This window comes from Schistocerca americana, chromosome 2 (assembly GCF_021461395.2).
Source record: "Schistocerca americana isolate TAMUIC-IGC-003095 chromosome 2, iqSchAmer2.1, whole genome shotgun sequence".
Classification (NCBI taxonomy): domain Eukaryota; kingdom Metazoa; phylum Arthropoda; class Insecta; order Orthoptera; family Acrididae; genus Schistocerca; species Schistocerca americana.
In genome coordinates, this window is record NC_060120.1 from 627,014,556 (window position 1) to 627,086,644 (window position 72,089).

The window sequence follows — 72,089 nt, forward strand, 5'->3', positions numbered from 1 at the left end:
AGTAATCCGTCTCAGTGACAAGCAGTTTATGCTTATTTTTTGCTGACGTCCCAAGATTATACTCCATACAAAATTACTCTCTGGACTATTTTTTAAAGGACATTATATCTGCCGTTGACTGCAAAATTATTTATTTCACAATTGCAATTTCGGCCTATGGGCTATTATCAAAAGATTTTGCTTCAGCGTAAGTTATACTTTAAAATCCTCCTACATGCGGTGGCGGGGTATTTCTTGCTGTAGGAATTCTATAAAATTTAGTGGCGTTTTACAGATTTCGAAAGTTAAATAATTTGGCTAAAGTCAAGTATCAAAATCTTTTGTAGTACCACTTAATAATGGCTCGAAGGCCAAAATTGCAATTTTGAAATAAATAATTTATACAGTCAACAGTGAATATGATGTCCAATAAAAAATTCGACATGACCGTGAACCTCGACCTTGAGAAGTTACTCTGGACTATAGTCTTTTACATTCTCTTCCTCGTTGTTCTTCTTTTCCTTTTGTTCCAAAGAACAGAATTCATTGATCGTGTTACAACTCCACCTATTTTAATCCTACTAGTGATTTCATAATTAGTTACACCCTGTTTATTAAATAACACCCCAAGATATTTTGCCTTTTCCACACCTAGATTTACTTATCCATCTACTTCCAAATTATCTACTTTTCCCGTTCCAGCGGGTAAGTACTCACACTTCTTTATATTTATCTTCAGGTTTGAATTATTATATTCCTCCTTAAACTTTCTGATCATATAGCTGAAATCCTCATCTTGTGCTAGTACAATATGGTCATTTGCAAAACACAGGCTAAATATCCTGCTGTCCTTTGTTGTCACTTCCATAACTTGGCAATTACTATGCCAACTCTGCAGGATTGTTCGCAGGTATAGCTCATACAGGGTCGGTGACAGCCCACATGTCTTCCGCAGACCCTTATTCACCTAGAATTCTTCTGTCGAACTATCCTCAATCTTTACTCTCTCGGTATTATTTTCATATAATTTCATAACAGCCTTTAACTGTCTCTGATCCAACTCTACCTCTTTCAACTTTTCCTACAATCTGTTGCTGGATACACTGTTATACGCTTTTTCTAGACCGGTCAGTGCAAAATGTGTATCCAAATTTGGTTGTTTTCCACGTATAAGTTCATTATGAAGATGTTGATTATCAAAAATCATTCGCGGAATCCTGCTTGCTCTTCTTGCTGCTTGTGACTTGTTTCTTTCTTTACCAGATATTTATGTACGTTCGAGTACAGTCTTCTAGCCAATGGGATCGCTGCCAACCCCCATAACACTTTCTTATGCACCTTTGTTATGTATAATGTTTTCCTTTCTGATGGAACATCTACATTTAATACTCTTTAAAACAGCCTCCTTAGCATCTCTAACAATTTCTGTTATCCACACTTCACCAGCTCTGGGTGTATTTATTCGTAGCGTGGTGCCTTATCTTACAGCTCCTCACAGCCTGAACTTTCATATGTAAGCGCCATGACTCCTCCTGTTGCGCCCTCACCTCACGGCTAGGTGAAAATTCAGGCCAATTTTGCTGGAACTTGTCACTAGCTGGCCTGATGGTTCTCCATGCCTGATCACTATGAGCCACACGAATCATCCTCTCTTAATATTCACGTCTTTCTTCCGACACTTTGTTTTTCCTTTTGAACACTTCTCTTTTCACTTCTCCTTTTAGTGTCCCATATCTGTCTCTACTTTGACTCGCCTTCATATTCAGGAACGTCAATTAGGCTTTTTTCATTTCGATCATCTCTGTCATATTTATATCCCACGAAACTGGTTTCATCTTTTCTTCGTATTCACTAAGGGCTTCTTTTGTTGCTTCATCTATAGCCATCTTCATATGGTCATATTCCTCTTTTACTGTTCTCTCTGCACTCTCCAACTGTTTTGCCAATCGCTGTTGGTATAAGTACATAGTACTGTCTTACCTTAAACTGTCAAAGTTTTACCTTATGATCTCAGGCTGGTCAGCATGTTGCGAATTCTTTTGTTCATCAATAAACCTGAAAGTATAAGGAGTATAAATTTAACATTCCATGAAATGGTCACTTCCACAATCTGCTCTTCTTGTAACTCAGACATCCTGACTTTTTAAATTGACCTTCGTTCGCAACTTAAGATGATTTCAGCCTTCTTTTACGTTTGTAACATGTACATTTATGTGTATTCGTACGAGCAAAGATGTATTTTTCACTCGTAATTCATACTGGTCCAATAAATCCATTAAACGTTTCCCATTCTCATTCTTAATATTCTCTCCATACATCCCAGTAGCCTTACTAATCCTTTTTTTCCATACTCCCCCCAGTACAGTTTATAATTTGGAACAACTTCTCTAGTCTCTATCAGCATCTGTCCAAAATCTTATTTTGCCTTCAACGGTGAGTCTTCTGTAGGAACACACACTCCCACTATTATCATACTCAAGAAGATGAGCTGTATCAACCTTCCATTAACAGCCTCCCCCAGGGTTACAAATTTTGACCACCGTTTGCTTAGAATGTTGGATACTCCTGCTTTCGCCTTACTGCTTTTGTTCACTTGACTAAAATAACTCCAGAAGATATACCCCAGCAGATACTCATAATCAGTGCCTTTCGTTCTTCTTTTGGAAAGCACAGGTACATCAGTGTTGTGCTATCCATGAAAACTTCTTGTTATTTGGTCGGGAAGTCATGTACATTCCAGATACCAAAATTCAACGTCCATTTTTATTCTAGTTGTCGAATTCCATTAAAGCCATCCGAAAATCTAGGCATATTACTGGGTATTTTAGCTGGCTGTCTCTTTGTATGGACGAGGAGGTGGCCCATCGCACAACCCCTAACCTGCAGGACCAGGACTTGTCATCAGTATTTAATTCCCCTTGGAAGATAGGCTTCACCACGCCTTAGAGTACTTCCGACTCTTCGATGAAGAAGATGGGAAGGAATAACTAAGGATAGCCATAGACTCTGCGCTACTTAGTTCACCTATAGGGTCTTACGGGTAAGGAAAGGAAAGGGAATGACAGGTCGTTGCAGGACATACTTCTCCTAGCTCCTCATCCAGGACCTGTTTGACAAGCATGATCCTACCAGCAGCTAAGCTACGATCGACGTTGCTTCCAGCTCCATCGGAATAGACAGACCTCCCAGACCATAACCCACTGCTTCATTAAGTTGGTCCATAGGGAAGGTTTATACTTGTAGTGTCATAAATAAAACTAATTGTCTCAAATTAATGACAGCCGACAGTGAGGATTAACGCTCTCGAAGAATACACCCTTTCTATCGCGTTTCGTCTCCTACCTTCAAGGGCTACAAAGTTCTAAGCAGTTTCATGGTGCTATTCCTTTTATTGAACCAGGGGGTACAGACTCTACATCTCTATGGAAGTGTAACAATATCTCTTACAAACGTTTGTCAGTAAGTCAATTTTAGTTACTTAGTGATTAGAAGTTTTCATAGTCTCACGTTGAATGAAACAGTTCAAGTCATTGTTCTTCGGCGTTGGCTAGCTCCCTCAAAAAACCCTTTAGATGTTGTACTGTGCAGCTGTTTCGCTGTTTACTTCTCTGAAGGAATCTGATAACGATAATTTAGCGTATGATAGTGGAACACTCCAGCATTAGCTCCTTAAAATCCACTCATACGGTTGCTACATATTTTCAGTCACCACCACCTGACACAAAGCTCGCTGTTCTAAGGATCTTAGTTCCTCTAGCAGAAGACGCTTTGATTCCGAAAATTTGCCGCAGTATAAAATCAACAACGAAAATTGTTGTGTCGACGATCTAGACACCGCAAGGGCAAAAGCACCACAGGGGCAAAGTTGCGAGCTGGTGGCAGTGCCATAGAGACTCGCCACTCGCGCAAGTACCACCAGCGCCACAGGCGGCGCTGAGGATGAAGATGTCGACTTTGCCTCGGCCAATTGCCGGCCGAGTACAATCCGCCAATGACTGGACGACAACGGACAGAAGCCTACTGAAGACAGAAGAACAGCTCTCGCCCACTTGGTTACAGATCATCGTCCAGGGCTGACCTAGAAAGGGAACGTCGTTTAGTGAACCCTTAGAAATGGACAGACAGTTGATGTACTCGTAAATTGCATTTGCTATGTACTGTGAAATTTACTTACGATTATTTGCACTTAGCCGTTGAGGGGCTTTTTTACGTTATATTACAAGCACTGTTGCAGACGCTACTATTCAACTAGTCGCCAAGATAAGTAAACATTTTAACTCATTGTTATTAATTTCTTGGAGAACCTTCGTTCTTCTGCCCTGTTATCTGACGCTGGGGCATAGCTATGCAGTAGTCGCAGGGAGAAATTCTTACCGGTGTACTTCATCAGAAGCCGTTTCATGAGTTCACAAACTCTGCCTTCCTTAACAATAGTCGCAACTTGGCCTTCACAGTAGTAGCGGCAGGGCCTTTACAAAACTGGCGAAAAGGATTCCTAAAAAAAAAAAGTCTTCAGTGTGAATGGTTACAACAACAAACAGGTATCACAAGCAATTTCAGGATGTACGCGCAATTGACGATGCGCTAGATGACGATCAGTCTGGCTTTAGAGAAGGTAAAGTCACCAGAGAGGATGATAATGGAAGCAAGACTAAAACAAAATCAAGACACGTTCATAGGATTTGTCAACTTGGGAAAAGCATTCGACGATGTGAAATGGTGCAAAAAGTTCGAAATTCAGAAAAAATAGGGGTAAGCTATAGGGAGAGGCGGGTAACATATAATATGTGCAAGAGCCAAGAGGAAATAATAAGAGTGGACGACCAAGAACGAAGTGCTCGGATTAAGAGGGTGTAAGACAGGGATGTAATCTTTCGCACTCACTGTATATCGAAGAAGCAATGATGGAAAAAAATAAAGGTTCAGGAGTGGAATTAAAATTCAAGGTGAAAGAATAACAATGACGCGATTCGCTGATGACATTACTATCCTGAGTCAAAGTGAAGAGCCGGCCGCAGTGGCCGAGCCGTTCTACGCGCTGCAGTCTGGAACCGCGCAACCGCTGTGGTCGGAGGTTCGAATCCTGCCTCGGGCATGGATGTGTGTGATGTCCTTAGGTTAGTTAGGTTTAAGTAGTTCTAAGTTCTAGGGGACTTATGACCTCAGATGTAAAGCCCCATTGTGCTCAGAGCCATTTGAACCATTTTTTTTTTAACACGAGAGGTGTCTCTGACTATGTTGTCTGGAGAAATCGAAGGTAGCTCAAAAATGGCTCTGAGCACTATGGGACTTAACATCTCAGGTCATCAGTCCCCTAGAACTTAGAACTACTTAAACCTAACTAACCTAAGGACATCACACACATCCATGCCCGAGGCAGGATTCGAACTTGCGACCGTAGCGTCGCGCGGTTCTAGACTGAAGTGCCTAGAACCGCTCGGCCACCAGCTTTCGGCGAAGGTGGTTCAATATGCTTCGGGAACTGAACATTAAATTGGATTTTGTATGTTAAGTTAAATCGGTTATGTTAAGTTAAATCAATGAAAGAAGAGATGTACTACATCGCTGTTGTTTCGGTTTTGTTGATAACTGGACTTGATCTGCATCCAAGAGCGAATAGGCGCCAATCACGAGTAAGTCTTTCATAATATTATTACTGCGTAGTGACATACGTTAGTTTCCAGATTATTTATGAGATAGACCTCATTAATGTGGTTAAAGCCATAAACTTGAAAGCAAAACGTGTAGTTGATTAAATCGATATGTACGGAGCCAAAGGATGCACCGAAATGAATAACTGTTGAAACGTAAGTTGCTAGTTGTTCTGCGAATGTCCACCACTGTGCAGCTAGCTATCCACAATGCTTAACGAAGCGGCGGATATTGATCTGCCGGCCAATTTATTATGGATCGCTGAATGCATGTATGCAATAAATATTCTGTCATGTAAATGTAGCTTTGACGTATTGGGATGAAGCTTTCCGCGTATGTAGTTTGTTATTCTGTTGGCGTAAATTTTGTATTGCTCTAACAAATAAACTGACTGCATTTGATATCTCTTTTGGAGCATTGGTTTATTAATGAATTTCTTTCGCTCTTAGGACTTTATATTCATGCTTTCTTCCTCTTCCTCCCTGTCTCCAACGCTCTCTCTCACTGTTTGTTTGTGTCTGTGTGTTTGTGTGTGTGTGTGTGTGTGTGTGTGTGTCTGTATGTGTGTGTGTGTGTGTGAGAGAGAGAGAGAGCTAGAGTAGCATTCTGATAACGCCACACTAAAGTTGCTTGTCTGTCAACTTTCCGCCACAAAAGTGACTGGCATGAACTTTTCAGCTTTGTACGCGTTTTGCAGTATAATTCGACACCTGCATAAATTTTATTTCATCCGTCAATGTATTTTCTTCCTTTGTTTCGATTGCACATACGTAGGAAAAATACCTTATAAACTGTCACAAACCACGATACTAGATACTTATAGTATCAAATATACTACAGTATCTGTCATGTTTACTGTTTAAGATCCTCTGTAAGACCTCTTTTTTAAGGAGTAGTTTGTAACTTAGTTCATATAGTTAATGCCATATTTAATTAAGGAGCAGTTCTGCCTTTCAATACTGCTGCACCGACAGCAAATACTAATAATTACTAGTAAATCTATCTTCTTTACACTCAAGTATTAACGAAAATAACAGGTTTTTGATGCGGTGGTTTTCCACCACGGCATTGAAAAGATAAAGAAAAAGACACACTTTAGGTGTGGATACTTTAACCGTTCGAATTTCAAATGTGTCTGGCACCCTGCTTCAGGGGCACCTTTGTAGACTCGGATATTGCCGTGATAGCTATATGTCCTCTTTTAGAGCTCAGGTCTCCCGTCGTGTACCTTTTTCATCCTACTGGTCCTGAAAACGTGGAAAGTATTCGTTATTATTTAACCCTTAAAAAAACACTCAAGACACATTTTGCATCCCCATAAACTTCTGACAGTAATTTGTCCAGCAGATAAAATGACTTGCCTTTTTGCACTCCATGATGAACGTCATTCAGCTATAGCTTTGGTTGGTACCTCGTTTCTAACGCGAGCATATGGACACATGTCTCATCCACAGTGAAAATCCTACACACTACACCGTTTGAGTTGGTTCAAACCGCTCGATGCTGAAAAATTTGTTTTTGCGTTTACTATTGGTAAACACCAAACAATCCGACACCCATCTTGCGTAATGCATTCTTATAAATAACTCCTCATTTGGAATGCAGCATTTACACTTTCTTCTTATACAGTTATGGCTTTAACAGCTTTATAAAGTTTTAATCGTCACCTGTTCTGTATTACTTTGAACCTTTTCTCGCTGTTTTTGTGTATGGTTGCAGTTTTGCGTGTTTCTTAATTGTTGATATTTACTTACCTTGGATGAGTTTTCTCTTTCCGTTAACCTTTACAGAATGAAGAATTCTGTGAAGACATGGTATACTAATTAAACCGTATAAAAGACTAAGTAATCCGTAAAGACTAATTATACCGTTTAAAGATACACACACGCACACGCACGCACACGCGGGCACGCGCGCGCGCTCGCACACACACACACACACACACACACACACACACACACACACACACACAATTTTTTGGTACTGAAACATTACTTCATTTTTTGTGCCATACTCAGTAAGCATTTCGAGCTACCATTGAAAAATTTCCATCTTTATTTATTTATTCGACCATTTAGTACAATAGTATCGGATGTGTCAGACACTTTACAGAAATTAATAGGTACAAATATAAAACATTAACAAAGTAAGGTAGGATTAGGTGAGGACAGTGCCTAATCAAAGGAAACATCTGAGCATTCACCCTAGTAACTTTGGGAAAGAATGGAAAACACAAGTCAGGGTGGTTGGACAAGGAATAAACACCGGTGCTCCCGAATGCAAGACCAGTACATTACGACTGGAGCAGCCACCTGGTCCTGCACATGATTTGGAAGGGAATAATAAATTGACTAGCGTGATTTAATGTGAACTCCATAGCTTGTGATTTATTTTGCCAATATGATTGAAACCACTCGTTTTCTATTCTTTTTCTTTCCATTGCTTTCAACGTATCTAAGAGAGTTTCGTCGCTAACCGTATCGAGAGCTTTAGAAAGCACAGTTAGTATTGTCCAAATGTATATTTCATCGGTGTAATCATTTATCGCTGTTCCTGCACTTCTACCTGTTCAAAAGCCATGTTGATTTTCAATAGGCTGTGGTCGTCTAAGCACTTGGCCATTCGTTTTCCATTAATATCTTAATTACTTTAGTGAATGCCAAAAGGAGTGAAATGGGTCGGTAATTTTCTACTTTATGCCTACTCCCACATTTGAGTACGTAAAGGTATAACTGTCAATATTTTTAATCTTTCGGGGAGCACTCCCTCAAAGAATGATTAAATAACAATGTGAGCCAAGGGCTTTGTGGTTTTTGCAGTAGTGCGGATTATAAGTGACAGTGGGACATGATCTGTACCAACTGACATTTTCCATGTGAGTCTTTTAATCACCTTCACTACTGCGTGCTCTCTACTTGGAACTGACCTCATACTGTATGCTGGTGTACAAAACCTTGGTTTGTCCTGATTTGTGAAATTTAAGCTAAGTGTTTGGGAAGCATTTGGAAAGAAATTATTTACGTATTTCGGCAGGCCTTTTTTGCCATTAGCATTTGTAAGGGCAATTTCCTGCACTTCATATGCCTTTCTTGTTTCGCTATTTGTAATATCCCCTTCAGATTCTGATTTCATACCTGACTTTTCTACTGTGTTATCATTTCTAAGAAGCTCTGCCTTTGGAATTTTTCTGTCGGTATATCTTCTTATAAGTCTTTCATATTCTAGAAACTGGATATCTGTGAATGTTTTCATTTGATAATTGAAAATTGTTAACGATCTACTGAAAATCTTAATGCTTGACGGAATCCAGGAACCATATGAATGGGCTCTAGTCCATGTTTTGGGAAAATATGTTTGAAAACTAGCCTTGAATATTGAAGAGAATATCATGAGCATTGTTAATACTTAACTGTGAAAGCACTTCTAAGAAGGATTCATTATCTAGACTACAATAAAATCTAGCACAGTTTTCTACAAAAAAGGTTCTTCAATAAGAGAGAGGTACTTTTCTATCTTTCATAAGTGTAGCTGGAACTGTAAAGATGAGGGTTGTTATCAATTAGCACTAAGTCAGTATTAATAAATTCTACCTCTGAGGTGTCCACATTTGAAACTATGTTCTCTATAAGACTTTCCGTTCTATTTGTTATTCTTGTGGGGTGCCTGTTTACAAGAGGAAACATATTGAAGTTGTGCAGTACATTGCGAAACAGTTTACTAGGTGTAGAATCTTTCACAAAGTCTATGTGGAAGTCTGCCCACACAGTTACACTGGCACAGTTATGTTTTATATAACTGCGTTCTTTTTTATAAATTAGAGGCCATCTATTGTTCACTTGGACAGTTAAAGGTTGCTCACATAATTTCAAGGTGCTAAAATTAGAGTCCACTCTCTGCTTTCTTCGACAGTAAACAAAATTTTCAACTTTTTAAAGTCCAAAATGGTTATTGTCAATCCTTTTAAATTCTGAGTGTGAAATAAAAGTGCTGTTTCTTTTAATGGGAAACGATGTCTTAAATTATCCGAGGAGGTCAAGTCCTTCCACTCAAAAGCATTTGCTGGCACCGACTTCGGCGCAGTTACCAGGTTCACTGTGTAAACAGCGATTAATAATAAAATCAACATTATGCCTTTCTCGCTAATTTGATCTTTTCTGCCCACATTCCGTTCCTAATCAGTTACATATGGAAACATTTCTGTACATCTTTCTTCATTCACAGCATCAGATTTTCACATTGCGGCCAAAATTGGAACTAACTTTTTTCCAGCGTTAATTGTTTCCGCATTAACGCATTAGAATGTCTACCAAGTTTCGATGCCATACGATAATTACAGCCCACACCAGACCCCAGTGTAGCTTGAGTAGCTACACTTTAATTATAACCACCTGATATGACAGCCCCATCTGGGCTGCTGGCCCACCTCAGGCCGCGGAATCCAGCACAAATAAGGAGGGTACTCAAACCCTAGCCCACTCATGATTGATGGCGAAGGTGTGTGTGGCCATGGACAATGGTCAGCGTCGATGGAAGACTTCAAGAAACTGTGCACAACGGTAGAGTACTGAGCCAGCCTGTGATCGAACAGGTGTCTGGTTAGAGAGGTAGCCGCCAGCAAGAGTTGTCATCCAGAGTGAGACCCACCGATGTGAAGGGGCTGGTCGTCTGCATAACGTCCCCAATTGAGGCAGTTGCGTGCTGCTACTGGAGATGATGTCCTTCGTAGATGACTGGATATTTCATCTAGCTCTGCAGTAGTCTCTGCCCCAAAGTCATCAGCTAATGGAGGCGGCATTGTTGGCATCATACTGCTTTCACCACAAAGTACCAAACTGTGTTTAATGAACTAATTTGTAATGTCTGTTCCAAAAGATGGATACCATTTGAAACAGCTTTCTACGGAAGCATCGTCCATCAGTCAAGAAAAATGAGAGTTAGAATTGACAAACTGATGAAGAATCATTAATTTGATGATACAATGAATTATAGAGAAAAAGTTGCAAGCACTGCCTAAGATCTGTTTTTGAAAACTTTAATGAAAAACATCCAAATTAGAAAAAAAATCATTGCCAAAACTATGTCCGAAAATTCCTTGTTGTAACGTGGGTGCAAAATTTCACTTCCTGAAATTACGTATAGATTACTTCCCTGAAAATCTGGGGCATTATACTGAAGAGCAACGAGAAGGTATCAACAAGGACATTATGAAGAGGTTGCAGAGCTGAGTGAAACAAACTTTGATAGCCCGTAATTGATGTTGAAAAGGGACAATAAGAATTCAGGTTCCGTGAGTAAAACAACAAAGTGAAAGTTTGCAAATACAATTGGCATATAATAATGATACTAAGATAGTTGTTTGTGATAATTTTAGTATATGCAAAAAAGTAAATTTGTGATTATAAAAACATACACATAGATCGACATTTTGTTTCATATTTCTGCTTCAGTTACTTAAATCATTGAAATATGAGACCTCAGTTCGTGAAAAGTCGTTAAAACATATTTTTATATAAAGCTAACAAGAGAAAAACTATGAACATTTTGGGAGAGACAGAGATATATGAGCATCTGAGAAAACAGCTTTTGGCAATATTAAATGAGCGGAAAGATTTGGGAAGTAGGGGTTTTTGGTGAACATTACTCATATTTTGAATACCATATGAACTCATGAATACAAGGGGCTAGTTGTATCATCATGACATCTGACAACGTTACAAAACCACGTTGAACATGAGAGACCATTTTTATTAATGATGCAGAAGAATTCCAATAAAACAATGGTATACTGCTGCTACAATAAAGAATATAATGGACTATATTAATTTTTCAAGGACACAATAAATTTTGTATAACTTGTTACTCTGTTGTGATTATTATTATTATTGCTGTTATTATTTACTTATTTTAACTATAGCCCTATTTCAGTATACAGTTAGCATCCAGTTATCTGTAATAAAACATAAATTTTGATGTATTTGTTGTATTGCATGTCAGTTACTTCTGGATAAATGATTTTACATATGTTTCCAATTTCTGACTTCCAAGCAATATGGTTGTTTCTGTGGTTGTCTGTTTGTTTTCTGATTATATTCTTTCGTTGTTATTGTAGTATTGTGTGTCATGGTATGTTCTGACACTTTATTAATAACGGTCAGAAATAAACTTAACTTTGAGCTGAAATTTTGTGACAGCAATTATGTCAGATGACCAGTGAAATTGTATGGTTACAACTGCTTGTTGACAGTTCTATCACTGATGTTACTGTGTGATATTGAGTAGAGATCTGTGATGTTGTGTTACTTAAATGTTTTCTTTGTTTGTATTGTGGTTATCTTGGGTCTTGGTGGATAATGTCAATAAAGTTTTCGATGAAGTGATTATATTTGAGGTCAATTTATTCATTGAGAATTAAATGTGGGTAAGTCCTTGTGTGTAAATATATTTCAAGTTCCTCCAATATATTCAGTACTGGTTCTTTTGGTATTATGTGCAAAATATCAACAACATTTTCCAATCAGTCTGTTGTGTGTTTTTTTATCTACACTCCTGGAAATGGAAAAAAGAACACATTGACACCGGTGTGTCAGACCCACCATACTTGCTCCGGACACTGCAAGAGGGCTGTACAAGCAATGATCACACGCACGGCACAGCGGGCACACCAGGAACCGCGTTGTTGGCCGTCGAATGGCGCTAGCTGCGCAGCATTTGTGCACCGCCGCCGTCAGTGTCAGCCAGTTTGCCGTGGCATACGGAGCTCCATCGCAGTCTTGAACACTGATAGCATGCTGCGACAGCGTGGACGTGAACCGTATGTGCAGTTGACAGACTTTGAGCGAGGGCGTATAGTGGGCATGCGGGAGGCCGGGTGGACGTACCGCCGAATTGCTCAACACGTGGGGCGTGAGGTCTCCACAGTACATCGATGTTGTCGCCAGTGGTCGGCGGAAGGTGCACGTGCCCGTCGACCAGGGACCGGACCGCAGTGACGCACGGATGCACGCCAAGACCGTAGGATCCTACGCAGTGCCGTAGGGGACCGCACCGCCACTTCCCAGCAAATTAGGGACACTGTTGCTCCTGGGGTATCGGCGAGGACCATTCGCAACCGTCTCCATGAAGCTGGGCTACGGTCCCGCACACCGTTAGGCCGTCTTCCCCTCACGCCCCAACATCGTGCAGCCCGCCTCCAGTGGTGTCGCGACTGGCGTGAATGGAGGGACGAATGGAGACGTGTCGTCTACAGCGATGAGAGTCGCTTCTGCCTTGGTGCCAATGATGGTCGTATGCGTGTTTGGCGCCGTGCAGGTGAGCGCCACAATCAGGACTGCATACGACCGAGGCACACAGGGCCAACACCCGGCATCATGGTGTGGGGAGCGATCTCCTACACTGGCCGTACACCACTGGTGATCGTCGAGGGGACAGTGAATAGTGCACGGTACATCCTAACTGTCATCGAACCCATTGTTCTACCATTCCTAGACCGGCAAGGCAACTTGCTGTTCCAACAGGACAATGCACGTCCGCATGTATCCCGTGCCACCCAACGTGCTCTAGAAGGTGTAAGTCAACTATCCTGGCCAGCAAGATCTCCGGATCTGTCCCCCATTGAGCATGTTTGGGACTGGATGAAGCGTCGTCTCACGCGGTCTGCACGTCCAGCACGAACGCTGGTCCAACTGAGGCGCCAGGTGGAAATGGCATGGCAAGCCATTCCACAGGACTACATCCAGCATCTCTACGATCGTCTCCATGGGAGAATAGCAGCCTGCATTGCTGCGAAAGGTGGATATACACTGTACTAGAGCTGACATTGTGCATGCTCTGTTGCCTGTGTCTATGTGCCTGTGGTTCTGTCAGTGTGATCATGTGATGTATCTGACCCCAGGAATGTGTCAATAAAGTTTCCTCTTCCTGGGACAATGAATTCACGGTGTTCTTATTTCAATTTCCAGGAGTGTATAATGTGGTGTAAAGAGGAGGCTGGATTGTTGTCAACCAGTCTAACATCTGTCGATATCTAGTGGCAATGTTTCTACCTCTCTGTCCTATTTAGAATGTTTCACAGTCTTTGCAGCGAATTTTATATATACCTGGGTTTGAGTATATTAGTGGTTTCCAGTTGCATGACTCTATTTTTGTTTTTATGTTATTTTGTGGTGGTAAGAGATATATTTGTTGGTGTTTTTCAGTAGTGTATTAATTTTGTTTGATTTACTTCAGGTATGTGGTGGAAATACTTGTAATTTTCTGTTTTATACGTATATCTCTGACGAGTGTTATTTATTTGTGTATATCATGATGGAAGGGTTCAGTATATTTGTTATATAACTCTGTGATTACTTGTGGATTGTGTTCATTCTGTTGTGCACCATGTTCGAGGGTTCTATTTTCTCTTTGTTTAGTGTCTTGTTCTAGAGGCATGTTAATCATTTTGTGATGATAGTGTGAAAGTATGCGTATTTGTCTGATTCCAGGTGGCAGGAATTTCCATTGGTAATGTTATCAGTTCGTTTTCAGTATATTTCGAATTCATGAGTGCTGTTACTATTGCTTATGGTCAAGTTGAGGAAGTTTATTCATTTTGTTTTGGTTCTCGTTCTATAATAATTTTAATATTGGGATGTAGAATGTTGAGTGTTATATGTATGCGTTATATGTCCTCATTATTTCCATCTACAAGCATTATTGTGTCGTCAGCTTATCTGTAGTAATGTATTATTTTATTAGTGAAAGTACTTGTCGCTCTGAAGAACTTTTCTTCTGATGTAATTTAGAAAAATCCACTATTCTGCCGGCGATGATACATAACATTGTTACTCCATCATTTTCATGTAAATTCTGTCATTGTATGTGAAGCAATTTTGGTTTAGAACTCAATGCAACAATTGTATTGTTTTATTGGTTTTTGTTACAGACTTTTTCCTGTAATTTAGTAGATTTTTTAGGTTGTTCTATAATAGGAACTAGGATTTGTATTGCGATGTTTGTATAGTCGTTTGTGGTGTCAAAATAGATAAATTTGCGATTTGGAGATATTTGTAGGTCCTTGACTTTTTGTGCTAATGATTTTTACATTTTTATGTTATAGGTTAGTTATATGCATAACGTTTCTTAAGAATTCTATTGGAAATGAAAGCTTATGTGTTGTTTGGGTATCTACATAATCTGGGTTTCTTTGGGTTCATTACTATACATCCTCTTTTGTCCTATTCCGTCATAAGTGTACTGCATTCCCTTCTTACTTTCTTAGATTGGGCTACATATTTGTTTGTTTGGCTCCTAGATATTTATGCTATGTCGTTTATCATGAAGAAGTATTTCACTTTTTGTACATAGTCATTTTTTGTAGTATAAATAGACTGTTTCCTTATCTGCCTTTATAACTACTGCATTATTGGACGTTTGCTTGTGGTAAGGTTGTCGTAATATTTTGTGATTTTGTAGTGTATGGAATTTTGTTATTCCTCTTTCCTGTATATTTGCTGTTTTAACTGTTATTTAATTTTGTTGTTTGACTGGTAGTTTAGCTCTACCTATAGCTGTTTTACTTCTTGCTGGAAGTTGTTTTTTATTTGTATTTGTAAATTTAGGTTCTCGATTGTGTTTTAAACCAATGTCTTCCTGTATCTAGGAGATCACGTTTCTAACACTATTCCCAAGGTCACAGAGATACCCAGAGTTACCCAGAGACACTGTGTGCATTCCAGAGTGACCCTGAGAGCTACAACACCAAGAAGAATCGCTTCTCAGCTTTTGGCAAGATAAATGTGTAGTATTTTTTGGGTTCAAGGTCATATAAATGAAAAAAGATAAGAATGTAAACATTTATTGTCTACAATACAATACACAGTCACCTACAATCATAATCTTACGATTGTGATTGCCTACTTTGACCCAAATAAACAAATACTCTTCAGAATTAAGCAGCTTCTTTATTCTAGTTACGATGTTAATCAGTTTGTCTGGAACCAAGGTACCATCGGAATCTTCCCTAGTAGTCCTGTACTCTCCTCTATACTCCAAGTCCTCCAGGCCAAAATGTTTGCTTAGCAAAAATGATGTTAGCTAAATTTTGTGTTCTTTGAAAAAAAATTGAATGGAGATTTAGTTTTTGGTTTTTGTACCTACAGGGCATTGTATTAGCAGAAGGTTATAGATTTTCCTTTTGTGTTTAATTTCTATATGATATGTAATATGTTTTACATATTCTTCTGTAAAGATGGATATATCGTCAAATATTAGTGCAGTTGTACTGTTACTAAGTTTTAGATAAATTAGATACATATCTTGGTTGAGGTCTGTTCTGTGATGCAATTTTTTCTTGATTTATTGTTGTATCCACAATCTGCATCCATATTTATTGATTTGTTGCATAACTGTAGGCATTGTGACGATCTTGATGTTTGCATATGATGGAAATAAGTTAACAACTTCTGCTAGCAAGCCTTGTTGAATTTCATACTTCATAATAATCTTGACATTTTAATTTTTTAGTATATAAGGGGCAAAATGTACCCCATTATATTGTATGACATAAGTGTCGACAACTTTTAATTTTCGGGACCTGCGGCTAAATGACATGAGATAAAAGCAAAAATAGAGTCATGCAGTTGGAAACCACAAATATGTACAAACCGAGGTATGGATAAAATTCGCTTCCAAGGCTGTGAAAGATTCTCTGTTGGACTTACAGGTAGAATCTTCGCAATTAGATATCATGTTCGACTGAGTAAGAGCAATCCACACACATTTTTCCACTACATTAAAAATGTACAGCAGGGAACAGATCGACTGGAAAATGCTGTCGGTGTAACACCAAAAGGACTGACAGTGAATATATAGGAGGAAATCGAGATGCATTTACACAGAAGAAATCATCCATATTTAATCCTCACTGAACAAATTGACTTAAAATATAATCACTTCATCGGATCATGATGTATTTACATGCAATAAATTACCCAAATTTAATCTTCAACAAACAAACTGATCTAAAATATAATCACCTTCAAGATCCAGGATAAACCATAATACAACCAGAGACAAAATTTAAGTAACACACACACCACAGATATCCCTTCAATATAATTCAATAACATCGGTGATAGAATTGTCAACAAACAGATGTAACCACACAATATCGCTGATCATCTGACATAATTGCTGTTACGAAACTGCAACTCGAAATTAAGTTCATTTCTGGCCATTATTAATAAAGTGTCAGAACATACTGTAACGCACAACAGCTAGAATAACAAAGGAACAAACAAATAGACAGCAACAGAAACAACAATATTGTTTGAGTAATTCAGATGTAATACAATAAATGTACCAAAATTTATTAGATGTTCTATTACAGATTACCTGTATAGTTGAAACAGGCCTATAGTTAAAATAAGAAAATAGTACTCATAGCTGGTAACTGGTCACATAAAACTAACTGTGCATTTGAAAGACATTTATTATGCAACAGGCCCAGAGGACTACAGACTGTATCAGTGATATTATTGTAGGCAGTGTTTAACAATTTTAAACATTTTCGAACGTAATTTTGTCGCCAACTGCAGTAATTTTTTAAGTATCGTATGAAGTAACGAATGTGAAGGAATACTTTTTACCATCACGATAGTGTTACTGAATTTCATTATGTTTTATGTAGGAATGACTATAGTAGTTTTTATTACTCCTGACATTATTGTGATCTTTTTATGTGCGACAACAACTAATGAACACGAGAGACCAATTTTACCCCTGCCACAGTTAACAAAACCTCGTCCCGTTTTAAGGAGCAATAATGAGTGTACTTGACTGTACTAGTAACATTATTGTAAGCAAATTTAACTTACATTACGTAATGTATTTGCATTATGAATAATGACAATACATATAATGCAGGCAGTACTGTCGCCAAGTGATTGTTGCTCTCTCTAGCGGCATGCACTGGCTCGTTGTAAAATGTCCTTATTCAAACATATTCTTTGAGCATTGCCTGTTGCCACATTTTTATAACGACTGGGATTACGGACTTGGAAGAGAAAGGACGTGTTGTGCTGTTGAATACTTACGACTTAGAATCTGATTGTCAACAGCATCTTGAAAATTTCTCGGCTATTCAGCCGGGTTGCGTTGTCCAAAAGGCGTGATATTTCGGCAAGCCAACTTGTTGCCATCTTCAGGCTTTCTTGGTGTCTGATTGATCTCTGATGGATGCCGACTTTATCTAATCTCCACCCCTCTCCCGCAACCTCCGTCTATGCGCTTCCGGTGGTGGGGGAAGGACGGCACTGGGTGGTGGGGGAAGCGCAGCGTCCCGCGACACATCATGGGCCGCAGTCCTTCCGCGGCTACGGCCGCTTGCGGAACTCTGCCGTCGTGGTGACAATGCTTCTACTTCTTCTTCTTCTTCAGGCGTCCTGACAGGAGCGGATTTCCGTGTAGACAGTCGTTGTGTTTCAGTCATACAAAAAGCTGGATCCCAGGCTTTGCTTAACTGGAAACCGCTGTCTTTATTTATTAGTTCGTCATACAGCCGGATCACCACTGCCTATTTGAGGAGACAATCCCAGAAGGTGTTCGATTGCTGTAACACTTTTGTGCCATCGTAGTTCATGTCATGTCCACGTGAGATGCAGTACTCTGCCACGGAGGACTTGGTCGACTGTGCGTTGTCTGTGTGGCGTTTATGTTCAATACATCTCTCCTGTACCGTCCTGATGGTCTGGCCTATATACATCTTCCCGTACTGGCAAGGGATGCTGTAAACTCCCGGTTTCCGGAGTCCTAAGTCGTCCTTGACTGATCCTAACAATGTTTTCGTTTTGGATGGGGGGCGAAACACGCACTTGACATTATATTTTCTGAGTATTCTGCCGATGTTTGCCGATGTGTTCCCGACATATGGTATGATCGCTATCGCAACAGGATTGTCTTCGTCCTCGGAATGTTGCAGTCCCGGCTTCTTCGGTCTTAAGGCGCGTTTTATCTGCCGGTTGTTGTAACCGTTCGTGCGGAACACGGCCTGCAAGTGCTGCAATTCAGCTGCTAGGTCCGAGATTTCGCGTGCTCTGTGCACTAGTGTGCTTAGAACACTCGCTCGCTGTGAAGGAGCATGACAGCTGGAGGCATGCAGGTACAGATCTGTATGTGTCGACTTACGCTAGACGCTGTGTCCTAGTGTGCCATCTGGTCTTCGCTTGACGAGCACATCCAGAAATGGAAGCTGGTTGTTTTCTTCTACTTACATCGTGAACTTGATATTCTGGTACAGCGAGTTCAGATGCTGCAAGAAGACCTCATGGTGAGGTTTGACGTGGTATCCCTCTTTACTAGGGTACCTCTAAGAGACTCCATAAGTCTCATAGGAGAAAAATTCGGACCAACAGTAACGAAAGTTTTCGAATTCGTACTTACGCCAACATACTTTCTGTTCGATGGGAACTCAAATGGTTCAAATGGTTCTGAGCACTATGGGACTCAACTGCTGAGGTCATTAGTCCCCTAGAACTTAGAACTAGTTAAACCTAACTAACCTAAGGACATCACAAACATTCATGCCCGAGGCAGGATTCGAACCTGCGACCGTAGCGGTCTTGCGGTTCCAGACTGCAGCGCCTTTAACCACACGGCCACTTCGGCCGGCCTCGATGGGAACTGCTACGAACAAACAGATGGAGTCTATCACCAGTAGTGGCCACTATATTTATGGAGGCTTTTGAAGAAGAAGCTCTCGAGTCGGCAGCCTACAAGCCCTCTTGCTGTTTTAGATATGTAGACGATACATTCGTAATCTGGCCGCACGGACGACAACGCCTCCAAGACTTTCTGCAGCATCAGAAGTCGCTGCACCAGAATATTTAGTTCACTATGGAGGTAGAAGAAAACAACCAGCTTATATAAGGTAACGCATATAAGGTAAAGCATGATGCAATAAAGGTTGTCTTATATAGTGTTTGACAGCCTAAATGGACATTGAAATGGTTTTAACATTTGGAAATTACGTCTAGGTTGTGGAGCAACACACGAGGAAATTAATGCAATAATCAACTAAGGCATAATTCATGTGAGTATTTTGTCTGATATTAGCTGAGTGCCAGGCATTGTCCAATTATCTATTTATTCCAGTCTTCTATTAGTCCATCGCCTCATACCCCCTCTGTGTGTCCACCTCTACCTGCTTCCCTCTCCGTCCTATCCCTCCTCCCCCTCTCTCTGTCTGCTCATCACCCTCTGTTTGTCTGCTCCTACTCCTCTTTCAATCTCCACCTCCCGCTCTCTCTTTCTCCATTTTCTCCTCTCTCTCTCTCTGTTCGTTTCATCCCCCTCTTCAAGTCCTCCTCCCTCTGTCTCTGTCCCCTCCTCCTCCCCACTCTTGCTGTCTATCTCTTCCTCCTCCTCTCTCTGTCAATCACCTCCTCTTTTCTTTCGCTGTCCATCTCCTTCTCCCCCCTCTCTCTGCCCATCTCCTTCTTTTCATCTCTCTCTCCATCTGCTCCTCCCATGAATCAGGTGCTCCTTTCCCCCTATCCATCTCTCTCCCCTTCATCTTTTCCTATAAGTCCATCTGTCCCTTCCTCCTTTCTCTATCCTATGTTCTTCTCACCCTTACCTTTGACTGTTCATCTTCTCCTTCTCTCACCATGTTATCATGCCTACGACGATAGGAGGTTGCTGATTCTTATCCCCATAGTGTTTCTCTTCAGATAGTAAGCAGTATTTGGTTGAAAACGATCCAGGAATTTAGGAGGAGCTTTTTATCCACGTCTTTGCACGTGTAGGCACATGTCACTGACGTTTAACATATTTCACACATATCTGTAAATATAGTTCACCTGTATCTCTAGAGATACAGTACCGTAGTGTCATTTGGGGTTGTCCTGTAGTATCGTTTTGAAGCAACTCAATGTTTATGATGTTAATGACGTCATATCTCTTAAACTATGTGTCTTACAATGATGTAATTTTGCAGGTATATTCCGTGGTGTATACGAATACCGTCTGCAAAATGTGCAGCTAATGCAGTTAGTAGTAAATAAGCAATAAATTAAAACGTCGTGCCTGATGTGGCAGTTTTGCTGCATGATCAGCGAAAATCTAGTAAGCGATAAACCTATTTTATTTCATCATTTTGTGGGGGTTGTCAGCGAGAAAAAGTTTCGTAAAGATTTGAAATGAAGTATTAAATTTGTTACAAGTCATTGAGTGCTCTCATTCTCAATTAATGGATGAATAATGTCTCAGTATTCGCTTGGTCTGGGCTACTCTTTTTCACCCCGTCCCCATTTTGATAGCTAGTTGGTTCTTACTCCCATAGAAGCTATTTCCAGACAGAGATATGTATACCAAATTTGGTTGAAATTTGTCCAGTGGTTTAGGAGGAGATCTGGAACATACATACATACATAAGTATATCTATTTTTGTAATATGGATGAGTGTGTATTACATAACGTATGGGTACGTGCATTACATTATGCAACTTAGAACTAGGGAGGCATAGCTAGAATTCTGATACTTCTACAGACGATTTGGACTCTCTTTGAATTGTTGGACTGTATATGTATATAAGCTAGATGAGAGTGCTAATGATGCTCAGATTATTTCCGTGAGTGCAGTCACTCACATTAAGTTAAATAAGAGACAATACCCGCACTGCGGACAGCTGTTTTTAGTTCTGTTCGTTGCTTCTGCAGGTCTGGGAAGCAACCATTCTCTGTTTCTTGACCAGCAATTTTGTTCTTTATTCTTCGTAGTTCTGAAACAATATTCTCTTTCATATTACGGGAAAGGTGAATCCACAGAGCTCGTCTAACTGCGTGACACCCGTCTGCTGTGAGAGATACCGCAATCCGCTCAGGTCGTTTCCCCGGTCCAGGTGAACCCAGCAGGCGCACTCTCTCTCCCCGGCTACGGCCTGGGCCTCTTTGTCTCACTCAGCAAGTTAGCCTCTCGGCGGGGAGAGAAAGAAAAAGCGACCGGCTCCCCGTCTGATTGCGACAACAGGAGCGTTGTTTCGCTAGGCGGGCCCCGGCAGCTGCTGGCAAGTGTAATTGCTGCGCTAGATTAAAGGAGCCCAGTCGCTTCAATAATGCACGGCGGTCGGCAGCCGGAGGCCTAAACGGTTTACGCCCTCGCGTGCATTATTTAGGCGCCACATAAGGTCGCACGCCGGGTCCCCGAGCTGGTCTCAGCTGCGAAGCGATGGGGGCCCAGTGAGGTCGGGGTGGCCCCATGCATACCCGCAGTTCCTCATCTAACATTAAACGTTGTTGATTAAGGTGCTGCTTAGGCCTGCGACGGGCACGTTACTCTAATGCTGTACTCTAATTTCTTGGATCAAAACGAGAATACCGCCTCAGCTTAAATCACGAGCGACAGTGGGGAGTTACAGTAATCTGATCTGCAAAACTTAAGTAAGCGGTCGATAAAGTAACAACTCGTTAGCTACTCGGTGGAACTAAATGAAAGTGCTCCAGAAAGTTTCCAGTGGCCTCCCAGTGGTGCAAAGAAAGCTCGACGTCACAGGGCGTGAGGTCAACGTGACTGAAGCGCCAGATGGCGCTGGCCCCGCAATACGAGGCAGCTGAGGGGATGGTAAAAGACAGTCTGTGCAGATCAGCGAGCAGTTAGGGTACAGGGCGGCAGTGTATATTACAACATTGCCCTGAGACAACATACTGATGATTTCATATGGGGAAGGTTCACCGGAAAACCGGTAGACGAGTGTACCTCAGGAGTTTGGTACTGCTCACAGCATTGTTTCAAGTGCATGGAGAAGGTCCCGAACCGCAGGCACAGCTGCTCGAAGGAGAGGAGGCACATGACCACGCTCGGCTCAACAGCAAATGAGCGCTACACTGCGCAGCAGACAAGATGATACACTGCGAACCGTGGATGAAGGTCAACAGGCAGTGACCATATTTATAGATTTCTGGAAAGCGTTTGACAGGTGCTCTATCGCAGGCTGTTAAAGAAGGTACGAGCATATGGAATAGGTTCTCAGATATGTGAGTGGCTCGAAGACTTCATAAGTTATAGTACCCAGTATGTTGTCCTCGAAGGTAAGTGTTTATCACAGACAAGAGTATCGTCAGATCTGCCTCAAAGAAGCATAACAGGACCGCTATTATTCTCTATATGCGTAAGTGATTTGGCAGACAGTGTGGGTTGCAATCTGCGGTTGTTTGCTGATGACGCTGTGATGTACGGTAAAGCGCTGAAGTTGAGAGACTGTAGGAGGGTACAAGATGACTTAGACAAAATTTGTAGTTTGGGTAGTGAATGCCAGCTAGCCTCAAATGTAGAAAAATGTAAATTAATACGGGTGAGTAGGAGAAACAAACCCGTAATTTTGGGATACAGCATTAGTAGTGTTCTGCTTGACTCTGATCGTTTAAATATCTGGGAGTAACACTGAAAAGCGATACGAAATGGAACTAGCATGTGAGGATCGTGGTCTCGAACGCGAATTGGGAGAATTCTACAGTGAATAGCCAAAGAAACTCGTACACCTGCCTAATATCGTGTAGGGCCCCCGTGATCACGCAGAAGTGCCGCAACACGACGTGGCATGGACTCGACTAAAGTCAGAAATACTGCTGGAAGGAACTGACGCCTTGAATCCTGCAGGACTGTCCATAAATCCGCAAGAGTACGAGGGGTTGGAGATCTCCTCGGAACAGCATGTTACGAGGCATCCCAGACACGCTCAATAATGTTCATGTCTGCGGAGTTTGGTGGCCAGCGGAAGTGTTTCTGGATCCAGTCTGTAACAATTCTGGACATGTGGGGTGTCGCATTGTACTGCTGGAATTGCCCATGTCTGTCGGAATACACAATGTACACGAATGGATACAGGTGATCAGACAAGATGCTTACGTACGTGTCACGTCAGAGTTATATCTAGACGTATCAGGAGTCCCATATAACTCCAACTGCACACATCACACACCATTACAGAGCCTCCACGAGCCTGAACAGTCCACTGCTGACATGCAGGGTCCATGGACACGTGAGGTTGTCTCCATACCCGTACACGTTCACCCGCTCGATTCAATTTGAAACGAGACTCGTCCGACAAGGCGACTTGTTTCCAGCAATCAACAGTCGAATGTCGGTCTTGACGGGCCCAGGCGAGACGTAATGTTTTTTGTCGTGTAGTCATCAACGGTACACGAGTGGGCCTTCGGCTCCGAATGCCCACGTCGATGAAGTTTCGTTGAATGGTTCACATGGTGACACTTGCTGATGGCCCAGCATTGACATTTGCAGCACTTTGCGGAATGGTTGCACTTGTGTCACATTGAACGAATCTCTTCAGTCGCCGTTGGTCCTGCTTTCGCTGGATCTTTTTCCGGCCGCAGCGATGTCGGAGATCTGACGTTTTACCGGATTCCTGATATTCACGGTACACTCGTCAAATGGCCGTACAAGAAAATCGTCACTTCATCGCTACCTCGGAGGTGCTGTGTCCCATCTCTTGTGCGTCGGCTATAACACCACGTTCAAACTCACTTAAATCTTGATAACCTACAATTGAAGCAACATTAACCGATCCAACAACTGCGCCAGACACTTGTTGTCTTATATAGGCGTTGCTGACAGCAGCGCAGTATTCTGCCTGTTTACATATTTGAATAGGCATGCATATACCAGTTTCTTTGGCGCTTCAGTGTAGGAAAGTGTGATTCATTGGTAACGCAGACTGCGTGTTACCTATTCTTGACTTCTGCTCTAGTGTTTGGGATCCGTAGTAGGTCTGATTAAAGGAAGATATCGAAGCAGTACAGAGGCGGGCTGGTAGATTTCTTAGTGTTAGGTTCGAACAACACGCAAGTGTTACGGAAATGCTTTGGGAACTCAAAGGATAATCCCTGGAGAGAAGGCGACATTCTTTTCGACGAATACTATTGAGACAATTTAGAGAACCGGCATTTGAAGCTGACTGCAGGACACTTCTACTGCTTCCAACATAAACTGCGCGCAAGGACTATGAAGATGAGATATGAGTAATTAGGGCTCATACGGAGTCATATAGACAGTCGCTTTCCCTCGCTCCATTTGCGACTGGGACAGAAAAGGAATTACTAGTCGTGGTACGGGCTACCCTCCGCCACGCTCTGTAGGGTGGTTTCCGCAGTATCTGCGTAAATGTATGAGGGCTGTAGATGTAGAAGGGACCATCAGACAACGGGTGCAATTACAAAGGATCGAAAGACACGGAATCTCGCGCTCCTCTGTGGCACCGGGACTGCATGGAGTTTGTTTCTTCGCCCGAGGGCCAGGACGTTGTCATCCGTTGACACACGTTGGTAGCACCGTTTGCGATGGTGCTAAGAGCACGGGAACTGGACCAAACATGAGTGGGGCCGCATGGTCTTCTCGGATGAGTGCAGATTCAGTCATTGTAGTGGTTCTGGGCCGATCCTCATACAGCGAGAAGGGGGAACATATAATGTATCCAGTAACATTATCGAACATGATCGTTTTGGTGGTCCACCAATAGTCAACGTTACTGTGACAAAATACTCCTACCTCAAGCGCGTCGCTTCATGGGCGCATTCGGCCCTGACTTCATTATTATGAATGGCGACCGCATCGAACGAGAGGATATTCAATAATGATGTCCACTGGACGTTAAACCCAATCTTCCTTCCCTCGTTATTCAAGAATAGGCTGGCCGCCGACTTAAATACTATAGAGCATGCGTGGGATGCGGTTTCGAGAGGTATTATAGCACGTCTACATGCACCAGAAGTTGTCCACGGCGCTGGTGGAAGTATGGACGGTCTTGCACAAGGACTTCAGTGAACCTTGTAACCAGCAATGGTGCGCGTTGTGAAACGTGCTGTTCGTTTGATGCTGATCACACGTCCTATTAAGATACGTGTCCGTCCTTTTGTGTGTCCAGTGGAGACCATATATCACGGTGACTTCAGTGCAGTTATCGTCTTTGTATAAAATTGTCATTTATATTCGTCTCATTGAGTATTTCTTTCAGTTACCTTCTGTACTATATTGTAGCAGTTATTTCTATGTTACTTGGCACGTACATGTTATACGAAAGTTACTTTCTTCTTTAAGTTTTTACAGTAATATACATATAAGGTAATCGAAAAAAATGTTAGTCGCTCCATTAAAAGAGCATGTAGGTCGCTTTGGAGTGCTGTATACATCGCAGAAATGGTAACAAGCAATCGTCTGACCGTCTTTTTCTGAGATAAGTCGCGGCAGTGAAGTGGTGTGTATGTGACAGTCATCTGTATGGAATGCAGGTCGACGTAGAAGAGGGGCAGAAACCAGCTATTGCTTATTATCGTGCCCATTATCAAACAACGGATGGAGCTACCCAACCGACGTGTTGGGGTATCAGTGTGACCTGTCCATCATGCCTACAAGGAATGGTGTACCACTCGCCGTTATGTGTAACGGCAGAAGAACACTGGTTGTAAAAACAGCCTAACCGACAGGAACCGAAGACGAGATACAAGCCTTCGCAATGATAATGTTTCAAACATTACACGAGCTGCTGCAGATAGTGAATGAGTTTCTGTTTTAACTAGTTTCGGAGCGAATTGTTGCAAAAGGAAGAATACAAAGTGGACGTTTGGAGTCATATACGAGGTGAAAGTCAATTTCTCAAGGTGAAAATGAAACTACAAGTCTTCAGCGGGCCAAAAAACACAGGAACTGGACAGAAGATACTTAAAGACGTGTAGTGGGATCCGAGAAACGGTAATTTTGCGTCTTGTGAAACGATGCAAGACATCGAGTGCATCGGTGGCGAGTGAGTGGACGCTGCAGTGCTGGGTGACGGTGTTTCTGTGATGTTTCGGGGATATTTATCGTACCATGATTTGGGCCCTCTAATCCAGGTTACCACGCACATGAACCAGAATGTTTATTTCAACATTCTCGGTGACCAGCAGCTGCCCTTTCTTTTACCTCTTCATGATGAGTATGCTGTGAACAGTCTCACTTCCAAAATTACAGCAGACGTATTCGCAGGGCTTCAAGCGTACGTTCCAGCTTTGACAGACCCTGAGTCACACTATCGTGTCTCGACTGAACTGCTGAATAGCCCGACATAAACGTCATAGAAAATTTCTGGCATAATTTGGGAAATCAGATGTAATGTGGCAGCCTACATCCCCACAATTAGGTAGCGCTGCGAGATCTCACCAGTGAGCGGCTTCAGCTGGATATGGCATACCAGAAGAAACTTTCAACCATCTTCCTCGCGGAATCAAAACTAGAGACACTACTACACGGTTTTAGCGCTATGTCTCCTAGGGGTTGATAAGCCTCAGATCATTGCCGAATTGCCATACCCTATGCGTTATACATGACTGATTTAAAATAATTACTAACTTAAGTAATAGTTCCTCTCGTTACTAATAACGACAGTGATTGCCCTGAGTGAGTTGTCTACTTCTGTATTAATACCTTCTCTTCCCTGTTTTGCAAGTAATTTTCTCTGTGTTGTAGTTGGGTAGGTAATGAACAATGCTGGGCATAGTGGTCCAGTCAGTGACTTGACGTTTGGACCAACCATCCTGTAAGTTGCGGGTCACCTTTCACAGGAAAAAAAATGCCTCTGAGCACTATGGGACTTAACATCTATGATCATCAGTCCCCTAGAACTTAGAGCTACTTAAACCTAACTAACCTAAGGACATCAGACAACACCCAGTCATCACGAGGCAGTGAAAATTTCAAAGGAATGCGCAAGGGCATGAGATGAGCTGAGAGATCAGGCAGGTAGCAGCCAGCGACCTAGCGATTGCCAGTGCTGGCGTCTGTGAGGCGTGTTCCTGCAAATTCTTGCATAATGCACCCAACGCCACATAGGGTCCAGGTCTACATTCAGAGAAATCATATCGTAAAACGATAAGCCATCTTTTCGACGCTACTCTTTGTGGGCAGAATAACCTCTGGTCTAAAAAGTTGTTAGAGAGATGCTCATTAGCTAATCTTAAAGAGAAAAAATAGAAGAATAGGAGAACTCAGAGTGCCATTTTCCAAAAAATACGAATGTGGAGATGGGCGTATTGACTGAGAAGAGGAGAAAGAACTTTGTGTCGCAGGAGAGAGCAATTTGGTATGGGACATAGTGGAGAAGACTTTGTCTGGGGACCATGTGGAATACACTTGGTCTGCAGATCCAGCAGAGAGCTGATGTGCCGCAGTCTGCGGCAGATCATGGGACTCGCTGCGCTCCACACAAATGAGTGCTGAATACTGTGAGAAATTGTGGGTTGGACGAGCAGGAAATGAGAGTTACTGTTCTTTTATAGGAATATGGTTGGGATTAGCTCCTTTTCGCAAATCTAATTATTTTCTTGAGTAACTGAAAGCTCATTCATGACTCAATTAGGAATGTTAGTAGCAGGTGTAGTTTTTCATTCTTCTTGTGAAGTTAAGCGATAGCTGCGTGACCATCTTCGCATAATTCACTAGCAGATTCAGTCTTGTTCCATTCACCCATATATAATCTCTGCTGGGGCTCTCAAGTGTTAGATCAGTACTGTCCCATGTCAACAATTGGTAATTTTCTTTTCCTCTCATTTATTGTGGTCGAACAGATACCTTAATACATTATTGTAATATATTATAACATATTTGTTATTCATTTATGCTAGAAGGGGCTTCATGTTTTCTTGGGCCACTAATATGCTATTAGTTATCTGTTGCATGACATGCTCTTTGTCAAAGGCATATCAGCCCGCGGGAGTGGTCTGACTATTAGCCAGCACTACCAATGCAGATCATTCTGACATCCACAGGGGTATGTCGAAAGCTTCGCTGTACCCTCACAGAGTGACTAATTTTTTGTCGAGTGCGCTTAACACATACACAGTGTGATCACACTGGTACGATCTTTTACTGAGAGTGGCGTCTACAGCTCGTTAATTTCACGATATCATCTGACGAGATGGGTAGGTAACAGGTCTGAGAGATGTCGGTATGCATTCTGACTGCTATCAAGTTTCTAAGCGATGATAGAAGAGATCAACCTAAGGATTAAAGGAGCCGCATTTTCAAAGCAGCCTAGTTAGATAACTCTTCTCGTACGCCTGTCGTGAAACTACCAAGACGTTCGGGGTAAATGTCAGCTGTGGTGTTTCCAGAAGGCGATCCGACGTGCTACATAACAATCGTTCACCATCTAAATAAACAAGCTGCTACCGGATACGCGGTTACGATAGCAGTCCAACTACCTCTGCTGCGCCTCAATCTACAGAGCACTGATATTGTCTGGGAAATGTTACTGTACGATCCTATGGCACAATTAATCCATGTCGAAGTAAGTCTTGAACGATCTGGTAACGTATCTATCTTCGGGTACCAAGCTTTCAAGACAGCTATTGCAACTACCGACCATCTACATCAGAGAATCCTTCAGGCAGCTATTTTATCCATACGCTGAACCCCAGAAGCAGTGTACCAAATGTTGCAGTGAAAGTGGCTCACATAAATCTCCGCACTACAATCGTGCAACCACTATAGTATGGGTTCTGCCTTTAGAAGTCATTGACAGAACCGGTGCACGCAATGCACACAAAATAACATGCACGTGCATTCTCATGAGACAGAGATAAACCATTTGGCGAAAAGAAAAAAAAAAGCTAGAACAAATCTGTCTACGCGTAAATATGTCACTCACAAAAATGGATAATTACAACTTATTTTTTAAGAGTGTGGAAATAATGTTATCATTGACTAAAAATTAGGTTGTGCATACAAGAGCTAGTCATAAAGTTGAGTTTGATTACTGTTTTCTTTGTTTACAGATAGGTGTCGGTTCCACTACACATTGAAATAGCCCCCCTCCTCAGTAACGTAACACGCTTCTGGATGAGCCAGAATAAAACTGTGCAACCTTGTGAATTCTAGGCCTGATATCACAGGCTTCGTACGAACTTACGGAAATAGCTGTTGTGAAGTTGTGGAATGTGACAAAATACATGTGCAATGAAAGAGTGCAGAGTCTAAAAACACTGACGAGAGAGGTATTCGCTCTGAGCCGCTCTTTATTTTCAAAATGTAGGGCCTGAATCTACGTCTACATACGTACTCCGCAAGTAAGCGTATAGTCAGTCCTGTTAATTCCTGACATGGTGAGGTTGGAGACAAGCGATATATGAAAATGTTAAACATTAAAGATTTTTTTATAGGAAAGCCTTAAACAGTTCAAATCGCAATATTTTAGCAGTAGTTGATTACTACTTTCAGCGAAGCAGTTAGTCACCTCTAAAATAGTACAGAAAATTGCACATAAAGGGGTAACAGTAAACAGCACACTGATAAATTTAACAAGAGGTAAATGAATGCAAATGCACTCCGGTTAATAAAATGAGTGCAGTGTCTAATCGCAAGACTGTATGAAGACACATTTTCATCAGTATAATACATGTTTATGCACAAAAATACCAGACGAAGAGTTTTGTATGTTACAAATCGATGAAAAATAACGTATGTAAAGACTAAAAATGTAAATAAACCAAGTAATAACAAACGTGACATAATGTGTCATTACACCAGTGTAATTTTATGAAGACAAACATTTATTATTCAAACACGTATGAACGGCAAACACACAATACAGTAACATTATGCCACTTAATAACAACATGTGTTATGTTTGCAATCCAGTGCAGTGAACAGACTTTCAGCCGTTACGTATCAGTCAATAACAGTGATGTGTGCCCACTTCAGAACAACGAGCAGACTGACTGATATTACGCGCTCGGCCTCGCAGGAAAACTACATCCCTGTGGTAAACACACTTACACGAATCATACATGTTTGTATTACAAATATTAATTGAAAATAAGTGGAAAATGGTAACAACAGATAAAAATAGCAAGCAGGTAAGTTTTTAACTAAAACAGTAAACAAACTTAAGGGCAGTAAGCACTCATATTGCTCGTGGACCAAGATGCTAGTAGATGGCACATAAATATATATAATCGTGTGTCTAAATGAAATTTATGACAATTTGATTATTCAGTGAAAATTGCTCCTTGAGCATAAAATCTAAACAGCAAAATGCTCCCTTAATATCTAAAAATACAAAACAAAAAATTGACTGAAAATGTTGAGTAATTTTAAGATTCGAACTGTATATTATAATGCCAAGGAAACAGGAACGAAGGATATGAGAGATGTCTAAGCATGTACCTAAGATAATTACAAACATCCTTATAACAAACAAATTTCAGTGCATAGACGGCTCGTAGTACAGACTCTAGTTATTTTATGTAGTGCATTCAGAAGGTGATCTGTAGTACATTGTCCGGGTACGTCATACAAAACACATTCATATTACCTAGTCTAGGTACATAGTACACACCACATACCCATCTAATTAACCTCACTGACTTGTAACACATACAAAATCAGTAAATACAGTGAATACGGATCAGAACATTGAAAATCAGCGAAGTTGAAATACAAATCGTTATACTTCACTTAGAGAGCGAAGCATATAATAATACATTAGAAATACGGCAGTGTCTGCGTAATACAATACGCTCAAAAGTTATGTGACCGTTTTTGAGACTCATAGTTTACACTTAAACTGCATTATAAGAATATATGCCGATCTGCAGTAAAACTAATGGTACAATAGCAGGCAATCACCCAGTATCAATAAGTAAATGAATATAAAAACATTATTATCCAGACTTAAAATATATACTATATTGTCATTATCCACGAGTAAGTATAACGTAAAGTGTGATTAATTTGTGAGTTTAAATAAAGAAGACAACGCAGCAAAACTGTAGAGAGAAAAATGATGTATAAGCCACAGTCCAATGTACAAGTGTGGTGACATAGTTCGATATCCTCCTTCATAAAGGAACGTGAATGGTAATATGGCTGTGTCGGTAACAGAAGGTTAATCAGCATACATAACGTAAAATGCATTATAAGTTAAAATAATGAAAACCAGATATCAGAATAATAGTGAGAAAATTGGCACGTACGCTTTACGTCAATGTGCAAGTGAATTGTATCTCTGTGTCTTAAGATTACGTAACAGTAGCAGTGTTGTGCAGTGACATAGAGGTTGACCAACGTACATCAAATACTATATGACTCGATGAAGTACGTAGCTACGCGTTGCAACGATCCACCTATTGCCTTAATTTAGACCATTTCACGTGAAGTTCTAGTGGCGGGTTCGGTTGAATGATGTAGTTGATGGATGGGCAGTCGAGATTACAGATATAGTTCAAGAGGGGGAATTTTAATATGGTAGCGTATGAAAAATTGTTTAATACTGGTGAGGTACGACATAGCTGTCAGCAGCTACCAGGGATGGACCCCTGGCCACTGAACGCATATACTGTCGGTCTATCGATGATGCTACGAAGGGTAACGCTCGTTTCACAACACTTCCCCCAATCTTGACTTTTTTTTTGACGTCACACGCAGTATCAACGACCGCATGATCGGCTATCGACTTTTGTTAGGGTTGGATATAGGTCTTTCGCAAGACTTCATGCACGCATTCCGGCGATTTACAAAAACACGTCGTTCTTGGAATTTTGCAATTACTGCTACAGCAAAACGTAACATAACGATTTATTGAAGGCTAATGCCTTTATATAGCAGTGCTCTCCCAGGTGTCAGTTATTATCGTCAATATACAAATTAAGCACGAAACAAGCTTGTTTTATAAATTGCAGAATGCCGTTTTAATGCAGCGGAGCACTAAAAATTTATAAGAAACACATCACCATTGTTATTAAATGTCACTTAATAACGCACAACGATCTAAACCTTCGACAGGGAATATGATAAACAAGACAGGAGACAAACATCACATGTTTAAGTGTCAGCGTAATGGTTACCGACGTGCATTCTAGCGTCGAAAGCTGTGGGGTCTCATACCGTCTCATGAAAATGTATATTTTTTCATATTTGCTTTGTTAGCACTTTCTGGGACTTTCTTATGAGTGGAACACAAGTATGTTCTGCAATAAATGATGTTATTTACATTCTGTCTGGTTTGAGAACGAAGGATGGAATAAACATTTAGGGATTTAGGAGTGTGTGGTTAGGCAGAAATCTAAGAGAACAGCTTTCATTGCTGTGACTGAAACGAGCAACGATAACATTCAAATTCTTCCTTGTCAGAAATATTTCTGTTTTTTTTTATTTATTTTTTTATAGGAATAGTGGTGATTTCCGAGTGTGTGGTGTGTAGTTGGGTGGGAACCTAAGAGAACAGCTTAAATTGCTGCGAGACAATCAATGTGCACAGCGGCGTGAAATGAGCATTACCCTGCTACGAACGCCAGAGAGGAAGATGTTTCCAGAATGAGATTTTCACTCTGCAGCGGAGTGTGCGCTGATATGAAACTTCCTGGCAGATTAAAACTGTGTGCCCGACCGAGACTCGAACTCGGGACCTTTGCCTTTCGCGGACAAGTGCTCTACCATCTGAGCTACCGAAGCACGACTCAAGCCCGGTACTCACAGCTTTACCTCTGCCAGTATCTCGTCTCCTGCCGTCCAAACTTTACAGAAGCTCTTCTGCGAACCTTGCAGAAGGTTCCGAGTTCGAGTCTCGGTCGGGCACACAGTTTTAATCTGCCAGGAAGTTTCATGCCAGAGAGGAAGATTATTGACGGTTACCACACAAAATGAATATGAAACCTGAAAAAATTAATGTCTAATCTGCTACGTTATTACTGCCGCAATGTTCTGACAGCACCTAGGAACTGTACTTACTGTGGGTACTAGAGTTCGTAGTTAGTCAGATACTGACTGGCGCAAACTCGTACTACTTGTCAGAAAATCTAAGAGTGTTATTATTAACTGCTCTTGGACGTCATTCAGTAGTCCAGGCATTCTTGATCGGAATGAATGAGCAGTGTGATGCGTTACGTGAGGATTTTTCAGTGATGCTATACTGAGTTCAACTACGATGACTAAATTAATGATTTGTTCGCGAGTTATATTTGATTTATTCTGAGATAGAGGAGTATTCATTGGCTTCATTGGTGGTTAGAGCAGGAAGGTTTTACACTCGAATTTTCTGATTAGTCAGAGTAAACGGGAAGTCAAAATCTATTAACTATCAGCAAAAATCGTTTACTTGCAGGACACTGCATTTTTGTAGTTTAGTCCCAGGTTTGTATGGCTTCTCCCTGAGGCGGTAATTACAACTAGAAGCCCTCACGTTTCAAGTAGATCGGACAGTGGACACAAAAGTACTCCAGAGGATAAGAAAAGGCCGACTAATAAGGGAATCGCCACAACGTATGTTGGCTACAATCCAACGTGATATATCAAATAACAGTGTAAAAGAATGCACAGCAACGGGTAGAACGGAAAAAGATTATACATCAACAGCAACTGATGTAAAAAACATCCATATACACATTATACACACACACACCATAGTACGAGGGGCGTTCAGTAAGCAATATAATACACTACTGGCCATTAAAATTGATACACCAAGAAGAAATGCAGATGATAAACGGGCATTCATTGGACAAATATACTATTCTAGAACTGACATGTGATTACATTTTCGACGCAATTTGGGTGCATAGATCCTGAGAAATCAGTACCCAGAACAACCACCTCTGGCCGTAATAACGGCCTTGATACGCCCGGGCATTGAGTCAAATAGAGCTTGGATGGCGTGTACAGCTACAGCTGCCCATGCAACTTCAACACGACATTACAGTTCATCAAGAGTAGTGATTGGCGTATTGTGACGAGCCAGTTGCTCAGCCACCATTGACCAGACGTTTTCAATTGGTGAGAGATCTGGAGGATGCGCTGGCCAGGGCAGCAGTCGATCATTTTCTGTATCCAGAAAGGCCCGTACATGACCTGCAATATGCGGTCGTGCAGTATCCTGCTGAAATGAAGGGTTTCGCAGGGATCGAATGAATGGTAGAGCCACGGGTCGTAACACATCTGAAATGTAACGTCCACTGTTCAAAGTGCCGTCAATGCTAACAAGAGGTGACCGAGACGTGTAACCAATGGCAACCCGTACCATCACGCCAGGTGATACGCCAGTATGGCGATGACGAATACACGCTTCCAATGTGCGTTCATCGTGATGTCGCCAAACACGGATGCGACCATCATGATGCTGTAAACAGAACCTGGATTCATTCGAAAAATTGACGTTTTGCCATTCGTGCACCCAGGTTCGTCGTTGAGTACACCATCGCAGGCGCTCCTGTCTGTGATGTAGCGTGAAGGGTAACTCCAGCCATGGTCTCCGAGCTGATAGTCCAAGCTGCTGCAAACGTCGTCGAACTGTTCGTGCAGATGGTTGTTGTCTTGCAAACGTCCCCATCTGTTGAGTCCGGGATCAAGACGTGGCTGCACGATCCGTTACAGCGATGCGGATAAGATGCCTGTCATCTCGACTGCCGTTGGGATCCAGCACGGCGTTCCGTATTACCCTCCTGAACCCAACGATTCCATATTCTGCTAAAAGTCATTGGATCTCGACCAACGCGAGCAGTAATGTCGCGATACGATAAACCGTAACTGCGATAGGCTACAATCCGACCTTTACAAAGTCGGAAACGTGATGGTACGCATCTCTCCTCCGTACACGAGGCATCACAACAACGTTTCACCAGGCAACGCCGGTCAACTGCTGTTTGTGTATTAGAAATGGATTGGAAACTTTCCTCATGTCAGTACGTTGCAGGTGTCTTCACCGGCGCCAACCTTTTGTGAATACTCTGAAAAGCTAATCATTTGCATATGACCATATCTTCTTCCTGTCGGTTTAATTTCGCGTCTGCAGCACGTCATCTTCGTGGTGTAGCAATTTTAATCGCCAGTAGTGTACATTTTTTTCTGAAAGCAGGTTGGGGTTATTCAGGATTCCAATAAACTACAATATTCCTCAGTCTTTTGACTAGAAAACCCTATTTTCAATGCGACGGGCTTACGCCACGTTACTGGCACGGCCAGTTTGCTCTCATGGTACCACTCTATTTGTCTATGTCTTGCTCCATCAGTAACCTCCCCGTCATCCACATACTGCTTCCCGCGGCGTGCATCCTTCATTGAGCCAAACAGGTTGAAATCGGAAGGTGCGAGATCCGGGCTGTAGGGTGGATGATGAAGGACAGTTCGGTGAAGTTAGTGAGCTTCCGTCGGGTGCGCAGAATCATGTGAAATATTATGTCGTCATGGAGAAGGAGACGTTCGTACGCATTTTTGAGGCGACGAACACGTATAAGTCTTTCCTTCAATTTCCTGAAGGTAGCACAGTACGTTTCAGGTTCGTCGTTGCACTGTGATAGAGGACATCAAAATAGAATAACACCTTCACAGTCCCAGAAGACCGTCACCGTGACTTTACCGGTTCAGAGTACGGTTTTTAATGTTTTCTTAAGAGGAGAGGTGATGTGGCTCCACTCCATGGATTGCCGTTTTGTTTCAGATTCGAAGTGACGATCCATGTTCCACGGAATCTTCCTGTCGCTCTTCATCAATGGTTCGCAAAGCCAAACTGAGTTTCGAGTGAGCGAAGCTTTTTTAAATTCGTGCTGTTACGTGGACCGAAGCTTTTCTGTCTCTAGGTTAGGACATATTCAAGAATTCTGAGGAATACGCATGTTAAGGATATTGGTCTTTAATTTTGCGGGTCCGTTCTTTAACCTCTCTTTTATGCAGGAGCCACCTTAACTTTTCCCAGTCGGTTGGGGGCTTTGCCCTGGGAGAGGGATTCTCGAGAAATGCGAACTAAGGGGCAAATACTGTTCCTTGAATCTGTCTGAAGGATATGAAAATAACTACATTAGGGTTTGCTGTTTTCTCAGTAAGGATGGCTCTGCCCGTTGATGAAGTGAGTGAGATGAAAATGTTATACAGTGCTGCCAGGAACAATCTGAAAAGCTTGTAAGAGTAATGCGGGTCAGGTTATGACGAGAAATAATTATAAAAAAAATATCGATATGTTACGCCGTTTCTGTCTTAATTAGCATTGAAGTTAGCCAACCAAGCCGTTGAACGCACAAATTCAAGCGGCCTGCCAGAGCCGGCGTCGCCAAACATGTTCCTCATTTAGCGATGTCATCCACGCTTTGAGAACAATTGACACTAATTGTATCTGGCCGGACGCTTGAATTTGCTTGCGCAGTGGCCTGATGTGCTAACTTCAGTGGTAATTAACTAGGAAACGGCTGAAAGTACCGAATATTTTTTTAAATTATTTCTCAGTGCACTTTGCATTATCTGTATGAACTTTTCAGACCTGTTTCTGACCACACTATACGTTTTCATTTTTAAGCAAAGTGTTCGTTCCCGCCAACGATTATTATCATTCAGTAACTGCTCAGTCCGAAACATTTACGGAGATGGAATAACTCATTATTAATTACATCCATAGCATTGGTATGGTGGGATTCCTGCCGTAAATGAATAGATACTCAGCCATATAAAGCAAGTGTGAAAGTTCTTGTCGAGATCCTCACTATGTTCCAGCAAAACGTTATTCCTAGCAAGCATTTTCTACTTGGTATTCAGTAGTGCTGCATAAAAGACACGATGCGACCCACGAAAAACCTAGGTACATTGCAGTTCCCGACTGCCGTTGTTTCGTAATACTCGAGAGTACCGTGAAGATTGAGGGCGGGGGAGGGGGAAAGGCCGTCTAGACGTCCCGTGGACAAAGTTTCAGAGTCTCTGGAGGAAGACATGAGCGTAACGTGTTAGAGGGGCACAAAAAAGTTTCAGTATTCTGACGTTTACTGTAAACGGTGAACAAACGTGCAGTCCTGTAGCTCCAGAGCACTAGCTAAAAAACATGCTGCCTTGTATTTGCAGATTATGTTCTAGGTTCCCTAGACAGAAATTCCCTTTGCCACAGTAGAAAAAAGATGGTGGAAATACTCAACAGTTCGCGTGAAAGAACGTGTAATGAAAAACTTTCATAAGCAATTCCAGAAATGCTAGATCATTTTAATCTTAGTTGGTGAATGACGCAACCATCCACAAATACTTTTTGAATGTTTTATTTTACTGCCATAACCGGTTTCAGGCTACCATGCCCATCTTCAGATTGCTAACATTTGTCGTTACATAGGTGTTGTGGTTAACAGGATGTCGTCTGCCCCACACTGCACAAGAATATTTGAATATTTAGTGCCACTTTATCAGTTATTTCAGTAATAAAAGTCCGCTAAAGTGCTTGCATTTTATATATGTATGTGATGTAAAATAGTTGTGTTCACTTACACACATTCTAGTAGATGGCGGTTGGTACATGTTATATGTTAACATATAAATCCGGCAAGAAAACCACGTGGATCACAACAAAACGAATCGCATTCTACTGAAATGTGTGTAAGTGAACACAAGCACTTTAGCGTATTTTTATTAATGAAACAAATGATTAAGTTATAATGCAAGCACTTTAGCGCATTTTTATTAATGAAACAACTGAGTAGTGACACAGAATACTCAAATATTCTCGTGCAATGTGGAGCAGACGACTTGCTGTTAACCAAAATATCTATGTTCAAATAGTTCAAATGGCTCTAAGCACTATGTGACTTAACATCAGAGGTCATCAGTCCCCTAGAACTTAGAGCTACTTAAATCTAACCAACCTAAGGACATCACACACATCCATGCCTGAGGCAGAATTTGAACCTGCGAACGTAGCAGCAGCGCGGTTCCGACTGAAGCGCCTAAAACCGCTCGACCGCAGCGACCGGCAAATATCTATGTAAAGAGGAAAGTTTTATCCATCTGAAGACGGATGTGGCAGCCCGTAACCGGTTATGGCAGTAAAATAAAACTTTCAAAAAGTATTTGTAGCTGGTTTCATCATTCACCAACTATCATTAACTGCCGCGGAGTTCACAAGATTTAACATGGATAAAATAACTAGATTTTGATTTGCTGAAAAACACTCAACCACCTAGATCGCATAAAACCTTTATTTATTTAAGGCAAAAGGTTCAGAAAGCCTTTGCTGTTATGTTCAGGTCTTAAAAATCTTTTTGTCGTGAAGCGTATTCATTTTAGTATGAGATTTTCACTCTGCAGCGTAGTGTGCGCTGATACGAAACTTCCTGGCAGATTAAAACTGTGTACCGGACCGAGACTCGAACTCGGGACCCTTTCCTTTAGCGGGCAAGCGCTCTACCATTTTTTTTTTTCTTGTTCGATATAGTTCGCTGCTTTTCGACTGGGCGGACGTCACAAGACATCTGTTCAAGTTGATCGTTGATTCCTTCACTCAGTTTTTTTATTAGAGAGAGCACGCTGCCCTCTGACCGAACACGCTGAGCTACCGTGCCGGCTAACTCAGGCCGCGTTGTCAACGGGATAAAAATCACGACATTAAAGCCGGTTTGTCATAACGAAAATATTTTATTTGATCTAGGCTGTTGAGTGTTTTTTAGCAAGTAAAACGACCGCTCCTTCTCTCTCTCAAAACAAGAAAATTCAAATTTTAGTTTGACTTTGTCTCGTTAACAGGCGAATTAATAATTGCTCCTGTGATAACAGTTGTAGCAGCAGTAGGAGCTAAATTGTGGGGAAAATTGAAAAATAACGGAATAATTACATACTTTTTATTTTAATTTTTTTTGCGGCACGGGACCTACGCATGGACAATATTCATGGTTTCTAGAGCTACCAAAAGTGCCTTCTATGTGCTGGGACCAAAATTTAAATTTACTCAAAAAGGAAAAAAAAAGAAAAATTAAAATGAAGCTGTGGCCGTGGAACTTGGTGATGGTGTGATTCCTTCTCTTTATATGCAACACTTTTTCGTAACGATAAATGATTTGGTAGACACCTCTGTTGCAGTAGTATGCATTTTGGCTGTCCAGGAAACTTTCTTCTACGAACATGTACTCTCACTCATTCTGGGAAATGCCTGCTAAGCATCCTTCATCCGAGGGAAGAGGTTGAATACATTTACGGCGTCAGAAGAATATGGGAGATACATCAAATTTTGATAACCCAGAGGTGCTCCATGTTGTGACTTGGCGAGACAGCCAAGTCACTAGGAGACGCAGGCTGGCGTGAGGTCTGGAACAGGTCAAGGTATTATAGTAGCAAAAATAGTACGTGAGTTCTGGAATACTTAACTTTAATCCATAATTGGTGAACATCGGTCTGACGGTACATGCATCACAAGATAAATAGCAAATGATAATGGCGCCTTGCTAGGTCGTAGCAAATGACGTAGCTGAAGGCTATGCTAACTATCGTCTCGGCAAATGAGAGCGTAATTTTTCAGTGAACCATCGCTAGCAAAGTCGGCTGTACAACTGGGGCGAGTGCTAGGACGTCTCTCTAGACCTGCCGTGTGGCGGCGCTCGGTCTGCAATAACTGACAGTGGCGACACGCGGGTCCGATGTATACTAATGGACCGCGGCCGATTTAAAGGCTACCACCTAGCAAGTGTGGTGTCTGGCGGTGACACCACACTCCATGTGTAGCTTGATACCCCATTGGACAACCCGTGAATCTTGACATTCTGTAACCACGTCAGGAGATTTCGGCACTATTCTTTTGTGACGGTTTTCCACCTACGAGCACAATATGATAGCACCACAATTTGACAGTCAAAAAAGCACTCAGCGTCGCCTTACTTAACGGTGGTTGGACCTTCATCTTTTTCAGTGGTGATGAATCCACACGTTTCCACTGCTTACACTGCTTCTTTGTCAGTGTCATAGTGATATACCAATACTCGTCCGTGGTGTTTATGTGACCTGATACAGTTGCAACCTTTCAACCGTTCCTCTGTTCGGTATGCGTTCTGGAATGGGTGTTAGTAGTCGCGGAAACCTTTGTGAAGTTCACATGAAATGCACTATGTTGACGACTAATCCACAACTCATTTCCACTTTTTCCTCTACCGTGTGGACGACGATAGCCGATCTTCAACTACCACAGCCTCTATATCTCTTGAACTTCCCGGTTCTTAAAAGAGAACTGACGAACACACCGTACTTAGTCATTCAGACTAGTTTAACTACAATGGAGGCGCCTGCGCCACCTTGATCACTGTGTTACATGATGTTGCATTATTGCCGTACGCTTGCAGTGACTCAGTACGGACTGTTGCATCGCCGTTCCTCTTTAAATGGAGAAAACGAATAACCACGCCATGCTCAATTTAATCAAAGAGTCTCACCATTTTTAGGCTTCCGTGCCTCAATGGATAAAAACGGAACTCTTATAGGATGGCTTTATTGTGCGTCTGCCTGTCTATCTGTCCGACTATTAAGAACCCTTTTCCTCAGAGAGTTGAAGTTTATGGTTCAAATGGCTGTAAGGACTATGGGACCTAACATCTGAGGTCATCAGTCCCCTAGACTTAGAACTACTTAAACCTAACTACCCTAAGGATCACACACATCCATGCCCGAGGCAGGATTCGAACCTGCGACCGTAGCAGCAGCGCGGTTCCGGACTGAAGCGCCTAGAATCGCTCGGCCACAGCGGCCCGCTAAAGTTTATGCCAGATGCTTAAGCCTACAGTTCCTTGGCGGTGTCAGAAATTTAAGCTTCTATGTCAATACAGTCAAATGACTCGACCATTTATGTCACACACTTCAATAATCGCAGACTCACTCGTTAGAACCTGAAGGTTTGACCTAGAATCACAAAATTTGGCAGCAAGCTAGGTTTCACAGTACAAGTAGGGGTAAATCTGAAAACTGTTAATTTGTAATGATATCACATGAAAAAAATATTTTTTCTGTCGTTTGTTATTCGACTGTCTGTCCGTCAGTTAGGAACCCTGTTCCTCAGGAACGGGTATACGTGCCTTACTAAGTTCACGCTGCCTTGGTAGTGTAAAAAATTAAGCTTGACACCAACGCAGTCAAATGACACAGCCATTCATGTAACATATTTTGGTGTCTTGTCGGTAGCGATAACAGGCAAAAATCATCGAAATTCTCGATTCCGTGGATGGATGAACTACCTACCGAGTGATCAAAAAGTCAATATAAATTTGAAAACTGAATAAATCACGGAATAAAGTAGATAGAGAGGTGCAAATTGACACACACGCTTGGAATGACATGGGGTTTTATTAAAACCAAAAAAAATACAAACGTTCAAAAAATGTCCAACAGATGGCACTTCATCTGATCAGAATAGCAATAATTAGCATAACAAAGTAAGACAAAGCAAAGATGATGTTCTTTACAGAAAATGCTCAATATGACCGCCATCATTCGTCAACAATAGCTGTAGTCGAGGAATAATGTTGTGAACAGTACTGTAAAGCATGTCCAGGGCTATGGTGAGGCATTGGCGTCGGATGTTGTCTTTCAGCATCCCTAGAGATGTCGGTCGATCAGGATGCACTTGCGACTTCAGGTAACCCCAAAGCCAATAATCGCACGGACTGAGGTCTGGGGACCTGGGAGGCCAAGCACGACGAAAGTGGCGGCTGAGCACACGATCATCACCAAATGACGCGCGCAAGAGATCTTTCACGCGTCTAGCAATATGGGGTGGAGCGCCATCCTGCATAAACATCATACGTTCCAGCAGGTGTTTATCAGCCAGGCTGGGGATGATGCGATTCTGTAACATATCGGCGTACCTCTCACCCGTCACGGTAGCAGTTTTGCTGTCCAGCTCCATCTGTCGAACATTTTGTTAACTTTTTTTTGTTCTAATAAAACCCCATGTCATTCCAAGCATGTGTGTCAATTTTTACCTCTCTATCTACATTATTCCGTGGTTTATTAAGTCTTCAAATTTATACTGACTCTTTGATCACCCTGTATATACAGAATTAAGTTTGTGCAGAACCATTGGTGCGCGAGTTTAACTCCAACTTTTCCAAATATTTTTATTTTCATTTGAGCTCCTCTACGGTACTGTAGCGCGGCGATTGCAGTGTGGACTGCAGACTTATTACGCGCAAGCAGACAAAAAGTTGTTATTTAATTTTATTTTTTTCGATACTTTATGAATACTCCTCGAGTTTTCGATTAATCATGTATGAGAGTACAAATCTAAGAAAGAGTCTTTCAAATACAGTCATCCATACAATCAAACTGTTATTGTGCAGAAACTGCACCTGTTTTAATCTTCTCGGGTGAATGTCGTTTAATAACTTCATTTTTATTGCTACAGCGTCAAGCTTCCATTCATGTAGATGTCAAGGCGCAACGTTCCGAATGAAAATAAAATTGTTTACATCAATAGGAGTGAAGCAATATTTGGAAGGGTCTGGAAAATGCGCTGTCTGCGAGCAGGTGCGCACGCTAAACACTGCTGAAAGGCGCGCCCGCGGCTCGTGTCCTTGCCTGAACCCGCGAGGTGAGTGGGATAGGGGGGGGGGGTGGGGGGGGTGGGAGGGTTGGGTCACCTGGGAGTTACCGCTCCAGCACTGATAAACGGGCCGCGCGCTAAGCCCGCCCATTATGCTGAATAATTGAATCCACATGCGTCCCGCTGCTTGCCTAATTGACATTAAACGCCAACTCCCTGGGCGCGCCGATTTATTTGACCAGAACGCGTCCGCCGCTCATTTCCGCCGCGGTCTCGCCCGTCCGCTTGCCGCGCTCCGTTGCGCGTTATGTAAATCAACAGCGCCCAAGTTTGCGCCTGCCGCCGTTCCGAGAAGAGCTCTCGGCTTCTGCCGCGGACGTTTCCGCGTGTTCGGTGCTCACGACCGACCGAACGCATCCGGACTGGGCGCATGTGAGTTTGTCCAGAAGCGCCGTAATACAGACCGATGTTATTTAGATTGGCAGTACTGAATGTAAGAACCTTCAACATTGCAGCGCGTCAGCAATCGTTGGTTAATATATTAAGAAACTAGAAACCCGCCTCCGCCTCGACTGCGAAAAAAGCACCTAGTGTTTACCTAGGTTTCGGCTTAGATAACTACACCTTCTTCAGAACAATAAAACCCACAAGTGCCTAAGAAGACCTCTGTCAATGATTAAAAGAACACCATGGCTATACATTTATAAACGAAAAAAGGGAAACAAAAACAGTACATATGTACAAAGTCTAAACCGTTACTTACACGAGAGCGACCATTTGTAGCTGCAGTTTATGGCGGGTCGTGGCCCATCGAACATAATCATTGACAAAGGTCTTCTTAGGCACTTGTGGGTTTTATTGTTCTGAAGAAGGTGTAGTTATCTACGCTGAAACCTAGGTAAACGCTAGGTGCTTTTATCGCAGTCGAGAAGGGTTTCTAGTTTTTTAATAAAGTACTGAATACAGTATTCGCATACAAATAAGACACCATAACCAGACACTGTTCACTTTTGGTTTCGATTTTAGGTCAGGTACACAATTTCAAATGTCACTACCGGGCAATAGATCTACACCTCACATAGTTGATGTCGACGAAGTCGTACCGTATTAATTTCGAAATTTTTCATACAGTTCTGGTTCGTCAAAGTGTCTGTTCTTTCACGCACACGTCCATCTACTGTACGTGGCTGGTCTACAGATCCCACTTAAGTGCTTGGCAGAGGGTTTATCGAATCGCCTTCACAATAATTCTCTATTATTCCATTCTCGAACAGTGCGCGGAAGACACGAATACCTATATCTTGTAAGTAGGCTGTTTAGGTTTTTATGTTGGTAACGCCATGTAGCGCTCTATATGAAAATCACTGACTGTGCTGTGTGCAGTCTGTGGCTGGTTTGCATTGTTGGAATTTGCTATTGTAATGTTGGACAGTTGGCTGTTAACAGCGCGTAGCGTTGCGCAGTTGGAGGTGAGCCGCCAGCAGTGGTGGATGTGGGGATTCAGATGGCAGAGTTTTGAGAGCGGATGATCTGGACGTGTGTCCATCAGAGACAGTAAATCTGTAAGACTGGATGCCATGAACTGATATATACAGGGTGTTACAAAAAGGTACGGCCAAACTTTCAGGAAACATTCCTCACACACAAAGAAAGAAAATGTTATGTGGACATGTGTCCGGAGACGCTTACTTTCCATGTTAGAGCTCATTTTATCACTTCTCTTCAAATCACATTAATCATGGAATGGAAACAAACAGCAACAGAACGTACCAGCGTGACTTCAAACACTTTGTTACAGGAAATGTTCAAAATGCCCTCCGTTAGCGAGGATACATGCATCCACCCTCCGTCGCATAGAACCCCTGATGCGCTGATGCAGCCGTCCACAATACGAGCACCAAGAGTCTCTACAATTGGTACCGGGGTTGCTTAGGCAAGAGCTTTCAAATGCCCCCATAAATGAAAGTCAAGAGGGTTGAGGTCAAGAGAGGGTGGAGGCCATAGAATTGGTCCGCCTCTACCAATCCATCGGTCACCGAATCTGTTGTTGAGAAGCGTACGAACACTTCGACTGAAATGTGCAGGAGCTCCATCGTGCATGAACCACATGTTGTGTCGTACTTGTAGAGGCACATGTTCTAGCAGCACAGGTAGAGTATCCCGTATCAAATCATGATAACGTGCTCCATTGAGCGTAGGTGGAAGAACATGGGGCCCAATCAAGACATCACCAACAATGCCTGCCCAAACGGTCACAGAAAATCTGTGTTGATGACGTGATTGCACAATTGCGTGCGGATTCTCGTCAGCCCACACATGTTGATTGTGAAAATTTACAATTTGATCACGTTGGAATGAAGCCTCACCCGTAAGGAGAACATTTGCACTGAAATGAGGATTGACACATTGGTCGATGAACCATTCGCAGAAGTGTATCCGTGGAGGCCAATCAGCTGCTGATAGTGCCTGCACACGCTGTACATGGTACGGCAACAACTGGTTCTCCCGTAGCACTCTCCATACAGTGACGTGGTCAACGTTACCTTGTACAGCAGCTACTTCTCTGACGCTGACATTAGGGTTATCGCCAACTGCACGAAGAATTGCCTCGCCCATTGCAGGTGTCCTCGTCGTTCTAGGTCTTCCCCAGTCGCGAGTCATAGGCTGGAATGTTCCGTGCTCCCTAAGACGCCGATCAATTGCTTCGAACGTCTTCCTGTCGGGACACCTTCGTTCTGGAAATCTGTCTCGATACAAACGTACCGCGCCACGGCTATTGCCCCGTGCTAATCCATACATCAAATGGGCATCTGCCAACTCCGCATTTGTAAACATTGGACGGACTGCAAAACCACGTTCATGATGAACACTAACCTGTTGATGCTACGTACTGATGTGCTTGATGTTAGTACTGTAGAGCAATGAGTCGCATGGCAACACAAGCACCGAAGTCAACATTACCTTCCTTCAATTGGGCCAACTGGCGGTAAATCGAGGAAGTACAGTACATACTGAAGAAACTAAAATGAGTTCTAACATGGAAATTAAGCGTTTCCGGACACATGTCCACATAACATCTTTTCTTTATTTGTGTGTGTGGAATGTTTCCTGAAAGTTTGGCTGTACCTTTTTGTAACACCCTGTATATTATGACTTTTGAACACTATTAAGGTAAATACATTGTTTGTTCTTCATCAAAATATTTCATTTGCTAACTATGCCTATCAGTAGTTAGTCCCTTCAGTAGTTAGAATCTCTTATTTAGCTGGCAGTAGTGGCACTCGCTGTATTGCATTAGTTCGAGTAACGAAGATTTTTATGAGGTAAGTGATTAATGAAAGGTATAGGTTACTGTTCGTCAGGGCCATTCTTTTGTAGGGATTTTTGAAAGTCAGATCGCGTTGCGCTAGAAATATTGTGTGTCAGTTTAGTGTTGATCAGAATAAGCAAAGAGCGAAATGTCTGAGTACGTTCAGTTCTGCTCATCTGTTTGAAAATCAAATAACGTAAGGGGTTTACCAGCACAGTAATTCAATAATTTTTCTAAGGGGACGTTTCAATCTTTCCGTGCGAGGTCTGATTTCTCTTATCTTATTATGATGATCGTTTCACCCTATGTACGTCGGAGGAGAAAGTTGGTAACTGAAATTTCGTGAGAAGATCCCGCTGTATGGAGAAACGCTTTTGTTTTAATAATGTCCATCCCAAATCTTGTATCGTCTCAGTGACACCCTCTCCCCAATTTCTCGAAAATACAAAACGTGCTGCCCTTCTCTGAACTTTTTCGATGAACTCCGTCAGTCCTATCTGGTAAGGATCCCACACTGCACAGCAGTACTCTCTTTAGTAGATCCGTTGCATCTTCTAAGTGTTTTGCCAGGAAGACGCCGTCTTTGACTCGCCTTCCCCACAACATATTCTACGTATGCTTTCCAATTAAAGTTGTTTGTAATTGTAATTCGTAGGTATTTAGTTCAGGCGTACACTTTCGCTGGGTTCCTCCACGTCAGATCGTTATAAGCACCACCATTCTGATCACAAACGGTTCAACCCGTCGCGACCGACCACCGTGTCATCCAGCAGCCAACGACTTCATGTGGATACAGTAGAAATAAGTGCACAACTGCTCAACTGGCAGTTGTATTGTTTAGCAGAAATGATGCCGCCACTACTCAGTCAAGTAACTCCTCAGTTGACGTCTCGAGACTCAGTGCACCCTTTTCCAGTCCTCCAACAGAGGAAAAATTCCTGCCAATATCAGGAATCAAATGAGAGTCAGCCACGATGATCACTCAGCTACGGAGGCGGTCACAGATACAGGATACAGGGTAAATAGCAGTAAACGATAATAAAATACGTTATAGCGAAAACTGATAAAGGTGAAAATTTTGAGAATGAAAATATGGTCCAAGTGGGCTGCAACAAGATTATTATCTGTGCAATTAGCGAGTTTCAAATGGCTTTTAAACTTAATGCTCGTTAGCTTGAAAATGGTTAAAAGCTGATATTGCCTAATTGCACAGATAATAAAGACATAGCACCCTACTTGGACCGTGTGTGGCAGTACCGCCACGTATTGCTTTGCAATAGTAAATAAAATTTGCAGCTTAATGTTCTTAACTGTGCTGGAGGGAAAGACAGGGATCAGTCAGAACTTTATGACCGCCCACCAACTATCTATATAAACCCGTCCAGGCGATAGCAGCGTCATCTGGCGAGGAATGACTGCTAGTCAGATACACGCATGGTGCATGTGGTATCAGTGAGCATGCTGACCGTATGTAGAATGGGAAAAGTACGCAATCTGTCTGACTTTGACGAAGGAAGGTTCTCATAGCCCTGAGGCGGAAACTGAACGACTTGTCGGCTGTTCGAGGATTGCTGTGGTGAGTTTCAATACATGGCGAAACCAAAGTGAAAACACTCATTACAGCTGTCGGTCGATGTAGGTTGGGCAGACTGGTAAAAGAGGTCAGGTGGCGGACTGTGGCGGAACTAACATCAGACTTTAGTGCTGGATAGACTACAGGTGTGTCTGAACGCACAATGCCCCGTACATTCCTAACGATGGGCCTCCGCAGCCGACGACCCATGTATAAGCTAGCGTTAACACTACGACACTGATAACTACGACTGAAATGGGCACGTGACCATCGGTACTGGACATTGGCACAGTAGCAGAGCATTATATTGCCTGATGAATTCGGATACCTTTTCTATCATGCCTATGGGAGGGCGAAAACCGTCGTCTTCCAGGAGAACAGCTCCTTGACAACTGTACTGCAGGATGGAGACAAGCTGGCGGCAGCTACATTATGCTCAGGGGAACATTCAAATGGCCATTCACGGGTCAAAATGGAGCTCGTGCGAGGCACCGTGACGGCCAAAGAATATCGTACAATGGTACGCCTTTTAATGACTGTCATGTTTTCCTACGGTAATGTTTCAACAAGATAATGGCCGTGTCACAAGGCCAGGAGTGTGACGGAATGTATTGAGTAACACAGTGTGAGTTCCAATTGATGTGCTGACCCCCACCTTGCCCGGTCTGAACCCTATTGATCACATCTGAGCGGTGGTTTGAACGTGGCGTCAGATCTCATCAGACCCAGCCCCGGGATTTACGGGAATTAGGTGTCGTATGTGTGCTGATGTGGTGTCAATTCCCTCCAGCGATCTACCAAGGCCCCACTGCTTCATGCTAGGACGCGTCGCCGCTGTTACCCGTCCCAAAGGTGGACATACCTACTACTAGGTAGGTGGTCACAATGTTCTGGCCCATCAGTGTACGTAGTTAGTGGCTCTTGGACTAAGATTGGTGATTTTGCTCTTCCCTGAGGCGTGCCAGAGAGGGTTAGGTGACAGATGAAGGTGGCCTCAATGCTATGAATAGTGAACGGCTCAAGAAAATGTTGGGGCCACAAGCTGGTAGATTTCTGTTGTACGAAAGGCAGTACATGCGTCGGCAGTTATAGCAGAACAACTCCAGGTACCCTGTGTACTTCTGGCATGACGAACAAGCATTTCCTGTTGGCAGTTGCGCATATGCGACAGAGATATCTTGCCATGTTTAGTGTGGGAAAGTTCAGAATGTAACCGTCCGGATGATGTCAGCCAATCAGAAGGATCACCAACATAGGTGCTGGAGCATGAATATCTGAGCCAGTGAGTGGCGACAAGGCAAATACAGTGTACCAACCTCTGGTTAGTTTATGGGCATACTGTAAGCGGTGCTGGAGAAGGTTTGGCAGGCCTCTCCAGCACCTCAGGGTGCTGAGAGTAATTCTAGGTCATCACCGTAATGACAGCTGTGAATCCTCGCCTCCAAGCAGTGCTTTCTGCGAGCAGAGAGGAAAGCAAGATGGAAGGCAGTGTGGAGCTGTGTGGCACTGACGTCACACTTCAAGAGCGGTACGAGGTCACAACCTGGAGCAGTTTTCGCTGAATCTGTCGACTAAATGTCGCTTTTCAGCGCTAGCACTGCCATTGGTCTGAGCATTTCACAATTTGTGAGGCCAATTCAGCAACTTGTGTTGCATTCTCAGTGCCTTTACTTATTTGGATCTTGGATCCAGTTTCAACTTGAGTTTGCAAACTTCAAAGATTTTTGGCAAGCGAATCACGGTTCCGTAGCAATCTTCTGTTCAATTAGAGACATCTAACACTTGTTAGCAGAACTATCTGTCGCAAGTGAGCTTCGATCAAGCAATTACTTACTGTATTTTTAAGCACATCAGCGTGCACTGTATACTGAAATACAATTTGCTAGATTTTTCAGAGGTAATTGGTCTTTCGTTGAGATGTGTGAGCAGGAGCTCCCTTCAATACCTGCTACAACATTCTAACACTGCCCTCTGTAAAAGTAGGTCTTGGACTCGACAATGTGCAAGTGCGATCCACCGCTCTATTTACGCATACTGTGCTGCATCTCTGGTTTGAGTCCTTCCTGTCTTTAATACGCACTCTCTTGGATATTCTCCGACCAGCTTCTCTTCAACCACCAATCAACATAGCACTTATCTCCCAGTAATTGTATGATATCCTAACTTACTTCGTCGAACTCAGCTACATTTTGAATGATCTCCCAGTCACCCGCTTTCCCTGTCTAAGGACAGTTATTCTTTGTTAACATCGTCCACCCTCGCAACCCCATGGAGTTACAGCATCCAGACGTTAACTGACAGACAGTTTGGGGGTGTGTCCATGCACTATTTTTACCATGGAATATGTACGCACTCTGTTATGTTGTTGTCAGCAGTAAATTCTAGACAAATCGTCGACTTCATCCTAAAGGACTGGCCATTTCGCTCTGACTGTCAACTCGACGACACCCACGAGCAACGTCTTAAACAATCCCTCCTGGAACTGGACGTTTGGCTCGTCTCCCAACGCATCATGGGCTGTTACCTTCGCGCCCTGCCAATGGCGGTTACCGTGGAGTTCCTGCTGTTACCCCAGACCTCACATTCCTCTCATGCGAAATGCCTTGTCCACCAGTTCTGGAACTGTGATCGCTCACAGTACTTTTTGCCTGTCGTCTCATTACCTTCGAACTTTCGCAGGATATCTCGACAGCGTCTTTCTTGACCCCCTACACCCCCCTCCCCCACAATTGGTGTGTGACCCGTCTCCCCATTTCACGACACATCCGCAGTCACCTTACACGCTATGGTGCACCGACATGCAAGGCCAATTAAGAATATACTGCAAACGAATGAAAAAATAAATGAATACATAAATAAATAAAAAGTCAGTAGAACACTTACCCACGAACGGTAAAGGCCACGAGTTCGAGTCTCAGTCCGGTACATAGTTTTTAGTCTGCCAGCAAGTTTCGTATGATCTCGCACTACGCTGCAGAGCGAAAATTTCATACTCTTGCGCGTATAATCAATTTTCTTGACAAAGCAGCACAGATTTAGAAAGCATCACTCATGAGAAACTCAGCTTGCTCTTTTCTCGTTCGACATCCCGCGAACCATGGATGAAAGGCAACAGGCGGATCCAGTTTTCCTAGATTTCCTGTGCCCCACGGTAGACTGAAATAAACGTCTGAGCGTATGGAATAGGTTCTCAGATATGCCAGTGGTTCGGAGGCTTTTACGCGATATAACTCGGTGCATTGTCCACGACGGCGAGTGCTCATCAGAGATAAGGGTATCGTCTAGAGTACTTCAGGAAAGTTTGATAGGACCGCTATTGTTCTCCATGTACGTAAACGATCTGATGGATAGGGTGAACTGTAAGTTCTGCTGCTTGCTGCTGTCGCAGAAGTGAATGGTTGTAGGAGGCTACAAGATGACTTAGTCAGAACTTTTGTTTTGTGTGATGAATGGCAAGTAGTTCTATACGTAGAACATTGTAAACTAAACCAGATGAGTAGAAAAACAGTCGTGCAATGCTCGAATACAGTATTCGTGCTGTGCTGCTTCAGAGAGTCACATCGATTAAATGTCAGAGCGTGCGGCGAAAGCGATTTGGAACGGAACGAGAACGTAAACCTGTATGTAGGGAAACCGATTGGTTGACCTCCGTCTACTGCGAAAATTCTAGGAAAGTGTAACGCATCTATAAAAGAGACCACATGCACAACACCAATGCGGCCCACTGTTGAGTGCTGCTCGAGTGTTTGGGATTTCCACCAAATGGTTCAAATGGCTCTGAGCACTATGGGACTAAACTGCTGAGGTCATTAGTCCCCTAGAACTTAGAACTAGTTAAACCTAACTAACCTAAGGACATCACAAACATCCATGCCCGAGGCAGGATTCGAACCTGCGACCGTAGCGGTCTTGCGGTTCCAGACTGCAGCGCCTTTAACCGCACGGCCACTTCGGCCGGCGGATTTCCACCAGTTCGAATCAAAGGAAGACATCGAAGCAATTCAGAAGTGTGCTACTAGACTGGCAACAAATAGGTTCGATCAACACGCTAGTATTACGAAAATGCTCCTTGAACACAATCGGAGGAATTCAGAAGTGTGCTACTAGATTGGTTACAAGTAGGTTTGATAAACACACTAGTATTACGAAAATGCTCCGCGAACACAAATGGGAATCTCTGGAGAGAAAACGATATACCTTTCGCGAAACGGTACTGAAAACATTTAGAGAACCGGAATTTGCAAGTCACTGAAAAAGATTCTACAGGCACCAACGTACATTTCGCGCAAAGGCAGCGAAGATAAAACAAGGGAAATTATGGCCCGTATGGAGGCATATAAACAAATTTTCCATTGCTCGTTTTGCAAGTGAAAAAGGAAAAGGAATGTCTAGTTCCGGTAAAAGACATCCTCCACCAAGCACCGTATTGTAGATTTAGATGTGGTTATAATAGTGACAGGCAATAATTCATATATAAACATTTGGATTTCTCCCACACAGTTAGACAAAAATAGCGTTCAGCGGTGTAACAAGAAATGTGAACTCCTTAAAAAAATACTTACGAGGATGACGTGTTGTAGTGCAAGTCGTCTGTGCATGTAAATGTGAGTGAATGATCTGTGAGTAGCGTATTTGTAACATGCGTGAAATTGTCTTCTATACAGATACTGGTTCATTATTTTTATCACAGATCTTCTTAACATCCTTTAAACTGTAAAGATGTTAACGCAGAGTCATTACATCCAACACTTTGATGTACTAAGCAATTGATTATACGTAATTATTTCCTTTTTATTTGAAGTTACATTAACGTACGTATACGTTATTGCACACCAAAGCAGAAACAACATATGAACACGATCTCTTTTGGTCTCAGTGTTTGAAACTTTATGGTTCTATATGAATTTTTATTGGTAACACACTGATTTGTTAATTTTAATTGCATGAAGCATATTCAGTTACAGCTTTCTCTGTAATGATGCCTACGTGAAAAATAACGTACTCTACAATAATGGCCCAGAACGGCAAAATTTGCATCAGAGAATGAAAATAATGACGGAGATGCTTTACTACTTTCATGAACGTATAAAATGAATAAGTATTCTCAACGATATCTGGGCTAAAAGATCCGTAACTATCAAAAATAGTTGTACAGACCGTAATGGCAACAACAGGGAAATTTGTTTGGAAATTTGTGGTAAGGTCCTACGGCACCAAACTACTGAAGGTCATCGGTTCCTAGGCTTACACACTACTGAATCTAACTTAAACTAACTTACGCTAAGGACAACAAACACACACACACACACCTCTGCCCGAGGGAGGACTCGAAACTCCGACGACGGGGAGAGCAACGCGAACCGTGGCAAGGCGCCCTACACCGCGCGGTGATCCCGCGCGGCCAATAGGGTAAGATCATCATAACTAATAAAACTTTCAATACCTGCAATAAAGGACGCAATTCTCCTATAAATGAAAACGATTTACATAAATTAACAATTATTACACTTATTATAGACCTCTTAATATGGAACGTAGGAAGAGTGCGTCTTGCTAGGTCAACGGTACAACTCGAAAAGGTACAATGTTTTCTCTTTTATTAGATAAATCAAAGTTAACTGAGTATCATTGCCTACACGGATAATAAATCATGCTTATTTCACTCTATGCTCTTCACGTGAAAAAGTCAGTGTTTTTCACATATCAGAGAAAAATATCAAGTCCTTTTCTTAAGTATATTCACTAGATGAAATACTCCAGGAGACGGCACATAGCCCCCTGGACTGTTTAAGGCCTTTACGTGAAATGTTATAGCTTAACGGGCCACATACGTCGAACTGGCACAAGTTCATTTCGTTTATTACACATTGTCGCATCAGTTTTCATACATGATTTGCAATTACATGTTTTACATTACTTGAGCTTACAAATTTACATAAAGTTTGTATTTAATTTAGTGTAAAACAGTTTTTTGATCATTGCAGTAAAAATCTGTAATTTTGCCCTGTTTATTAGTGGTGTATTTTATTATGAGGTGTCGTTCAGGTAGATATTGTCCGGAAAATACTTTGTAGTCTTCCTGGGACTATATTTGTCTTTGCTCCCCCATTTGGGTTAGAGGACTGTGGAAAACCCAGAGTTAAAGCCATCCTGGAGCCTTCAGATAATGTCTCCTGACGTGTGTTGAGCAAACTAAATTCATATGTTGCTGTATTCTTCCACAAACGCCAATAGCTAATAGGAAGCGAACATATATATTATAGGATTGTTTGTAATTTTCGAAAAGTAACTGAAAAAAACATCAATTCGCAATTCGTTAATGAAGATTATAAATTCATTGAAGATGATCAATTCGGTCCAAGATGTTGCGTAAACGTTGTCATACCTTTGGTAAATAGTATACTTGGGGTTCAGCCGCGAGGGGTAGCCGCGTGGGGTTAGGCGCATTGTCACGGTTCGCGCGGCTCCCGCCATCGGAGGTTCGAGTCATCCCTTGGGCATGGGTGTGTGTGTTGTCCTTAGCGTAAGTTAGTTTACGTTACATTAAGTAGTGTGTAAGCCTAGGGACAAATGATCTCAGCAGTTTGGTTCCATGGAAGCTTACCACAAATTTCCAAAATTTGGGGTTCAGAATCAGTTCAGGTTTGCTTATAGTGTTCTGCATACAGTCTAAATTTGATTGAATATAAACGTCAAGTTTGTGTAATAAATGAGTAATGCTATCGTTGGGTCTACAGTCTTCATTCCTGTTTTACATTACTACACGGTGTCGGTAGTAGATATCTCACGCCGCACACCGGTGCGGAACCCGCCATCCGCGGTTACAAATGTGGTCCGGCTGCGAGAAAGAAAGGCTCTTCGCATTGCGAAGTCTAGCTGTAGCTTCGTCTGGGGCTCGTACCATCAAGTTGCATAAAACAACGAACAACCGTAATCAGTTCACACAGCTAATACATCGCTAACCTGCAAGGAAGGGAATTTGTGTTTGTTCCGATTCACAGTTCACTCGCTCGTAGTCTTTAGTATATTAATATTTGTGTGTGTCTGTGTTATCAATATGTAGTCCAGCATAATTCCAGCAGAAGTTGAATTTATAATGTACCCTGCAACACAGTTCACTGTTTATCGTGTCTATAACCGATGCACGTAACTGAACTTTGTTACATCGACATTTCGTTATATTTTATGGCGCGCCGCTACCGATCGACGATTTCGGAACATTGATTGTTGGTCGCAGCACTGATACAGTTCGTACCGTAGCCTGAGGTTTAACACTGCACACGCTTTCCTAAGCCACTTCATTCCTTCCTCAGTTCTTGTTGTTGTTATCCTACTTAGTTCTGAAGATATTTAATAAATCAATGTCTTTTTATTCACGTAAAGAATTTGAGAGGCACTCAGAGAGCGTCTCTTTTCATCACTAATCACATTTATACGAAATGTTTTATCAGTCCACTTACAGATTTGCGCTGTAAACATCGTTCATATATAGTTCATCTTCAGCATAAATCCAGTAAGCACTCTCTTTCTTTTTTTCGTACTTTAACGTGGGCACTGTCACACGTTAGTACAGTCTGCGTCCAATTTCATTAGTCACATTTAGTTTACGATCGGAGCTCATCTTGTCAAAATTTACAGTTGATGCATACTCACATTACGGTCAATTACAATTCTAATTTACATCAAAGAAAAGTGTCCTCTACAGAAAGTAAGACCACTTGATCGCACTGGACAGGAAGTGTTGTTGTACAATGTTGATTCCATTCATACAGATACATATCTTCGGCCTCTGCCTTGGAATTGATAAAAAGAGGACCCATACGAATGTGTTTGTTTCCTAATGCGAAGCACACACGCGAGCAAAAAATGTAAAACACGCCATCTTAAACGAGTCTAAACGTTACTCGAAACAACAAGCGGACAAAAATCATCCCGAACTGTGTCGCATCGGTCGGTACTTGCAAGACTACGGCACATGTGTCTAGCGTGCGTGATATACATATTCATAGTCACAGTGTGACCTCTGTGTATTTTCATCAGATATTGTGTTTCTTTAATACCACATTCAAATCATCATCCATACACATTAAGTTCATGAAGCGAATGACTGTGGTTTTATCATAGACAAAAATACTGATTTAATCAAGGTTCTTTACAGAGTTTGATGGATATGAATGTTTCTAGTACACAAAGATTTGCACCCTTGAAGAGTGTTCATTTGCTCTTGGGTAAGGTTTTGCACACTTGAAGAGTGTACATTGCATTTCAGCTTACATCTACTATGTACGTAATACATTTAAAATTTATTTACTAGAAGCAAGAAAATAAATACTAATTACTATTTACATAGGTCACAGTGAAATGTTGATTATTAAACTACAAATCGCTTTGTGTCAGCGTGAGGGTAAAGTCTTTTACCTTCAATGTGTCTAGATTTGCGAGGAAATAACACCCTTCACGTTGCATGTTTACTAACTTATATGTCCCTGTATACAGTAAGTGCCATCTGGTCTAGCATTTTTCGTAACTCTTTCATCAATGCCTCTTTCCGAGACCACGGCACAGAATACGCGGCACGATAATAGGTCTGTCTGATGTTCGTACATTTGGATGTCGTACGTTTATCCTCGTGTCACCTCCTGGTTTTTCCAAGAATACTTCCTTGCTGGAATACTTTCTTGCTGGAATAAGCTTACTAGCTTTCGCTGTTGCTTGGCGCTTATGTGGTCTCATTTTGCTACTTGAACCTGCACTAAATTATCCACTTACGTGCTTTTTCGCTATGGGCAACATTAATGTCACAATAACCTTCCTCTGGTCGGTTGTAGTTTAAAAACAAGATATTCAGTCGTAAGCATTTTACCTTGACACAATGGCAGTACTTACGAGGAATATCAATTCTTTTTACAAGATCCAGTACAATCTTCTCTAAATGGTCTACTATACACACATAAAAAAAAGTTTTGCATCACCTCGGTTCCGAGAGTTCCAGAACCTGTGCAGAAAATTGGAATAGAGATCAACATCAACACCATTTGCGCCCCGACCGGAGTGGCCGAGCGGTTCTAGGCGCTACATTCTGGAACCGCGCGACCGCTACGGTCGCAGGTTCGAATCCTGCCTCGGGCATGGATGTTTTTGATGTCTTTAGGTTAGTTAGGTTTAAGTAATTCTAAGTTATAGGGGACTGATGACCACAGCAGTTAACTCCCATAGTGCTCAGAGCCATTTGAACCATTTCCGACCTTTTTATTGCTCATGAAAAACACACATTGCATGGTGTACCACACCATACAGCGAGACCTTCAGAGGTCGTGGTCCAGATTGCTGTACACTCCGGTACCTGTAACACCCAGTAGCACGTCATCTTGCATTGATGCATGCCTGTATTCGTCGTGGCATACTATCCACAAGTTCATCAAGGCACTGTTGGTCCAGATTGTCCCACTCCTTAGTGGTGATCCGGCATAGATCCCTCAGAGTGGTTCGTGGGTCACATCGTCCACAAACAGCCCTTTTCAGTCTATCACAGGAACGTTGCGTAGGGTTCATGTATGGAGAACATGCTGGCCACTTTAGTCGAGCGATGCCGTTATCCTGAAGGACGTCATTCAGAAGATGTGCATAATGGGGGCGCGAATTATCGCCCATGAAGACGAATACCTCGCCAATATGCTGCCGATATGGTTGCACAATCGGTCGGAGGATGGCATTCACGTATCGTACAGCCGTTACGACGCCTTCCATGAACACCAGCGTCGTACGTCGGCCCCACATAATGCCACCCCAAAACAGCAGGGAACCTCCACCCTGTTGCACTCGCTGGAAAGTGTGTCTAAGGCGTTCAACCTGGCCGGGTTGCCTCAAAACACGTCTCCGAAGATTGTCTGGTTGAAGGCATATGCAACACTAATCGTTGAAGTGAACGTGATGCCAATCCTGAGCGGTCCTTTCGCATGTTGTTGGGTCCATCTGTACGGCGCTGCATGGTGTAGTGTTTGCAAAGATGGACATCGCCTTGGACGTCGGGAGTGAAGTTGCGCATGCTGTAGCATATCGCGCTCAGTTTGAGTCGTAACTCGACGTCCTGTGGTTGCACGAAAAGCGTTATTCAACATGGTGGCGTTGCTGTCAGGGTTCCTCCGAGCCATAATCCGTAGGTAGCGGTCGTCCATTGAAGTAGTAGCCCTTGGGCGGCCTGTACGATGCATGTCATCGACAGTTCCTGTCTCTCTGTATCTCCTCCATGTTCAAGCAACATCGCTTTGGTTCACTTCGAGGCCTGGACACTTCCCTTCTTCAGGGCCCTTCCTGACACAAAGTAATAATGCGGACGCGATCGAACCGCTGTATTGACCGCCTAGGCATGGTTGAACTGCAGACAACATTAGCCGTGCACCTCCTTACTGGTGGAATGACTGGAACTGATGGGCTGTCGGACCCCCTCCGTCTAATAGGCGTTTATGCATGGTTGTTTTCATCTTTGGGTGGGTTTAGTGACATCTCTCAACAGTCAAAGAGACTGTGTTTCTGATACAATATCCACAGTCAACGTCTATTTTCAGGAGTTCTGGGAATTGGGGTGACGCAAAACTTCTTTTTATGCGTGTACAAATAAGACTCCGTGAGAGGTCGATCCGTGCGTCCATCTCGAGCACAAAGACCCACCTCAGGATCACTTGAACTGACAAATTATTTAGATTATAAAAGTGCAACAGATGGCTCCTTTTCCGACAATGACGTCGGCCAGGACGCGGTGCTTAATTATCACTTGGCTCTTAACACTAATAGCCCCCTCATCCTTAAGATTTTGTACGAGGAGTACAGGCAGACGCTTGACCTGATTGATACGTTTGAAGAAACTGTAATCCATAGCTGAAATAGACGCTCCTGTGTCTATAACTGATTGCACATCAACACCATTGATGGGATCGTTAACAGCGGCTTGTACCGTTTCCACTTGGTCTTTCGTACAATTACGAGTTTCCTGAGACAACTCCTGCCTCACGTCATGCCCGTCATGCCCGCAACAAGGCTAGGTGTCGTTGTGTTGTGCCTTCATTCTTTGCCGCGACCGACTCACGGAGGCCTACAGGGGTCGTTAGGCCTGTGAATGTGAACTTTGCTCAGCTTCCGTCACATCCACAGTGCGTATACTGTGTGATGACATGGTATTCGGTGATGCACATGTTTGCGGCGACTGCCTGTGTTGCTGTTGAATGCTCCTGGCATCGGTATCGCCGACATCTGATTACTGTGCACGTTTTGTGGCTGCTGTGGCGGTGACGCTGTATTTTGCATCCAACCACTGGTTCCGGGATTCTACCACGACCCGCTTGCGGTTGTTTTTTATCAGAACTCATATTATTTCGTGTCTTTCTATTTTAGTTGTTGTTGCTACCGTTCTGATAGTGTTGATTGTTGTTATTGGCAGCTTGATGGTTATTACCATTGGCATTAGATTTCGGCTCACCGTTATTGTTCTGACCCTTGTTTCCGGTGTTATTTTACCTGAAACCACTGTTTCTTCTGTTATCATCATTACGGTAACTATTATAGTTCCAGTTGTTGTCGTTCGATTTATTGGCCTCCTCCTGCATGAGGTCCAAGGAATCGATTACTGACAGGAAATTCTCCAGGTCAGTATCAGGAATATTGACTAATTTCTCTCGCATGTTTATGGAAAGACGAGCTTTTAATATTCTGAGAACGTCTCTATGAGAGATCGGTTCATCCCAGTAAATTTCTCGAAGTATTTTCTGAGATTTCCCGCTTTGGGATTGTGTATTATGCTCTGTATGCAAGCTTCCTAAGACTTTTCTGCACACATGTAGACCAGAAGCGTCCTAAAATGTATTTCTCAAAATCCACAAATGTGTTGCATGTCTCTGCAACTTGGAGTGTCCCTAGTGATGCATCTTCAGTTATATATGAGATGACAAAGTGAATTTTCTGCCTTACTGTCCATGATCTTGGCAGAACGTTTCAGAAATTCTTTATGAATACCACAGAGTCGTGTTTGATCAAACATTCCTCTTGCGTCAAGTTTTTCAAATTGATATGCCTGATTCTGTGTAAGACATACTTCGGTTTGTCTCATAGGGGTGTTATTATACGGCACTCTTTCACGGGTTCATACGTATTATGCGCTATTGGTGTATTACCAAACAGAGTAACAGTGTGGCTTACATTATTTTGCTCTGCGTTGTTTTCATTATGTATTTACCTGTTAGGTCCTCCGACCTGCATCGGTCGGTTACCTTGGCACATGGGGAAGGCAGACTGTAAGATTTCCCTAATATTGGTTACCTCCTCACGTAAGCCTTGGCAAGTTTCATCTTTGCCAAAAGCTACCTCTATTGTGGCATCCTCTATCTCTTTGTTTACCTCCTTCTGGATGATCTCTCTCATCTGTGTACTCATTTCGTCCACAGCTGAAGTGACTTTTTTCACTTGACCTTCTACAGTGTCATGAGATACTTTCATTTCCTTCAGATCTGCCGTCAGTTTTTTCACTTCATCCGGCAAGTCTTTGCAGTTAGTCTGCAAAGTAGTGGTGTCTTCGCGAATACTGTCTATATCATCCATAATATTGTCCACGAGCATCTAAGACTACGGTATGTTTAGTCTTGGTTCTAACTCCTCATCTCGAGCAGTTCGTGCTTGATTTAGTTGTTTGATCATTTCCTTCTCTCTAAGCTCATGCTTAGCATCTCGCTCATTTTCTAATAATGCCTATTTGGCTTCATGTTCTTTTTCTAATAAAACCTATCTCGTTCTTTTTCAGACTCGTTCAGGAGTTGTTTTCCCCAAAGAGCCTGTCACTCTTCACGCAGTTACTCTAATAAACCTTGTTTGGTTTCACGCGCTTTTTCTAATAAAGCCAGCTATTCCAACGGGATAGTAATTAAAGCGGTTCCTGGTACATTCTGAGGACAAGCTGATACTGCTCCTTCTTAGAAATATCGATAATATTTCCACTATTGGACGTAGTAAAAATATTTCCTTTTTCTACAACGTCCTGTACCGAATCCGGAATACTTTTATCTATATTCTGAGTTTCTGCTTCCCACGTGGGAATTACAGTTGTCGGTAAAGTCTGAATCATACTCCTATCTGTTTCCTATACACTGTCTTTCTGGTCAGTATCAAGGATTTCCTTTCTCTTTGGCCTAACCATCGTGCTAAACTGTTATTAAACTTCACTCGCAATACACATAAAATGCACAAAATACAAAAAGTAACTTACAACTAAACACGCAAATATTTGCACAAAATTGGTTATCGGCTGCTCTTAAGGTTGCTGGAACGATTGAAGACTGTCTCGCAGCTGGTATTTTGCACCTAACTCGTGCTGCTTTTATCTATAGCCACTTCAAAAAATATACTGTGCGCAAGTAGCGTAAGCTCACTGGTAAGCGACCTGAAAGTAAACACATGCCTATATGACCTTACCTGTGATAGCTTCTCTGATAGCTTCTCTGAATAACACTGTCTCACAGGTTAGTATAACTGACCCATTCCAGTTTATTAGATAATTTGGTATGTTCCCTTAGCTTTTCTTCCTGTCAATTCATTTAAATGTCGAAGTAAATGAAAAGAAAATACATATTCATTATTATGACACAACGTATTTTATTTTTTTGGTCATCAGTCTTCTGACTGGTCTGCTGCGGCCAGCCACGAATTTCTCTCCTGTGCTAACCCCTTCATCTCAGAGTAGCACTTGCAACCTACATCCTCAATTATTTGCTGAATGTATTCCAATCTCTGTCTTCCTCTACAGTTTTGGCCCTCCACAGCTTCCTCTAGTACCATGGAAGTCACTCCCTCATATCTTAACAGATTCCTATCATCATGTCCCTTCTCCTTATCAGTCTTTTGCACATATTCCTTTCCTCTCCGATTCTGCGCAGAACCTCCTCATTTCTAACATTATCAGTCAACCCACTTTTCAACATTCGTCTGTAGCACCACATCCAAAATGCTTCGATTCTCTTCTGTTCCGGTTTTCCCACAGTCGATGTTTCGCTTCCATACAATGCTGTACTCCAGACGTACATTCTCAGAAATTTCTCCCTCAAATTAAGGCCGATATTTGATATTAGTAGACTTCTCTCGGCCAGGAATGCCCTTTTTGCCATTGCTAGTCTGCTTTTGATGTCCTCCTTGCTCCGCCCGTCTTTGGTTATTTTTCTGCCTAGGTAGCAGAATTCCGTAACTTCATCTACTTCGTGGTGACTAATGCTGATGTTAAGTTTCTCGCTGTTCTCATTTCTACTACCTCCCTTTACCTTCGTCTTTCTTCGATTTACTCCCAATACATACTCTGTACTCATTTGACTGCTCATTCCGTTCAGCAGATGATATAATTCCTCTTCACTTTCACTCAGGATAGCAATGTCATCAGCGATCGTATCATTGACATCCTTTCACCTTGAATTTTAATTCCACTCCTGAACCTTCCTTTTATTTCCATCACTGCTTCCTCGTGACTATATACATGACTATATACATATAACATTCAGATAAGTTTTGTTTATCTGGCCCCACGTTGAGCGCCAGTGTAGCGTAAATTGTCTGTGTATGTAAACATGAATGAATGACCTGTGCGTTGTGTAATTGTAGCGTGTTGTGTGAATTTGTCTTCTAAACTGATACTGGTTAATTATTTTTACCATATATCTTTTTACGATCCTTTAAAATGTGATAATGTTAACACAAACGTATTACACCCAACACTTCAATGTGCTAAATAATTGACTAAATCATTTTCTTTTCCTTTGAAGTTACGTTTACGTACGATACGTTATTGCATACCAAAGCAGAAATAACATACGAACGTGATCTCTTTTCGTCTCAGGGTTTGAAACTTTAGGGTTCTATAGGAATTTTTACTGGTAACAAACTGGTTTGTTAATTTTAATTGGATGACGCACATCTAGTTATAGCTTTGTCTATAATGGCGCCAACGTGAAAAACAACGTACTCGTCATTAGTGGCCCAGTAAGGCAAAATTTGCATCAGAGAATGAAAACAATAATTGAGATGCTTTACTACTTTCATAAATGCATAAAATGAATAAGTATTCTCAATAGTATCTGGGCTAGAAGAGTCATAATTTTCAAAAATAGTTGTACCGACAGTAATGACGGACGATAATAGGGTAAGATCGTTAACTAATAAAACTTTCAATAACTGCAGTAGTAATAAATAACATTTTGTATTCTGAAAAAGATTTTGATAAATTAACAATTATTACACTTATTACAGGCCTCTTAATATGGTACGTAGGAAGAGAGCGTCTTGCTAGGTCAGCGGTACAACTCGAAAATATATTTATTCTTTTCTTTAATCATTGTCTACACAGATAATAAATCGTGCTTATTGTCTTTGTCCTTTTCACTCGATGATCTTCACATGAAAAAAAGTCAATGTTTTTCACATATTACAGAAAAATATTAAGTCATTTTCTCAAATACATTCAAAGGGAAAAATACGCCAGGAGACGGCACAGTGTCCACATCCATTTACGCACAAGAGAATGACAGAGGCTCTAAAGTATACATCAGAGTTCAATGAAATACTGTTTTAATCAAAAAGCTGGCGGAAATATTGTTCTTAAAACTGAGGGGAAACTAAGTATGTTGTGACAATGGATCACTCAAAACGTATAAAAATAGTACAACATTGTTCACTCGGATACTGATGTAATTTATGCTATTTTTTTCTATCTCAGAGCACATAAACACACTCAATGTTTTTGGCCGTTTCCATAGCTATTGCTGGCAGTCTACATTGTGCGCAGGTGCATGTTTTCCAAACAGCATACGACAACAATTAAACCATAAGGCATTAAAATTGAGAGTGCTAGAGAAATTTCTTTGTTAAATACAGAGGAGGGAGCGGATATGTGGAAAGAGTGTCCTGAAGGCATGTACCATGGGGAGGAAGTGTCTGAAAACGTGATGGACGAAAAAATAGGAGTGGCTATGCAAGACGTAGAGGATCTAGTATTAGAGTCAGAGTTTGAGCTCTGGAAGACTTGCGATCACATTAGGCGGAAGGCATGGGTAAAATTCCTTCCAAACTTGTAAAAGTGGCCCATAAACGACTATTTACGTTATATTGTAAAATATGAGTCGGAAAAGTATCATCCGCACAGTCCGGCAGATAGAAAGGGGACCTAAGTGCGAGAACTATCGCGCAGCTAGTTCGACAGCTCATGCATTCAAGTTGGTGATAAGAATAATCCACAGAGGAATGAAAAAGTAAATTGAGGATCTGTTTTATGATCAGTGTGATCTTATGAAAGATAAAGGCACTGGAAGTCAATTCTCACCTTCGACTTTATGAATGAGACAACACGTAAGAAAAATTAAGACACGTTCATATCATTTGTCGAATCAGAAAAAGCGTTCGATAGTGTAAAATGATACAAATTGTTCAAAATTCTCTTAAAAGTGGTTTTAAGGCATACGGGAAGATCGGCAATATATGTGTAATAAATAGAAAAACCAAGAGGGGAAAAATAAGAATGGTAGACCAACGACGAAATTCTACTGTTCGCTATACACAACGAGAAAGGAATGACAGAAATAAAATAAAGATTCAGAAGTAGGATTAAAATTCATGCTGAAATGACGTCGATGATAAGGTTCTCTGGTGACATTGATACGCTCAGTCAAAGTGGGGAAAAACTACAAGACTAGTTGAATAGAATGGACAATCAGAGCGGACACTACTGATTTAGAGTAAACCGAGGAAAGACAAAATTAAGAGTAGCATAAATGAGATCAGAATTAAACTTATCAGAGTTGGGAGTTACGAAGTAGACGAATTCTGCTATCTTAGAAGCAAAGTACACGTGACGGAAGAAGGAATGGGAAATACAAAAACGGGACAGTAGCGGCAAAAAGAAGTCTACTAATATTAAACGGCATTCTTTGCGAAAGAATGCTTTGAGAACGTACGTTGTAACACAGTAGTATCTGAAAGTGATTCATGGACTGTGAGGAAAACTTGAAAAGTGGAAAACAGAAGCGTTTGAAATGCGGTGGTGCAAAAGGATGTCGAAAATTAGAGGGACTGGTAAGAAATGAGAAGGTTCCCAGAAGAACTGGTGAGGATAGGAACTTCTAGGAAACATCGGCAAGAAGAAGGTGCGGGATGATAAGGCATGTGCTAAGACGTAAAGGAATAAAGTGGATAGTACTTGGAGCTATAGAGGGTAAAACAGTAGGGGAAGACAGAGACTGGAATGAATCCAACGAATAATTCTTACGATTAGATGAAGAGGTTGGCATAGGCCACAGAAGAAGAAGTCGTAGCAGACTGCATAAAACGGTCTAAAGGTAGATGGAGAAAGCGGGCATATATACTAATTAACCATGAACCCGAACACACATTTATATTTGATACGACACAGACTAGAAAATTACAGGCTTTTTCCTCGCTACTCGCTAGGGAGAGAAGCTGAGTGGAGCACCGAAACGTACTTAGCATGAAACGGCAGAAAGCTGCTGGTGGGAGCCCTTCATGCGCTCTTAGGAGGGGCCAGACTGCAGCAGCCGTATCGCTGTGAGCGCCGAGAGGTGGAGAATGCAGCGCCGGCCGGAGAGGCAGCAGTCAGCCAGCCGTCGTGCTTTCTTGCCGGCGCTGCGCTGCGGGGTGGGGCGGCCAGTCGATAAAAGCCCTGGCTGGCTGTTCTCCCAGGGGCAGAGGGGCAGCCCCAGCCAGCTATACGTAGCTCCCTCCCCTCACAGCAGCAAGGGCTCTCTGCGTCTGCCGCGGGTCGTGCGGTACTCGCTGGAGAGGTAGCTCCTTCTCTAGTCCCGTCGAGAAAGAGGAACTTGCCATCTCTCATGGTTTCATTTCCTTACGTTACTTCTGAAAACCTGCGCGAGATGCATATAAACACCTAAAAAGAGTGACACACCATGTGCATAACTGCAAAATTGATTGGGAATTGATACTAGGGGTTCAGGTATTTATATAAAGTAGAGTGTGTATTTGTTTTTATGCTCGGAATCTCCTCCAAAACTGCTGGAAAGATTTCAACCAAATTTGGCACAGGAACAGCAGGCCTCACAAATATCTGCACTATGGGCTTGTAGCCTCCTAGCTCCAATGTAGTGGAGATAGGAGAAGGAACTGGTTTTTCCCAGCCCCTGCCCTACAGGCTGCCCTGTACAATATACTTGTCTTGTGGGAATAGTATCAGTCTGCTTTACTGGTCTGCTATGCAGTGTAGCATACATATCATGGGCACGAAATGGTTTTTCAGCCTGTGATGTATAGGATGCCCTGCATGATAGGTGCGTTGTAGTGGACTAGTATGGGCCTGCCTTATGATCTGTTTTACTGGTCAGCCTACATGTCAGGGGGAAAAACTGTTTAAAAGCGTCTGATGTGTAGGGTGCCTGGCACCTAACAAGTGCATTGTGGCAGTAGGATTGGTCAGCGTAAGAGTTTTGCAGGGGCTATATGTATGAATAGAAATGCCCGAGGGTGGATGGAGGAGGGGAGAGACATGGGGCAGGTTGGGATGGATAGGGACAGAAGAGGCAAAGGGGCAGGAGGGAATGGACAGAGAGGGAGCAGGAATATCTGGACAAAACGGGACAGATGTGGATGGACAGAGAGAGGGAGAAAGAGGTGAGGGCCATATTTACAATAGGGGAGACAGGGAAAGCAGGAGGAAGACAAGAGGGGCAGGAGGAGGACTACAGAGAGGGGGGGAATAGTGTAGATTAATAGAATGAGGTGGGGGGATTGCGGTTTGGGGAGAAGGGGACAGGAGGTGTAGGGAAAGGGGGGCAGAAGGAGATCGATAGAGAGTGGGGAGAAGAAAATAAACAAAGACAGAAGGCGCAGGAGGAGATGGGGACAGAGAGAGGGGACCAGGATGGGACAGACAGATGTGGGGAGGAAGAGAGACGCAGAGAGAGAGGGGAAGATGAAAAAGGGGCAAGGAGTTGTAGATGGACAGAGAGAGTAGGGAAAAAATGAAGTGGGATGGGGATATTTTCGAAGACACAGGGTGGCTGAGAAGGACAGACAGGGGGTCATGAGGATATGTAGAGACAGAGAGGATACAGAGATGAATAGGTAGAGGTGGAAGGATGAGGTAGACAGAGAGACAGGGGAGGATGAGGTGGACACAAAGAGGTGTGGGAAGAGAAGAATGTTTACGAGATAGAAGCCATGAGAAAAAGGCCAGTTGTGAAATAAAGATAAAGCATTTGTAAAGTATCATTTGCCGGCCACGCCTGCGTGCTCTTTCTGTGTGCACTAGAGCCGATAACTGCGGAAAGAAGTATCTACTGCACGAAGGCAATGGTCCTATCTCGGTGACCCTCCTAAATTGCTCACTCAAGGGGGGGAAAGATTGCTTCCAAGCACCTGCCAGAAAAAAAGCCTGAAAAAGCCCTGGTAACAAGCAATAGTCTGAAGCGGAGTGAATGTGAACTGGGCAATGAAATTACCTACAGGCGGCTACTGAGTCTGAATGGACGAAGGGACGAAAGGCGAAACAATTTCGTGGAGCAGTTTTAGAGCTCGCGAAATCCGCTGGTAGTCGATGGATTGACCTCCTGGACGATGGAGCTGGAGACTTTCTGCGGTGAAGATAATTAGCCCTGGCAGCAAAGAGTAGTTTTAAGCGGAGTGAACGGGGAAGTGGCAACGAAATTACCTGTAGGTGACTAATGAGTCTGAATGGACGAGGGGACAAAATGTAAAATAATTTCGTGGAACGGTTTGGAGCTCGCTAAATCCGGTGGTAGTCAATGGGTTGCCCTCCTGGACGATGGAGTTGGAGACTTTCCACAGTGAAGATAATGACTCGAGAGTGCTACTGATTTCTGTGTTCTGAGACATAGTGATCTGCGAATTATTTCTGTCTGCTCAGAAACCTGAGGGAACTGGCGTGGGTGTTGGGGGCTCTATGATTTTACAGTTTTGGTTGCAGAGTGTTGCCATTGAAGTGAGTATGGAGTGGGCAGAGTCCTTGACTAATTATGGGACCAAGAAGCTAGATGGACGGTTGGTGTTTTAGCGAACGAGATGGAAATGGCGATATTTCCATTGATGGAAATAAATTTCATTATCTTCCGTGGAAATTTGAGTGTGCTATTTTGTGTCATTCTTTCCCTTTTCGATTTTCAACTGTATTCTTGTTTTGTTGTTGTGGCGATTGTCGGTGGAAGTTGCTAGGAGCCAGTAGGCGGTGTATTGAACTGTTAGAGGTATACATGTTCCAGTACAGTGGCAGCAACTCGGGATCTTTCTAAAAGTGGATGGATTGTTGCATAGCTTTTAAAGATTGATATTGATATTGAGAAGCTTTTCCGTGTCTCGTGCGTCAGGCGAGGCTGACTATTTTTAGACTGACTCGATAGTGTGGCTGCGCAAATAGAGGTTTTCGATTAGATCTGCGAAGCAGTACGTCGTGTAATCTGTCTCGCGCACCGAACGCTGCTGAAGCAGCCCCTTTTACACGATCGACCTTCTTGTCTCAATTGATTACTGAAGACAAGTGAGTCTACTGCAGCGCTCCTGGCGTTTGTACTGAGCCTCTTCTGTTTCTACTCGTCACTGTCGTTTACACATCAGCGCTAAAACGGCGTGTGTTGTGAGAGCTGTGTACTGTGCAGTTTGGCATCCGAATGGTGTCAGTGAGGTCATGAGGGAATGTCCTTATTACGAAAAAACAATAGAAACGTAGTAACAAAACGTAGGAACATGCAGTGCTAATAGAATTTATTGATCCCAAAGCAAAATTCTCGCTGAGCGCCAAATAACGTCGAAAAATATATTTCTCATCAAGTAATTTTTGCTGAAAACACTTTTACCTATTTAAGATCTTATTTATGCATACTGTAAGCTTTTCCTCCGTAAAACGCAAACACGTTTTTGGCTTCAGAGATTTCGTTCTCTTGCAGGAGAACACCAGTAAGAAAAATGCCAGGACTCGTGGAAACGTGTCGATGCGTCACAAAAACAAACAAAACGTCACAATAAATATTAGGAAGAAACGAAAGCACGGAAACCATTTCCATAGTAGGAGCGAGGTCGCTTCAAATAGGTTAGCTTCCGATGTTGGCAGATGCCATCATAGATCTCTATTTCTGCGCTAGTTTAGGTCTCCACACTCGGCACAACTTTTAGATTACGGGCATCGTACACACACCAACGTCGTGGTTGGTTGGTGATTTACACGCAACCGTGAAAGGCGTACCCACTTCAAGCAGTCGAGTACGACGAGAACGTCGCTCGTGTAAAAGGAGCTTAAAACTGCATCCACGGCCTCAAGTGCGACTTGGTGTACCGATATGGGAGTTCCGAAGAAAGGACGAAAAAAATTAAAAAAATTCAGTTTGTTCCGCGATGCAAGTCATTGCCAATTTGTGAACTCAGAATCAGCTGCTGGGTTTAAGGCAATAGCGCGTTCCTCCATCTGATAGACTGTAACCTGCTTGAAGCCTCCGTGCCTTGCAGTCCACAACGTGGCCGCGGCATGGCGGGTGAAACCTGTACCACTCTTCACGGTGACCCTCCTGAGATCACCCAGTTTCAGAAAAGGTTTCTGCGACCTCGCTACGAGCTCGAGGTGGTCCCAAGCATGCTCAGTTGGGTTCTTAACGGTACGTACCGCACTCAGCTCTGTTCGGTTGTTCTTGCCTGTTAGAAGTAGGTTCTAACACTGAGACTTTTCTGAGACATATAAACCACGTGGAGAAGTTTCATCAGGTGTATAGTCCAGTCCCATACAATGAAAGAGTTACAAAAAATAAAAATCATCTTACCAATCGCGGACTCATACTGTATACGCAATCATGTTATCAATAATTGTAATCGCAGGTATATTGCTAAATTAATCAAGAAAGTCGCTAAAATGAATCGTGCAATTTATACGTTAAAATCAATTTTTCCTAGCCAACAGAAAACAGCAATGGCTTCCCTAAGCAGAGGACAACCAAATGCTGGGGGCTGATTGATTTTCACGTTCACTAATCAATTAATTTACAAAAACCACAAAGCGGAAAAAATCAAAAGAAGCTCTTGGCTATTACGTTCAAATATTGGTCACAGACACGTCGCTGCATACTAACACTAGTGTCTCCCACATCCATCGACCTGGCATCAGAGCAGGTTACTCAAATTAAATGCCAGGAGGACAGGCCACCATCAGGGCCAGAAGCAGCAGGAACCCTATTTTTGTTTTTAGAGCACTTTTAATTCGTCCATAGAAGCGACTTCCTTGGGTTGTTTTGCTGTCACAATGTTTAAAATAAGTTATTTTCTTCCACCTTTGGTCTAATGGGAAGCCTATTTGACTAGTAATCAAATCGTGTTAGGTCTCGTTTTCAAACCCCTTCACTGCTCAGATTTTGAATAAAAGTTATCAGGAATGGTGGCCGAAGACTTCCGTCATATGAAATCACCCTCATTCTGTTAACGGCCTTGTTAAAGAGGGTGGAGGAGCGGACAGAGTGAACGACACTCTCTTGCCCCTGGAGAGGGAAACTGCCTCTAAAAGGCGGCATAAGCAGCAATGATTGACTGCATGAGGATGCAGAAGGCATTAAGAATCATTGCATTAAATAGAAAAAAATGTCATAATGATCCCTCCACCGGAGAGGGGACTGCCAAGAGGAGGGGACTATGAAAAAAAATTGAACAGTCAAGAAAGGACAACATTCTAAGATCCTGGGCGTGCAATGTCAGAAATCTGAATGTGGAGGGGAAGCTAGGAAATCTGAAAAGGAAGCTGCTATGGCTCACATCAGTCTGTATGTAGCGCAACGGAAAGAAGACAAGGATTTCTGGTCAGATGATTATAAGATAATATCAAAAGTAGCAGAAACTGGAATAACGGGAATAGGATTCGTTATGAATAGGAAGGTAGGACAGAGAGTGAGCTACTGTAAACAATTCAGTAATCAGGGTTTTTCCCGTCAGAATCGACAGCAAACAACACCGACTGCTGTAGTTCAGATATACATACCGACGCCGGAAGCTGAAGATCAAGAGATAGATAAAGTATGTGAAGATATCGAACCGTTAATTCAGTACGTCACGCGAGATGAAAATTCAATAGTCGTTGGGGACTGGAAAGCGGAGTAAGAGAAAGCATTAGAGGAGAATATGAGCTTCATAGCAGGAATGAAAGAGGAGAAAGACTAGTTGAGTTGTCCAATAAATTTCTGCTAGTGATGGCGAATACGCTGTTCAAGACTCACAAGAGGAGGAGGCATATTTGGAGGAGTCCGAAAAGTACGAAAAGGTTTCAGTTAGATTACATCATGGTCCGGTAGAGATTCCAAAGTCAGCGGTGTACACACATCTAAAAAATTTTTGCATCACTCCGGTTTCCAGATCTCCTGAAGATAGACGTTCACTGTCGATATTGTATCACAGACACAGCCCCATTGACTGTTCAGAGATATCACTAAACCCGCCCAAAGATGTAAACAACCATGCATGAGTAGCGCCTATTAGACGGAGGGAGTTCAAATGGCTCTGAGCACTATGGGACTTAACTTCTAAGGTCATCAGTCCCATAGAACTTAGAACTACTTAAACCTAACTAACCTAAGGACATCACACACATTCATGCCCGAGGCAGGATTCGAACCTGCGACCGTAGCGGTCGTGCGGTTCCAAACTATAGCGCTCAGAACCGCTCGGCCGACGGAGGGAGTCCGACAGCCGATCAATTCCAGTCATTCCACCAGGAAGGAGGTACACGGCTCGTGTTGTATGAATTTCAACCATGCCTAGACGGTCATTACCTCGATTCGATCGCGTCCGCATTGTTACTTTGTGCCAGAAAGGGCTCTCACAAGGCAAGTGTCCAGGCGTCTCGAAGTGAACCAAAGCGATGTTGTTCGGACATGGAGGAGATACAGAGAGACAGGAACTGTCGATGACATGCATCGCTCAGGCCTCCCAAGGGCTACTACTGCAGTGGATGACCGCTACCCACGGATTATGGCTCAGAGAAATCCTGACAGCAACGTCGCCATAATGAATAATGCTTTTCGTGCAGCCACAGGACATCGTGTTACGACTCAAACTGTGCGCAATAGTCTGCATGATGCGCAATTTCACTCCCGACGTCCATGGCGAGGTCCATTTTTGCAATCACGACTCCATGCAGCGCGGGCACAGATGAGCCCAACAATATGCCGAATGTACCAATCAGGATTGGCATACATTCTCGTCACTGATGAGTGTCGCATATCCCTTCAACCAGACAATCGGAGACGTGTTTGGATGCAACCCGGTCAGGCTGAACGTC